We start from the raw sequence: 71,167 nt of genomic DNA on the forward strand, positions 1-71,167 counted from the left end.
CCCATCAACCACCATACACTACCCCTACCATCGACACTAAGATGGTTCTCTCTAGCTAAAGAGAACCATCTCAGATCTACCAGATGATCTAACTTAACCGTCGGAGCCCGCTTCCGGGGCACAGTCCCTGGGGTGGCTATAACGGCCTTGTCTGTTGTGACCTCACAGATCTGTCTCCGACGTAAGTGCACATCCTTAAAGCAGGTGGTCGGAGCCGAAGACGCATCATTTGGCGCCATCCGTGGGACTCGAACCCACGACCACTCATTTACAACGTTGCAGAAATGTGTTGCGGCCACTCATTTGATGGTTATGGGGGAGTCACTCGACACCATGGACGACTATATGAGAATGTCTGAAAGAACAGCAAGGGAGAGATTGTATACATTGTCAAGGGGTGTTGTTGAAACATTTGGAGACGTGTATTTGAGGAAACCTTCGTTGCACGATTTGCAAGAACTGTAAGCGGCGCAAGAAGAACGCCACGGGTTTCCCGGAATGATCGGAAGCATTGATGGCACACACTGGAAATGGAAAAATTGTCTGGTAGCATGGAAAGGGCAATACACAAGTGGTCATCACGGATCGCCTTCGTTGATTTTAGAGGTTGTTTCTTCTCAAGATTTATGGATCTGACATGCATTTTTTGGAGTTGCGGGTTCCAACAACGACTACAACGTTCTTGATCAGTCACCAATGTTTAATGATCTTTTGAATGGAAAGGCCCCGGATGCTCCTTTCACTGTGAATGGAAACAAATACAAATATGGGTATTACCTTACAGATAGAATATATCCTTAGTATTCCACATTCGTGAAGGCATTCCGACACCCGGTTGAAGAAAGAGACAAAATTTTAAGAGAAGACAAGAAGGAGCACGTAAGGATGTGGAACGTGCTTTTGGAGTGCTAAATGCGAAGTGACATATAGTTGAACATGCAACACAACCATTGGATTTAGAAACTCTACGATATATCATGTATGCATGTATCATAATGCATAACATGGTAGTACAAGATAAAAGACGAAATATTGCACTAAAGGTGTTGATCGGGTAAAATTTTCGGGTTTCGGGTAGAACGAGTCGGGTAGTTCGGGTATTTTCTTAAAATAATAATACCCGATACTCGACCTATATTATAATTCGGGTTCTCAGGTTTCAGGTATTCAGGTTTTAGGTCGGATCAGGTATTTTTGGGTATACCCAAAAATTACTTAAGTGTCACTTATTAATTTTTTTTTAATTCTTTTTTGCATTTCGGTTGCTTTAATAAAAAATTGGGTAACAAAATATTTCATACAATTAACAAGTACATATACGATAACAATACAAGTCATTATAATATGTTGTGTGATTTTTGGATTCCATTTCAAATTTTGATAAAAAAAAAAAAAAAAAACAGTTGATGGAGTACATGATCAATGTTTGATCAAATTTGGATTAACCAACCATGTTACATGATTTTGTTCAAAAGGTGAGTACATAAAAGTTATAAATAAAAATATTTAGCATGTTATCTAAATTGCATGGACCAATTATATAGCTATATTTCAATTCACAAAGAAGAAATAACAAAACAAACATGTGTATAGTTGAAAAAAAAAAGAAATAGACCTCTAGTGCACAAAGAAAATGAAGGAGAATCTAACATCTTATTCATTTTCATTATATTTGTTGTAACATTTTGTTCAAAACTTCATTTCGTTTTTAATAATTTCTTTTGTATTTATTATATACCCTTTAAATAATAAAGTCATATAACATTTGGTTTAAACTACAAGGAACATTAATTATGTAAAATAATGATACAACTTTAATAGTTATTATAACTAGTGTATTATTTAGTTTTTTTTTCTAAATCGGGTATTCGGGTATACCCAAATTTTTTTTAAACCTACCCAATACCCGACCTATTTAAATATTGGGTTACCCGATTACCTGAATTTTCAAATCCAAAACCCGATTTACCCGACCCGATCTACCTGAATTCAAAACGGGTCGGGTCGGGTAATCGGGTATTGGGTATTTTCAACAGGCCTATATTGCACACTATATCCCAACGGAGCCCATACACGTTCAATTTCAACCAGGAGCATCAGAGTATTTGAATAGAGTCGTTGACATTCAGGACACAAATAAACACATGCAACTTCGAAAGGTCTTAACGAATTATATCTTCCATGGTACCGATAACGAATAGCGTTTAGTTTTTTAAGAAAATATTTTTTTTAACATATAGCATTGTATTTTTTTTGAATTTGGATGTTATATGTAACTTAATTTCTATGTTATTTTTAATTTTTAAAAAAATATTTTTTTCTATGTTATTTATAATTTTTAATCATTATGTTTTATTTATTATGTTATATTTAAAATATATTCATTTAAATTAAAAAAATTGAAAAAAATAAAAAAAAATTATAAATTGGAAAAAAATTGGTGCTATAACAAGATGTAACATGATGATCATTTTTCCATTTGATGTTATAAGACCACTAGTGATGTGGCATCAAAATAATATTATTAGTAGTTATCAGACACTCGATTCTTTAACATAATAAAAACATAAGCACGCCATAGTACAATAAACTCCTTCAAAATATGTACTTCTTGATCATCTAAGCAATCTATATCTCCGTCAAATTCGTCCCTTGCCACCGTCGCTTGATCAATAAATGAGACTTATATGCCAATCATTTTTTTGAGTTCAATGAATATTGATGTCACTTGATCAATATTTTGTTGAGTTCAATGAGTATTGATGTTTAGATGTATTTTTACTTTTAGTTATTAATTATTTTATTTTTTAACTATTATTTATTTGTTTGATTGTAAACCGTATGAACTCGAAACAAATATAAACAATTATATTTTACTTGACATTATATGATATATATTTTTATTTAAAAAAATCTATAAATTCAGAATATTTCTTCAAAATAGTTATCACAATTCACACATGTTTTCGTTGAAAACCAAACAACGAAAGACATACAAAACCTTTATCACGTTGACAATGTCAGAAGCACCTCGTCAATATAAGTCTTGAACGAACAACACAACACACTTTTTATGCCAACCCTGACCTGACCTGCCAACCCGCTATGTATGCCACCTTGTCTCCACGTTCATTTGACTTCCTACTCCAAAATCCAAACGACCAAACCCCTCTTTCTCTATATATATTCCCCCCCTTCCGTTTCTCCTCCTCAACCTGCCCTACTCCGGCGACTATTTCAACCCCTCTTCATTTCTAACTTACGATCAAGGTACGAACTTTGTTTCTGTTTATTTGATGTTCGTTTATGCAAAATCGCATCATCTTCCATGTTTAAGATCTCCAATCTTTACTTTAGGGTTCATTCGATCCCACAACCAGTAGCTGCTTTGTTATTAGTATGCAGATTCTCTAAGTTTTCAAATTAGTAAAAGGGATATTTGATAGTTTTATACGATAATCATGATACTGTATCCAATTTATATTGACAATAGTGGATGATACAGATATGAGTGAACAGAAGCGTACCCCTCGTTTGAACGAAAGGATCCTATCTTCCTTATCAAGGAGATCCGTCGCTGCTCATCCATGGCATGATCTTGAGATTGGTATCTTAATTTCATCGATTCTATTAACTTAATTTTTTTTTTCTCAATTTATGATTACTAAACCCTGCATGCCTACACAGGACCCGGAGCTCCCCAAATTGTCAATGTGGTAAGTTAATCTTGTTAAATGTACCCAATCTGTATGAAGCTTCGCTTCATCTGTATGAAAATTACATATTGAATTGGGTTGATCTGTAAACAGGTTATTGAGATCACAAAAGGAAGCAAAGTGAAATATGAACTTGATAAGAAAACTGGGCTCATCAAGGTTGATCGCATCTTATATTCATCTGTTGTCTACCCTCATAACTATGGCTTCATTCCTCGCACCCTATGTGAAGATAATGACCCCATGGATGTTCTTGTCCTAATGCAGGTGTTTAAGTGGATTTAATTATGGTGTTTAACTATTTATTTGGATTTATAATTAGGAAATATATATATCTTTCAAAAGTTAGTAATTGGGTACACTTGTAATTGCAGGAGCCTGTGCTTCCAGGATGTTTTCTTAGAGCTAGGGCCATTGGACTGATGCCTATGATTGATCAGGTGCTCTATCATTATCATTATCATTTATTGTTCATTTTTATTTGGTGAAATTTATGAACAATTTTTTTTTTTTGGAATTTAGGGAGAAAAAGATGACAAGATTATTGCAGTATGTGCTGATGATCCAGAGTATCGTCACTACACTGATATTAGCCAGCTGGCACCTCATCGTTTGGCTGAGATCCGCCGATTCTTTGAGGACTGTATCCTTTTTTAATTACTTGAAATTAATTAAAGAAGAATGCCATTATATATAATAAAGAAGTCAATGAACATATGTTGCTATTTCTTGTATATATGTTAACATAAATTGGGTTTGGGTTGAAAAGATGTAATGGATTTTCTTGACGAAGAATATAAGACAAGAAAAATGAGAACAAAGAGGTTGCAGTGGATGAGTTTCTGCCTTCGGATACTGCTCATGATGCCATTCAATACTCAATGTAAGCTCTCTTTCTATTTGATTATGTACATATAATATATGTATATCATTTGTTTATGGCATTATGGTAATTGATTGATTGTTGATGAAAATGACGATTTTGTCCTGGGTGTAGGGATCTTTATGCTGAGTACATCATGCAGACGTTGAGGAAATAGATGGTGATGGGGCCATAACTTATATATCCACCATCCATAGTTATTGATGGTGGCAATTTTTCTCATTTTGTGTTGGACTATGAAAGAATGATTTTTGTTATTGTTATTTTGTTATTTTTCTATTATCACCGATTATGTAATACTCATTGGATAAATCAAATTTGGTATGATGTTTATTATGAAATCAAGAAGTGTTGTATGGGAAAATGATGTTTAAAAAATATGTGAGAAAATGAAGGTATTTTTGGGAAAATGGAAGTAAAAACTAAAAAGTAAAGGTCATATTTATGGATACTCATTTTTCTAAGTAGTTTTTTTTTCGTTACAAATATTCATTTTTCTTGTAACGAGCCTTAATTGCCCTAGTCATTTTCTCGCACAAGGGTTGTGCGTGGACACAATATGTCACGCACTAAACCTTAAACCCTAAAGTTTATTTTAGATGATTCTAAAATGAATAACCTAAGTGATACTCAAAATCCTAAAGACACTAATTATCCACATGTAAAGCATCATAGAGTTGATGTTCATTTATTCATATAACTTATACACTCATATTTAAAACTTGTCATGTTCCTTCCTTTGTAAAGTACTCATTCGATCATTCAGTAAAGTATCACATACAAGACCAAATCGCACCAGGATCATAATCAATCACACATGATACACCAAATACATTTAAATGTTATGTTTTTAAATTTTTTTTCAGCACCACTCCCTAAAAATGGAAAAGAATGGCAAAAGGGCTTCACTCCCTTTATCCTATGAAATCGAGTCGCTCTATATAGCTTGGAATTTGCATATAATATTAAAAGATACGCATACAACACAAAACTTAAACTCTTAGACACGAGAAGATTTAATGTTCGTATTTTGAATTGTTTGAGATCTTAGGACCATTAAAAAATGGCATGTAATACTTAAGGTGGCAGTTTTCAAAAGTTATCACTCCCTAACATCACCAATTAGATGGAACTTGTTTGATAGAAATGTAACAACACTCCATACAACCAAAATTGTATTTACATAACAGACCGACACCGACATTGACACTGACACAGACACAAACACTTGCATAAATTCTAGATACACTGAAATAATCAGGCATCACTAAAATCACCAATAGAGATGAGAATGTTAATCGTCCGGATATGTTCATAAAAACACAGTTCACTATGTGTCAAGTATCATCATATTATTATGACCTTATTCACTTGGTTAAATAATTTACAAGTCACAAACACAAAAAACATAACCTCGTTAACATTAAGATAAAAATCTCTTCATAATGAAAACACAACAACATAAATTGTATGTAGAGAGATAGATATACCTTTCCAACTCTCAATTTTGAAATACAATGATTCGCAAATTTTGTTGAATCTTAACTAATATATTTTGTAAATATGGTTTTAACAAAATCCCAAATAAACCAAAATACTAATGAGATGACATCTTTTGTATGTTTTTTAATCTTTAACATCTCAAAATCAGATAACTGACTTAATACCTGTTAAGCATGAGTGTTCCTAAAGAAGGGATGATCAAGAGCTTCTTCAGCAGTCAGACGTTCTTCAGGATCAAACTTCAATAATCCATACAACAAATCAACAATACATGATCTCAAACCTCCATATGAAACACACCCTGATATCATATTCTGCATTATAATTATAACATCACATTAAATTAAACATCATTTCATACTTTACTTCATTTTGTTAAATATTTTAAAAGAAAAAAAAAAAAAGGAAACCTTGAGGCGATCTAGCTTCCTCACTGCTCTAATACTCTCCCTAGAAACCGCACCTTCCGGCCACTTTAATCTTGATCTTCTGAAGTATTTTTCTGCACCCTGGCTGCAATAACCAGTACAAAGAACAAAATCATATTTTTAATAATTATCTTGAACTTTTTTTTTTTTACCAAAATAGGTCTCTGATCTTACTTGGCTCTCTGAACCATATGCTCTGGTAAAGGGCCTAATACCCTCTCCATCATTGCCAAGTGTTCTAAATTCTCATGAGTCTGAAACAAAGCTTCACCCTGAAAGATTTCATCATCATATCTTGTATAAGTACATGATGAAATGATATATGGAAATCAGTGTATTAAACTTACTAGAAACAAGAACAAGAAAAGAAAACAAACCGTGAATAATTCAACAAGAATACAGCCAATACTCCACATGTCGCATGGGTAGCTCCATCCAATACCTGTGATATTGATAAATTCACTAATTAGGGTTAAAGATTAAGGAGTGTGGATTAGGGATTTAGGGTTTATGAAGACTAACCTAGAATAACTTCAGGTGCACGGTAGTGTCTTGTAGAAACAATGGAACTATGTTTTTGATTATCATAAGCAGTACTTCCAAAATCAATTAACTTAATCTCACTTGACTTTGGCAAGCATCTGAAATGCGTTTCACCTTGTGAAGTCCTCTGCAACATTTCAAGATAAAATTATCAAAAAAAGAACAAATCTGCCAGTTGCATTATGTCTCCAACTTCAAAAAGGTCATTCATTTACCTTGTATCCAGGAAGCTTTAAATAATCAGAAGACACAAGAAGGATATTCTCTGGCTTCAAGTCAGTATGGATCAACCCTAAACTATGCATATCTGCAATATATGATGCATAACAAATGAATGTTATCCAAAAAAGATTGTGAGAATTCTTATTACTTACACCTATTTTTTATGACAAGAAAAGACTATTAAGAATAATCTACACACATGCTACAGATTCCAAAAGCTGACGTCCAATTTCACGAACAAGATCCACAGGGAATGGGCAGTATTTATTTCTCTTTAAGAAATCAAATAAACTTGGTCCAAGCTTCTCAAACACCTGATCACCATTAAAATGCATTCAAAGGAGGTTTCATGTTCACTTAGGCTAGTTATCAACCTCTGTAAATTCATATTCTAACAAGCATCACGTATATTAAAGCAACTTATCAACAAAGAAGTAGCATGATTGACAAAAACAGGAGAACAAAGTCATCAAGAATTCAAGACACTTACTATGCATATATGATTGCGGTAATCGAACCAGTTCAGGATCTGGACACAGCTGCAGAAATAATTGAAGAGATGATAACATCCATGAATGATGAAGAACTGATACAAAGGTGAAAGAAACATACTGTGATCTTCCTTTATGATTCTTAGCAAGTTGTTCAAGTACATCAACTTCAATCATCGCAGCATCACGATATTTTCTTATGCTTCGGACTACCTTGATTGCTACATATCCACGGGTTTCACGATCCCAACATTCCAAAACTCGACCAAAGGTGCCTACAGCACTAGCAATTTGCTGATACCCACAAAAGAAGAGTGATAAAAATATAAGATTTTGCAGACAGCGGACACTTTACAGCTAACCTTCACCCATCTTGCTCAGTATTTTATCTGAATGAAATCGTTACAAAAAAATTAAATTGTCATTTGATGTGATATGAAGAGGTCAAAGAAGCGATAGCAAGGAATTCAAGGACAAAGAAAACTCACATCTTGGAGTTAGATTCTCTCCAAGATTGTACGTATAATGTCCCTCACGATCATCCTTTCTTTTTGGCGGCGAGATATGGCGCTGCCGTACTTCAGCCTACAAAGAAAATCTCACCGTGAACCAAGAAACCCTAACCCTAATGTTTCCCAACAGCATCAAGCGAGTATCAAAAACCAACCTCTTGTTGTTCTGCTGGGGATGCTGCCACATCCCATGTAAGACGTCTTCGTTTCTTGTTGTGTTGCTGCTCCTTCTCTTCTACCATCAGAAATCCTGAAGAATCAATCGGGACCATTCGAACACCCACAGATAAATTCCTCTCTGCAACCAAAAAAAGGTAAATTTTTGCAACACTATAGTTCAAACTGAATTATAATATAGAAGCTTTCTTCTGAGTAGTTTGGATTTCAGATTTAGGGTTTGCAACGAAGGGGGAGGAAGACAAAATTAGGGATTTTGAAGGGATAATCGTGCACTACGGTCTTCGTTACACGTATTCGTATTACGTGGTAACCCGGTCGGAACCTTCTTGGGTTTGTGAGACCGACGAATATGTGTCCGGATCATTTACGAAAATGTGGACTTTTTTTTACTATGGGGGTGATACTTCCACAAATACATTTTTATTCATCCGCTATAATTATATTTATCGACAATTATACCCTCGTTATAATTATAACTTTTCTTGTTCTCAAACCTACGTCCATGCAACCTCTCTCTATTTTGTCTCTTCCCTAAATCACAATGACGCAATCTTAACAATTTTATTTTAAGAAACTCAGACAACATCATTTATAATATGCGAGCTTGAAGTCTTGAAAGAAACATATTACATATGTGCATGGAATTGTAGGGTTTTAGTGAGTATAAGTAGTGACGGAGCTTGAATTTTTTTTTTTTTTTTTTTTTGAGGGAGAGGAGGAGGAGGAGAAGTATAATATGTATAGAAATAGGATGACTGGGTGGGTCAAAGCCTAAGTTTTATATTTTTAGGTCTAATATGTATAAAATTTAATAGATATGAATTATTTATAATAAAAAAACAAAGGGGGTCACGGCCTCTTCTAGCCCTAAAGAAGCTCCTCCTCTGAGTGTAGGTATGTGTATCATCATCTACACTTAAACATTTTTAACTACCATTTCTTCACTTCCACTAAATCATATGGATTCATCGAACATAAGGACAAATCGTTTACATCCAATTCCATTATAATCAACCCCATAAAGAACTAAAAAAAACCGTCACACCCCCAAACCAAGGATGGCGGAAACGTCCGGGGTTGGAGAACTTCTTGTATAGTATCATAACAACAATTGTAATAGTGATTAAAGTAAACACAACCAATATAAATATAATTGAAAGAGTTACATCATTATATATATGAGTTTACATGTTTCCAAATCAATTACATTATGTTGACAAAAATGAAATGTTTGACGTCTTAACGTCCCATCCTCAAAAGCTCTCGATTACCTGTTTATGGATTTCCTGAGAATACAAGTAGTTTTGAAAAAATGTCAACACAAGGTTGGTGAATTCATAAGCTTTTAAAGGTGATACTAAAATCCTTTCCTTGTAAAAGTAATGTTTGTTCAAGAAAAATCTCATATTTTCTTACGTAATGCATTGTAATCTTAAAAGTCAAGACCGAAATGTACAAGTATTTTACCATATTTAAGGAAATTTGTGCAAGTTTAAATCGACATAAACTCGTTAAATTTAAAAGTAAAACCCGTAAATCTTATGTTTGTTAATACCACATGTGAGTTATTATAACCATACTATGACTCAGACGGCCTCGTAATACGACGTTCTTCAGGCGTCGCAAGTTAAATGACACTTGTCACCTCAGACCTGCCGGTCTAGCTGTTACATGCAGCTCAGGTGTGGGTTTGTCAGACCCAATATAGATCTATACACAACTATCACATTTTCCCTATAAGAGACTCTGGTTACAATTTACAGGACTTTTGATTTTGTTACATGGATGTAACACGAAGCGAATGTCTCACAAATTTATTCATTAGCAGATTTACGTGAACTGAGAACGTTTGGTAAAGAGTTTGATATGTAATGAAACATAAACTATACCTATTATAGTTTATCATAATCGTTTATAATGTAAAAAGCAACATAAACTATACTTCCATAGTTTATCTAATATTTGCATGCCATAGTTGTAAACTTCGTTTATAACATTAAACTAATTTACCATTCTTGAGGAGGTAAAAATCTATTTGTCTACTGATACATGACTAATTACCAAGTCAAAATGGCATATAATGTAATAACATATGATCACATATACACCTTGCTCAACAAGTTAAAAGGTGGAATGAAATTGATAACATTTTTGTGTTGTTAACATTTTCTATTGTTGTTCTTAGAAACTTTATAGAAAAATTATCAAAGGTCCAAATCAAAATCCGTAAATTCTGGGAGTTTGGAAATTGAGTCTAGTTTGTTCATAAATTTTATTATGATTTTTAATGACCTCCAACTTGTGTGAAAAAGCCCATAATCACAGACTGGTCCAGATTCATTATTGAAATGATAGGTAGTTTTGTAAAAATCACCATAAATTGTAGAAAAATCATATGGAGATGTGCAAGTAGTCATTTTAAATCTAAGAACTTGAACTATTTGCACCTAGTACAGTTTTGAAAACTAAAATGTTTAAGTTGCCCAAAACAGTCCATGAATGGAGTCCAACTTTTCTGATGAAAGCTGCTGGAAGAGTTTAGTTGTGTTCTTGTTGTTTTAACTTGTATTCCGCCCCTTAAAACTTAAGAAAAAGTGAAAAGATTGGGGTATGAACTCACCTTGAGTGATTTTAGTGGATGATTGTTGAAGAAGAGAAGTGTTCAACTCAAGAACACTTAGAGGATTGCTTGAAGATTCGAGAATCTAACACCAATGTGATGGAATTTGTGTAAGCAATCTATGATTGGAGTAGAAGGAAGTGTAATAATCACAAGGAAGATGATGATACTTACCAAATGAAGAAGAAAAGTCTTGGAAAGTGCTTGAAATTCTCGGACTTGAGAGAGGAGAGTTGAGAGAAAAGGGGTTTGATCTTTTGGTGGAATAAGTGAAAATGAGTGAAGTGTGGGAAATGAGGGTGAGTGTTCCAACTCTTAGAACGTGGGAATGGCTGGAAAATGATGAGAAAGGACATTGACATGACTAGGGATGGTAGGGAGGGGTGTGGGTTGGTCATGGAGTGGGTATGAGTGGTTGCTTGTGTCATAAACTAAAGAAAAGTCAATACTCTACCTCTTGTACTTCACACACTCTTCTTGGATAAGATTTATCCCTAAAAACGTGGTTTTATTAATAAATATGGGGTCTTATATGTTAAAATAAAGTTTTGGGTGAAAATCTCGCGTTAAAATGATGAAAAACGGGCTTAAAATGAAGTCGTAGTAAAAAACCGGGAAAAATTGGGCTTCCTGCGAGACCTCTCGGTCCTGGCCGAGGTTCGGTACCTTCTGGTCATGGACCGAAGGGCGGTTTTTTTATGATGTTCGTAGTGGCACCGACAACACCTAACTTGTATATACACAGTGCAAAAAGTTTCGAAGTTTTTTAATTCTACTATCGTGGCACTATTAAAATTTCTCATGTCGTCCTTACTATGAAATTATATGGCTGGCCCTGATTGATCGTTTGATATAATGTTTGTTCCTTTTGCATTCGATACATTTGGTTTTCTCGCACCAGAGGCGGTGGAGCTCCTTAATAGAGTCCAACGGGTCATGCATTCTAATGTCATATCTCCTAGATCCACAAATGTTGTTTTTAAAAAAATTGGTTTTGCCATCCAGAAAAGACTAGCGGCGCAGCTTGTTGCCCGTTTGCCTTCAATCGATATGTATTGAACTTTTGTATATGATTACATGTAAAATGATTAACAAGATAATCTTGTTGATATGATATTATTCGCAAACCAAACATCGAAAAAAAACACATGGATAATGTGTGTTAAGAAATTTTCATAAGCTATTCGTGGTTTTTAAATTTTTGTCTAGATTCATAATAAACAAATTGAGATATGTTTCATGCTTGTATAGTTGATAAAAAGTGTATTATATTTTGATAAAAACACGTAATTTCATCGCATAAATAAATGATTGACCAATAAAGAAGAAGCAGCCCACAGATTCTTCAAAACCCCATTTACTGTGTGTAGTTCGTTGGAGACATCGGCTCCATAATCTCGCGTTTCCCCAACGCGACGCACACGAGCCTATAAGAACAATCAATCTCCCATTCATAACATCCTCAATTCTTCATTGCACGCATTGAGTTGAGACTTGGGAGCATCGATATGCAGAGTCTGCAACAGAAAGCTTCAGAGTGGAGTGGCGTTGACCAGGAAGATGCCTTCTCCATTGACGAGGTTAATCTTTTTGAGAAGCTAGGGCTTCAGACTTTCATCAATCTCTCCACTGATTTCTACACAAGGTATTCTTTTTCAAACCCCACTTTGTTATTTGGGGGTATGAGAATCATTATTGTTTTACTTGATGGGTTTTCGGTAAAATCCGTGAAGATTCATAGTTGTGCTTCTATAATCATCGTTTTATGCGTTATTTGGGGTCCTTGCTGATTCAAATAATGGGTGTTTGAGAAAATTAATGGATACAAATCCACACTTTTGAATATTGATTGTTTGAGATTAGTGCTTGACTTCTGCACTCAAACTGATCATTACTGATTACCACCTCCGAAATTATGCAAACTTCTTAACTGCTTATGAGAAACTCTGAATAAAACGTATAATTATCTAAGAAAGATACTAAATTTAGATACTTGGTGTTGGATTAGTATCAAAATGCATATAATTTTACAACCAAGCGGGTTTCAAGGATTTAGAGTAATGTTGCTTATTTATTGACTTGATTTGTATTCCTAAAATGCTGCAATGACTAGGGTTTATGATGATGAAGAAGAGTGGTTTAGGTCTATTTTCGCTGACTCAAAAAAGGAAGATGCCATTCAGAATCAATACGAGTTTTTTGTGCAAAGAATGGGAGGACCTCCTCTGTACTCTCAAAGGAAAGGTAACCATACTTTAGCATATCTTCAAGACCTAAATGAAAGAAATAGCAACATATTTTCATATATTTCTACTTTCATCTTCATTCTTGTTCTTGAATACTCAAAAAAACGATTGTGTGCAGGCCACCCTGCTCTGATAGGGAGGCACCGCCCATTTCCGGTGACTCATAAGGCGGCAGAGAGGTGGCTACACCACATGCAACAAGCATTAGATAACACTACAGACATTGATCATGATTCAAAAACCAGAATGCTAAATTTCTTCAGGTAAAGAGAGCTCACTAATCACCATTGAGTATACTTTTTTTTTTTCTTCCCAAAATGCCCTTCTCACTTTTGATGGTTTTGCAGGCATACTGCATATTTTTTGGTGGCTGGTAATGATCTGAAAAGTCAAAGCCAAGGAGCTCCACCTTGTAAGAATGGAACCAACAAACCAGCTGCAGAATAATTCTATTCTTTTTTTTTAGAAAAATGTGATATAAAGAAATTTGTTACTGGAAAAGAGACATAGATGTCATTTAACTTCAAATAAATTAGTTTTTTAATGATAAATGTTCTTCAATACACAATATGCTTATGGTTTTATTCATGCTTCCAAAAGAGGGGGCTGCATGTTTGTGCTTTTATTACTTATGTTTGTAGAATATTTAAATTATTATGATAAGTGTTTAAATTAGGTTTTGTGATTTATGGATGTTTATTTTATGCATAATTTTAAGTACAAAATCCCATGATAAATCTGTTAGACTCTAATGTTTTCCTACTTTAACTCCTATTTTGTTCTTGATTTATTTGTCTTCATGAAGATGAAGATGATCGCAATTTTGTTCATTAATTTTTATCACCATGAGAGACAGTGGCGAATCTAGAAGAGACTAGCACGTGGTTCCTAATTAAGTAAAGTCGAAAAAACTAAAAGTCAATAATACATGTGACAAATCGTGTTGGGTCGAACGATTAAAAGTCACTTTACTTGACCCCTAAAACTGGATTTTTATATAAAAAAACCATAATTTTGCACAATTAAATCTCCTTTTTATTAAAGAGTACATTTGCAATAATTATTTCTTACAAACAACAATGTGAGATGAGTTGTGTTACTTTTCAAGTTTCATTATAATCATTCACCATCCATTTTATAACATCAAATAATTACATCTTTTTTTTTATCCCCTACGTGGGATAAGTTTTGATAAATATTAACCATTTGTTATGTAAATTTAAATATAAACCTTCCACCATTTCTTTTTTTATTTGTTTACTTATCTTGTCAAATAATATAAGGTATGTCATACTCTTTTTTAAAGATGTTCCCTAAAATTTATTCAATACAATTACTATATAAAACTAAAAAATAGGTGGGTCCTAGGACCCACCTTTGTTACAGGTAGCTACGTCGCTGATGAGAGACCGATATGATTTTGGAAATGAAGATTGGATTTGAGTAACATGGGAACATGTGTTTAGAATTTAGATGTCATTTTTTTGTTATCTTTTTGAGAGTTTTTTCAAACAAAAACAATTTTTAAAAATTGAAAACACTATTGGATGAGCTTTTTCCAAGGAACTTGTAGATAATATAGAAATTCATAAATAAGCAAATAAAACAGTTTTATTGTAGAGATGCAAATAATATAGAAATTCATAAATAAGCAATAAAAAAAGTTTCATTGTAGAGATGCAAATAGCTTTTCGGTTGAAACTTTTTAATAAAAAAAAATATACTAAAAAGCTATCATATTGCAGATGTTCTTAATGATGGTGGGTGATAGTTGCAAATGTGCCATATCTGTTGTACACTAAAATTTATATATATTTATTTAGAGACAGATAATAGAAATAATTTGTTACATAACTGAATTTATATTTTTATTTGTGAAAATATATTAGAAAGTCTAACAAAAAAAATTATAATTAAAAAAAAGGCTAAGCAAAAAGCTCAAGCATTGTTACAAACAAAAGTTAGAAATTAGATATACACCAACTAACCAGCCAATCTATTTTATCGAAGATTAGATCTATTATTAATCCAATTTATTTTATTAAGTATAAATTGAAAGCTTAACAATTAACACCCGTTTTGAGTTTTGAGTTGAACTCTTCTATTGATGAGAGAGAGAGATTATGAACTTGTGTATGTGACCATAAGTTTGGGTAATTAAGCATTGTTAAAACAATTTTAATATTTATAATTTTGGAACAAAATTATAATTAAACAACTAAATCCTTAGGCAATGCTTTTATATATTTTTACTTTAAGAGCTCTTCACTAATTAAAATGACCACGTAAGACCTCTTATATCACATCCTAACTATATTCTTTTGCAATATTTAAAGATGACCGCCAAATCACAAATGTGCATTGATAATAACTAATGTTGCTTGTTTTTTCTAATAGAATGTTCTTATTGATTTTTTGTGAAATTTGTCACAATAATTTATGACAAAACTTCTCAACCACATACAACATGTATTCTTGCAAATTACCCCAATTAGTAATTAATTTATATTTGCAAGCTACAGAATTATAAATGGATAATATTGGTTAACATGTTCCTTAGTCACTTTCTTCTCTTTTCTACTTAACAAATTATAATCCAAATGTTTTTGTTTTGAAAATGCTTATTAGATCATTTAAGAAGTCCAATTAAATTTAGGGGGTGTTTGGATAGGGAAAAAGTAGGCTGCTTATTGTTTATTGCTTAATCTCACCGCAATAAGCAAATTTAAGTGTTTGGATAGGAGTTTTTAAAAATCAGCCTATTGCTGTAGGAATAAGCTAAATAAGCTTATTTTAATAAGCAAGGGGGGAATGCTTATTGCTTATTGATCATTTTACTCATATAAGCTATTTTATTTGTCAAACACTTTAAATGCTTATTGCTTATTGTTTATTCCCACCGCAATAAGCTAAAAACTATTTATCCAAACACACCCTTCAAAAGAAAAAGAGTTCCAATCTCCTTTGATATCAACAAAGGTGATTCCTGTTGTAAACTTTTCTGACAAAGAATTTTAGTGTCCAATGCTTGATGCTCACAAGTCCACCAAGGTCATAAGGACTTTTAACCCTAGACTATTTCAAAGATATTTATATGTTAGTCCAGACGGAGACAGAGTGGGTGAGGGAAGGGGTGCGGGAGGCTTTCCCTCTCACCTGAACACCGCACCTTGACCGATGGAAAGATGGTGAGGGAAGGAGATGGGGGAGCCAGTTGTCCCATTTTCTATTGGCTGATTTTTTTTTTATCTTTTTTATTATTTATTAAATTATATACCTACTAAAAAATTATACAAAATATATCAAAGTTCATAGTTTTTAATTCCCTATAAAATGAGTATAATATTTGTATGAAATATATTAAAAAAAAAAGTGAAGAAGCTTCTCACCCATTCTTTGGGTTTAGCTGAGGGAAAGGAAAGTGAGAGAAAGATGTTGTGGTCCACAAAAAGTGAGGGGAGTTTCTCACCCACACCCTCCGATCTTAGAAACTATGTAGAGTTGTGAAGAAATCCAAGAGATCGACTTAAAAGGTGTAGGTAAATTATTGTGCATAGGGACCATATTGTAGTGTATATCCAAATAAAAATATTTATCAACAATTAAAAAGAAATATAAATTGCGAAAAAATATTTGTTGCCAATATGGACACTTCTGGACCCCAAAATTCCACCATGTTGAAAAGGGAATTCAAATTAAGCAAGCGTTTATCGATGTCCAAAAAAACATTTTATCCATTACATTGAAATTGCGGAAATAAATCTAGGTTATATTTGACATACCGGCTATAGTTGAAAAGCTAGTTGGAAGATATAAAATGACATTTAGAATAATAAGTTTTTTTTTTTTTAAATTAATAATGGATATATTTAGAATATTTTAAAAAAGCTCTTGAAAGCTAGTCTAAAACCTTATTTGACGCAAATAAACTAGCTTCTTTGTAACATTCATAAAAATCATGCCAAATTTAAACTTTTTAAAACATTTTCAAAACCAAGATTATTACAAAACATGTTTCCAAAATAGTATAATGTCAGAGTATCCCAAAATTAAGTCATAAAAACATGAGATATGAGGAGTTGTACAATCACGCCTTCGTCTTCCCACGATCATCAAAAGTATCTGAAACAATAACCGATAAATGTAAGCTCGAAGGCTTAGTGAGTTACCCCCAAAATACCAACGTCATACATATATAACCATATCATATAAACATATAAGCAAACAACATGCATAATGAGCCATCAGTCTGACGGGACCGACACCCGGTCCTCAGTCTATCTAGACCGCTCTCCGAGCCCTCGGCACGTTTGGACCGCCCTCATCGGGGCCTTCAACCAATCCGGAAAGCTCACTGGGCCTTCGGCCTAACTAGATTTGCCCGACCCGAGCCTGCCATCTACCCGGTCCGCCTAAGGTGTCTTGGCCTGCTGCACACAGCAGGACCTGCCTCAACCCTTTCCCCAAACCAACAAACATGTGCACATACATATAAACAAGTAAGCATGCAGATCTAACAGATCATTAATCATGACAACCATCCTATAACCAGGATACCGATCTAACCGATCACTAACATAGCAACCATCCTATAACCAGATACCGATCCAACCGATCTCTAACATAGCATCCATCTTGTAACCAGGATACTAATTTAACCAATCTCTAACATAACAACCATCATATAACCAGGATATATATATCATATAGTATAACGTGTAATAAACCCATATATAAATCCAAAAAGGGTCGGCATTGGTGCCTTAGACCCAATTAATATAGTGAGGATAACTCACCTCACAACTGTCACGCTGAAGCGATAAGCTCAAACTCTCGGATCACCGTCACCAACTCCACCACCTATATTCACCATAGAACTATATCCATAAATTTTCAATTTCCCAAAATGCCCTAGAAGTCAACTAGTCAGTCCTTGGTCAAAGTCCAAGTCAATGGTCAAGGTCAACAGTCCATGTTGACCCGACTCGTCGAGTCCTTCCTGAACACGAGAAGTCGTGAAATCCTCCATCGACTCGTCGAGTTTCCTTGCAACTCGCCGAGTTCATGGATGTTCAAAAGTCGGGAAACCCCTAGCGGACTCGCCGAGTCTTCTTACTGACTCGCCGAGTCCATGCAGAAACCCTTGCACGACAATCTTCATCTGACTCGCCGAGTTGACCATGTAACTCGCCGAGTCCCTTCAGTCCTTTTTCCATTCAGATGCTTTTTAAGCCATTTCAAATCTCCATAACGTAGATCTGAGCTCCTAAGGCATACTTCTTATGTAAAGTTGCAAACTTTACGGACATGCAAGGTGATAATGACTTAAATCAAGCTAAAGAAGAGATTCTAGGTAAGGGAAATACACTAGCATGCTAAAGACTGAGACTTTATGATTGTAAGGACAAAGATGAGCCTAGATCTGAAGTTGCAACTTCAGATCTTGGTTCATCACTTGAAATGAAGTACCAACATACCAAAATGGCCAAAAAACTCAAATATAGAAGGATCTAGCTAGAAGAAGATCAAGGTAATGACTTGATACCTTCAAATGATGCTAAATTAGGGTAGACTTCAGATCCACACATCTTCCTTGCCTCAAACTTCTTGATCTTCAAGCTCCTCTCACCAAGATCCACCTTCCAAGCTTAAAGCACACAAGTATGGAAAGAAAACGGCGATTTAGGGTTTCTGGACTCACAAGGGGATGTAAGGGAGGCTAATGACCCTTTAAATAGGGTGCAAAACCTCGAAAATTAGGGTTTCATCCTCCAGCACCAACTCGTCGAGCCGTGTCCCCCGACTCACCGAGTTAGTCACTTAAATTTGCAGTCCAAAAGTGTTCCTACTCGACGAGTCAGGGCCTCCAACTCGTCGAGTAGACTTTTTAATATAAAAGAATAAAGCTGAAAATTAATACTTGAGAGTTGGAGCATTACATTCTTGTAATTTGTATAAAACCATAAAAATAGCTTATTGTAGCTTATAAACTAGTTTTTTATAAGCTACTTTTAAATAGTTTTTTAGAAGTTTATGAAACTTTTTCAAAAATATTCCAAATATGTGTTTAATTATATGTAAAGCTGGTTTTTAGTTATATATCTAAATGTCAATTTATGTCATTTTACATTTGTAAATCTAGCTTATCAGTTTTTTTTATCAAACACTAATATAAGCTAGCTAGTTATGACAACTTAAAAAAAAAACTCGAAAAATAAATTAGTTGTAACGTATCAAACATACAATCTTAGTTATAATTTAGTTAAATGTTAATTAATGTAACATCTAGACCTCTCACTTTTTCCATGTCACCTTATCGTCATCGGCGTGTTATTTTTCTTTCACGACTGATATGAAATAGCCACGCCTCACTCTCCTATTTTTTAAATAAATATATAAAATTATAATTTAATATTTTTGTAAGTATTTAATATAACAAAAAATGAATATTTCATTAATTCAATAATAAATAACATTACATAAAAAACGATAATTAAATAAAAAACAATATAAAATAATTATACTTGATATATTTTTTCCTCTCTTGCCCTTAAAACAGTGACAAGTTCGTCTCCCGAAACACGGTCAACACGTTATTTTTTGATTATTTTCTTACGTTTTTTGCTACTTTGCTTGCGCTTTTTCTTTCTTGGTCGATTTCTCTTTTCGAAAACAACTTCAATATTCATGTTATATAATTCAAAACTATCTTTTGTATGTCATCAACTTTGTTGGCTCCCGATTCATTAGACGGATACCTTTTTTTTTGCCTTATCTCTACCTATCGGACTGACTATCGCTTCAAGTTCAAGTTCATCATCTTGGTTCAACTCAAACCCGAAACGAGCATCCGATGAAATTGTGCAACTCTTCTTAGTAATTTTTGTTCTTTTTGAACCACCTTCTTCGTGTTTTCCACAATTGTCTTTCCATTTCTGGCAACCGAATAAAAACATCCAAATATCGACAAATTTGAATGACATCCTTTTATTGTTGATCTTAAATATTTCTATGATCGTCTCGAAAAAATTTGTATCATTTTCCCCGCTTTTTGTTGACATTTCAAGTTATTATACATCCATTGAACTTTTTAACCGTCATGTTCATACCACGAAACTTGGTTGTATATTGGTGTTTTAAACGGTACTCACCACGACCCATTTATTTATGAAACTGCTCTATAATGTGTAGCCAAAAACAATCGTTCGCTTGCACATTTCCATGCTCGTGATCCTCGGAAATGTCGACACTTTTCCTTTTCCTTTCGAGTCGAATGGTCACGAGTGAGTTGGGTTGCGTTTCCCATAGAAACTCAATTTCCGACTCAATAGGAGGTTGTCTTCCAAAACTTATTCTGTGAGAGGGGAAAATTTGTGAAATAAGGTAGGACCAACAAGTTGCATAGAGTAATATTGTGATACATTTTGATAATGATATTGTTGGGTTTGAGGGTTGAGGTGCAGGTGAAAATATAAGAACATTTAGTTGTGGCTGGTAAATCGACTGATAAGCACAAAAATATGTTGAATCATTGTCGTCGAACCACTTCTACACGATTTGTTTCGGGCGGATCTTGAAGTGAGATTGGTGGAAACGTTGTGTGGATTTATTTTGGTAAATAGAGGTTTGAATAGTGATAAAATTTGGTAGAAAGTTTTGTGAAATAATAAATAAAATGTATATATTTATTAAGTTAAAAAAATTAAAAAGAAACAAAGGAAGTGGGGTATTCTTCTTCTACAGAGTACCTCACTCCACTACTGCTTACCAAACGGTGTGGTGTGCACCGCACCACCACAGTGAGTGGTGTGTGGTGTTAGTACACCTCAAGGCCTTATGTGTTGTTGAAATTTTGTCAAAAGGTGACCATGAGAATATTCTGTCAATATAACAATATGTATCACTTGCACAAGTTATTAAATTATGGATGTGTTGGGCTCAGAAATCGAAATAACCGAAAACCGACAACATAATGTGTAAGAAACCGATGAACAGACCGATATAAGTAGGGATGTCAAAAAATCTCGTGGGACCTCGATCCCGTAAGGGCCCCGTCCAGTATGGGGACATTTGTTGAAAAAAAAAAACCAGAGACGGGGGTGGGGGCATGGTTAACCCCCGTTTTAATTTCGGGGGCGGTGGCGGGGGTTGGTAGTCCCGTCCCAAAAACCCCGTGGGGGCCCGTTAATAAATTATATAAATTGACATATATTAATTATATAAATATAATAAACAATAAAATGATTTTTACGTACAAAATTTTAACAAACAACATGTTTTTAAATTGTTTTGTAACATGTAAAATTATGTTATAAATATCTATTTGTTACCCAAAAAATAGTTTCTTTTAGCCCAAATAAGATAGTCCAAAATCAATCGAGGGGAATGGGGGCGGAGGCGGGGATCAGAAGGGGAATTCGGGGGCGGGGGCGGGGATGGACTAGATATAAGGGAATTGGTTCCGGTTCCACTTCTAGTTTGGTTCAGGTATGGTAGGTATGGTGCTGGTTATGACCGAAATTTAATGGCATCTTGGCTTTAGAACCCGAAATACCTTAAACTCGATAGGCCTGAAAACTGAAATTGGAGGATTGCAAGAACTGATAACGGTATACCAATTCAGTTCCAATTGGTTCGGTTCTTTGGTTAAATCATTCATCCCTATATAAGATCATATGACTTGATGTTTGATGATTTGTCCACTAGTAAAGTCCACAAGCAAGCAAATTAACAAGCACTAATCATGATTTTTTTTTTCTTTTAATGGTTAACTCGCACACCAACTAATCTTCACATTTCTCCCAAGGAGGACTTTGAAGCCTCTACCATCACGTTACCAAGTAAAGAAAGAATGACCATTTTGGTGAAGGATGTTAAATAAAGGAAAAAAGAAAAAAGTTAAAAAGTAAATATAGAGATAAAAAGAAAAAAAAATGGTAGATACCATTTTTGGATCCCACAAAAAGCAAGTGGATTCAATAAGGATCCATCAAAATACATGTTACCACCAGCTATCATCTGGGAACTACCAGGTATCCATCGTCCGTGGCTCCTTCCTTCAAGGTGGTGCTGTACAAACCCTAATTTTTTCCTGCAAATCAAGAATTATTATTTAATATTCATAATAACCCACATTAAAATTAATAGGTCATCAAGCATACCTCAAAACTATTTCTAAACTATCAACAAACCCACTCCTTTTGCAGAAGCATGTTTCATCAAAATCAAACTCCCTGCTGTGCTCATTTTTTTACAAGCTTCTCCTCCACCTCGCTTACCTCATTTCCTTGAAGCTAAAATGGATCAAACGACAAAGGGTTCAATGCACAAATATATAAAAAAGATGATAGACAGTATATGTGTAAATATGATGACAAATTCTAACCTTGTAAATCATCTCCCACCATTTTTTGGACTTTGATTGCATTAAAAACCACTCCATGGCCATGTCATATTCAATAGTATTTGGTTGTGAAAAATGTGATGTGGATACTGCTTCTTCCTGAAGAATCAAACCAACAAATCATCACTTCACTAACATATCACATGCATACATACATACATACATTGATAAGAGAGAAAGAGAGGGAATATATACCATCTCACGTTGATTGATTTTAATCCTATCAATAGAAAGATGGCCAAAAAACTTGCAAGTTTTTCTTGGTATGATTGGAGGACAAGGGGTACCAACAAGAGGCCTGTCAATAAAAAATGATAATTAAAATTTTTGATATAACATGAACAAGTTTCAAATATAATTTTCAACCATAAAAAAACTGATAAAAGCTAAAAAAAAAAAAAAAAAAAAAAAAAAAAAAACTACCTCCCATTTGATAACATCAAGCAGTCTTCATCTAGTTTTGCAAGGACCCTTTGTGCTGCTTCCTTTGTCTTGAGTAGAACAAGAGCTTGATCTAAAAAAATAAAAGTTTTTAATTCTCGACTTATAGTAAATATGTTTCCATTTCCTTTTCCAAAAAAAAAAAAAACAACTTACAACAGTGTGGGCTAGATATTACAGAGTGTGGTAGAATCTTGGCTTCACAGTTTTCCGTAAAAGCATGCCAAACTAGATCCTAAGATGTAAAAAAAAAAAAAAACAGTGAAATTTAATAAAAAGAAAAAACCAACATATGATTCAGTATTAATAATTAATATTATACCTCAACTTCTCCTGAAGTATAGTCTGGATCAACATTATGAAGCAGTATGGCTGATCCTTGATCATATGCACTCTTTAAACTTTGCTCCCAAGGCTACATATATACATCAAATTGAAAACAACACCAAATTAAAACAAAATGTATAAAATAAATGAGACTTGTACTAAATTAGGTTAAATAACATCATATACTTACGAGTCGCTCAAACCAACCACTTTCATCCTGTAAATAAAAAATAAAAAAATTATGTCCTTAATGGAATTTTACTATAAAAAAAAATTCCTAAAAAGCAACTTACAGCATTTGGTTTTGGACCAACAACGAACTCCTTGTACATGTCCTTGGGTGATTGGCTCATGGAAAGCTTCTTTTTGTTCTCATTGGATTCAGATTGATTCTCTTTATTAATATTATTATTAGTCCCAACAACAATAGATTTTGATTTTCCTTCACTTGCTACTAACAAATTCTTCCCATTACTTCCATTGGAATTAATGATAGAGCTGTTTTTCTTATTATCTGGTATCTTAAAAGAACCTTCAGCCTTTGTTTTCTTCAATCTCCTGCCTTCCAATTCATCTGAAATCTTTCCCTTATTATTATTATTATTATTTCCGTTTGCTTTTTCTTCTTGTGTGCCTGATGTTCCCAAATTATTCACATTGCGAGCTGACTTAACTTCATCTTTTGATTTCTTGGAGGGCAAACCCGTCGATTTCTCAATCTTTTCACCTACAACCTCAACCTGTTTTTGTTTTTCATTGCGAGGTGACTTAACTTCATCTTTTGATTTCTTGGAGGGCAAATCCGTCAATTTCTCAATCTTTTCACCTACAACATCAACATGTTTTTGTTTTTCATTGGGTGCTGACTTATCTTCAACTTTAGATTTCAATTTCTCAATCTTTTCACCTTCAACCTCAACCTGTTTTTGTTTTTCATTGGGTGCTGACTTATCTTCAACTTTAGATTTCTTGGAGGGCAAATCCGTCAATTTCTCAATCTTTTCACCTTCGACCTCAACCTGTTTTGGTTTTTCATTGCGAGGTGACTTAACTTCATCTTTTGATTTCTTGGAGGGCAAATCCGTCAATTTCTCAATCTTTTCACCTACAACATCAACATGTTTTTGTTTTTCATTGGGTGCTGACTTATCTTCAACTTTAGATTTCTTGGAAGGCAAATCCGTCAATTTCTCAATCTTTTCGCCTTCAACCTCAACTTGTTTTTGTTTTTCATTGGCAACTAATTTAGACTTCATTTTCTTTAAGGGTCGATCATCTAATTTATCTGATTCCATTGGAGTCTTTTTTCTCTCCTTAGAGACTTTACTCACTTTTGTCTCATCTTTCTCTTTACTCGACTTCAAATTATCCTTGTCAGTTTTAACAACAGAAGTATCAGTTTTACCTATGTCTGAATTTTTGCCACCTGTCCTCACATTATTGTCAACCTTGGATTTCTTGGAGGGCATCACATCCTTCAATCCCACAGAATCCCGATCAACTTCTACTACTTCAACCTGTTTTTCCTTGGGAGGGTTTTTATCGTCAAGTTTCATTTTCTTCGAGGGCTGCTCATGTAATTTATCAGATCCTGTAGTAGAGCTCTTCTTTCTCTTGTTAGCTTCCATCGCATCCTTATCAGCTTTTTCATCTATTTTGGGATTTGTTTTTTCTAAAAGAGCTACAGATGTTGTTTCAGCTGCCAAAATTGGAATATTTTTGTCTTGAGCATCATCATCTTTAAGGTTGTTAGTGTTAGGCAGGGTTTTTGTTAAAAGCAGTTGCTTTGGTTCACTACTAGTAGTAAGGGTAATGGTGTTATGGTTTTCCTCCTTTTTGTAAGTAGAGGTAGTATTAGTTTCAGGGAGAGTGCTGATGCTTTCATCCTCCCTTCTGTTAAATATGTGTTTAACTGTAACAAAGTTGAAAATTGAATACAACTTAGTTTTGAAAAGCAAAAGTTTAAGGTAGAAGAATATTTGAGTAGACAAGACATACATACTTTCAATCCCACCGATTTTTTCTTCATCCATGTTATCCAATATTGTACAGCTTTCAACATCAAAAGTACGATAAAAGATGAAGTCTGCTGCTTTAAGTTCTTCATCTGAAGGTTGAGGATTCCTCGAGTCCTTTGACACACAAACAACATTGCATTTACCAGCAATGGCTTCCTGCTCAAATAATGATGAGAATTAGCATGTGTTGTGAATCATCACACTCATCCAACATACATATATAGGTTGAATTCAAAATTTAGATAAAAAAGGCACCGTATAAAATTTTCCCCTTAGTTTCAGTAAAAAAAATCTTCTCGTCGCACAAAAGTCAACTATATGTCTTAATGTAAAATGTAATGGTTAACATCATTCTAAAACAAAACATTCTTTATGGACATAAACTCTCCTTTGAATGCAATATTTGCTCTCTAATACATACTTCTACTCTACTCCCATCATTACGTATAATGGCAAACTCCCAAGTATCTAACCTAAGCCTTTAGCTCAATCCTAAATTCTAATGGGAAAAACTGTCACCAACTAGGGTTTAGATACATGTCATAGAGAGATAGATAATATTTATCGCATATACCCTTCTAGCTTCCAGAGTCCTCCAAATCATCATCTCTCATGGGACACTATCATACGATGTTTCCAGGCCGATAAAACATCATATGAAGATCCCTATTTCTTCCACTATTTTTATCTAATGGAATATGGTCGCACCCCCATTTTATTCACGTGAGATGTATATATATAGATACAAATATTACAGTTTTGGTACCTCAACTATTATAAACATGACAATATATAATTCCTAGTCTAATATTATCCATAAGGCGACGCCGCCTGAGGAGGTAGAGTCATCGACCTCCCTAGCAAGAAGCCGATTTAATTTTTTATGCGGTTGGCGACTTAACCTCCAACACTCTCTCCTATAGTAATAGTTTCAGGGTATGACTAAGAAGCTTTCTACCATGACAGTTGTCATTTATTATTGTATATTGGTATCACAGTACTCGATCTCTCCACTCCTTTGGCATTTTGGTCGTTGTTAAAATAATGTGAAGAGGTTTGTCACCACCAAACTCCCTCCTACCCACCCACGACACAACCACACACCGATAGGGATTTAGTCTAGACCTATGGTTTTGTCCCTCATCGATACTGCTCTCTTCACTTGCTCATTTTTAACCTTCATGCAGAAACACTAACTTTATGTCTGTTAAACGTCGTTTAATGCCATCCACATTCTTATCCCTCACCAAACAAAGTTGCCTTGTTATGTAAAAGACAAAAAGTAACTAACCACCTTCCTCTTAATTTCCTTATCTTTCACTACAACACAATCGTTGTCATTCTTAATATACCTTGCATTTCCTATATCCCTTTTTCTTTGTTTCTGGCTTTTGTGTCCAATCATATGTGCATCTCTTCATATGTTTCGCCTCTTGTTTGGCATCCTTATATTTTTCCTTCGCCCCACCTCTTTCCCTATCCACTCGATAAAAATTCCTTAAAGTGAGTTTATTTTTCCTAGACCTAAACTTGGACCTCGCTCTATCATCATGAGTCTTTATGATTTCATACATGACATTCAAAGTGCGTCTTTGGCAAGCTCTAGTGGTGTAGGCAACACTATTCCATAACAACTCTACAATCCTCAAATGATCATTTCCAAAATTCGTTCTAGAACAACCATGCTCTTAAAAGCCTCAATTACCTCCAAGATTATTGTCACCAATAGTATTGTCGTGTTTGCCAAGGTGTAATCATCCGAGACAACACGTACTTGAAAGACAAAAAAAAAATTGTAAACAAACAAGTATGTCTATTTTTAAGAGGTATACTAGCAAATGTTTATCAAACCGATAGTTTTTTTCGATGATAAGCACAAGATACACCTTCACTCTTTAAATAGAACTAGCTAAACATAGAAGTACTAAAGTCACCCTTTGCTAGTTGTTTTGCGACTTAAGACTAAGATACACAAATACATACTTGTTCCCATGTGTTAGGCCGACTTATCTCAAAAGAGCATAGACCTATAGTCCTAAACATCATAAGTCTATATTAGTTAACTTTTTCAAAGCCCTCTTCCATTCTAGAGTGTTTTTGATCGCTACACCACTATACGATTTGCAAACAGCATACACAATAGACTTAACCTACGTCTTTTATGTGCATCTATCTATCTAAGGCACAAAAGAAGCTTGAATTGGTGTTATATCCTATATGGGAGACATAGATCGCATTATAATGTTTTCTTAAGCAAAATAGAACTTGATTATGCATATCCTTAATTACATAAACATATTGGCTAACGACCTTAGGATAAAGCACTAAAGCTATCTCTTTACATCGTCTCATGCTCCTCTAATCAATACTTTTCATTGTAACATTCTTGATATAGATAGTCAATGTAATACACTAATACGTTATTCCTAAGTCGTTATGTTTCCTACATGCCTACATAGAGGATCAAGGAAAGAAATTAGATAGTTTAAAGAATCACAAAGAAGTTAATTTGGTATGTAGGCAAAGAAAGCTTCTTGATGGGGTAAATAACCGCTTGAGCACACTCGGTTCCATCTTATATTCGAAATTGTTTATTTTTTTAATACTTAGCTAATTCAAAATACTTATTACAAGATTCCAAATAAATGTAATAATGAGAAAGTCAAACATAACAAATATAGGTATCGACCATCTCTTAGAACGTCGAGTAGGTTTTATTATCATGATACGTCCAACATTTGATGATAGTAGTTGTCATTCACTAATTATGACACTGCTAGTATCACAATTCCATAAATGATTGTACACAACAAATGCTCATACCAAGTTTAGTATACAAGATGCGATAGTAGTAATCACAAATTGTTAAGTGACAACTACTAACAAAACATAGAAACTTTGAAGTCACGTTGAGTGGTATCTTGTTCTCAAAAAATTTAGAACTTGTGTATATATCCATAAAATAACTTGAGAAAAATAAATGATAGAAAATATAATATGTGAAAACTTCAATTACCAAAGGACTAATGTTGGTTAGACCAACACCTTCACCGGAGGCAAAAAGAATTTCATTCTCGAGAGTCTTTGTATCTCCAAGCCACTTAGAGATCTCTTCTGGGCGAAAAAACCAATGGACTTTAACTTTCTTTGACTTGTCAGCATTCTCCCATATTTTTGTCAACTTGCCAATATAAGGTTCTCGTAAACCTTCCTTGTACATATACACACAATCATATAACACATACTCCACTCCGTCGTATATGAAAGATCCATAAAATTGAACCTCTTTATTTTTACCACCACGGCCTTTCTTTATAAGCCACTTAAACTCAAGGTTAGCATCTTCATCAACTTTTTCCATATAGAATATGCAACACTCCACCAATTTGATGGTAGATGCAAACAATTCTAAACCTGAAAACAAGACATAATTAAGAAAACATCAAAATCTACAACTAGAATCATTTTGTTTAACCAACTACATGTCCGTCTTTAGCCATCAAGCACGAATACATTACTAACTTGATAATAGTAACGTATGATAGATCCATCAACTCCCATCTTGCTTGTTTGCAAGTATAAGAAAGAAAACCATTAAGCATCATGCACTAATAGTCTAATACTAAACACTAACATTTGCATATGATTTAGAAAGGGAGAAGAAGAAAGAAGGGACCATTATGATATTAAAATCATGATATCTCAAGACGACTCTAAAAAGGATCGGAGATTAGAGAAATATGAGCACAACTCTACCATGTGAAAAGGTAGAGGTAGAGCAGGAGAAACACTACTAAAGCCAAACTCAAAACCATCGCCATGTAAATATCTTGATCGGAAAAAAAAAAAAGGCAAACATGAAGTACGCCTTCATTACTATCTCAACTCATTATTCATTTGGAATGCCAATAAGAAGGGAAGAAGCAAAAGAACAAAGATCGAGAAGTTATGATAACCTCAAAAGGATATATATAATGGAATAATCAATATGCACGCTTACTAATGCTTGGTTTGTCGAGTTTAACATGTACCATTATCCATATACATTCCATCTTCATAAAGGAACTAGAAGGATCCTTATGATGACAATTGTCATTATCACATGAATAAAATAGTGACACAATATGACATAGTTGCATGATGTAATAAGCATGGCCACAATCCAACAAAAAACCAATTTACATCACTTCCCCTTTCCATAAACCCCACTCAAGGTCGTTAAAATGGTCAACCTACAAGCAAGCTTAGCTATGGCCACAAGCTAAAACTAAATTGCATTCCAAGTCAAACTATCAAACCCCTATCGCTAAGCATTAATTCCTTTGGTTTGCATAACTCTTTGTTAATTCTTAACGATTTCTACAATGTTAATAAAATCTCATGCCATATTGCTGATTGTACACCTAATGAATCTCCATCGACAAAAAAAACAAGTTAGTTCGTCTCTAACCCTCGTGTTGTGGGTATAGCTTCATGTTCACCCTAAACACCATGCAATAGAAAGAGGGTAAATAAACTCCACATCGATAATTACACAGTAGTTGGATGGTAAAGAGTACATATAATGTTTGTCGATTCAACACTTGGCTTTTTGTCTATGCTATGAATGTTCACTAAAATGCTTTTGTTGATAATACATCATCAATTCAGTAAAATTTGGAATTGGGCTTGGTACTGTCACACAAGATAAAAACCAGGATGATGGAAAAGGGACCGCTTCAAGTGAATGTATTGGTTGTAATTTCTAACCATAAAAAGTAAGTATATAGAAGAAGACCATAACATAAAAACTTGTAAGTACTTCTACATGAGGATTTAGTTCAGAAAGTTTCAACTTGAACAATATTATCAACAAAAGCATTTTAGTGAACATTCATAGGTACGATTATCCCATCCGGATTTTGGTTTTTTCATTTTTAAAGATGTTTTACAGTCAACAACATTAGCGTGGTTTTCGTCCATTATCTGTGAATTACATATAGTATCAACATTTAAACAACAAACCAATTTCATTAACCTTCCTAAATGATATAGTATCAACATTTAAACAACAAACCAATTTCATTAACCTTCCTAAATGATTTAATTTAACAAATTTTTAATCAATCATTCATACTGTTCATGAACTATAGTTAATCAAAACAAAACAGAAAAAATAGAACAACAATGGAAGAAAACAACACAAATCAGAAGAAACAAATTGGAATAATTTCACAAATGGGTACCTGTTAACACAAATGGGTCCCTGTGAACAAAAAATTTCATCACTTTAATCAATATTTCATTCATATTTCATCAATTTCACTAATTATTATTCAATAATTCATCAATTTCACAAATCTATACCTGTTAACACAATATATCATCAATTTTCGTCAACACAGATCCATACACTCTCAAAGGTATGATAATCAATATTTCAGAACATCACAGGTATCAAAATGGAAGGAACAAATCACATACAGTGCAAGGAAAATCGAAAATCGACATTTTCTTTGCTAATGAAAATCGAAAATCAACACAAACGAAAACAAAATCGGAGTTTAAACTGACCTGATCGGAGACGGAGAAAGGAGACGCCGGCAGAGAAGATCGCCGATGGCTTGAACGATGGATCCGTGAACGAAGAGAAGAGAAGAACGAGGGTGAGACAAAACGAGAACGAGAGTAATGAACGTATCCAATTAGGGTAGTCGGGTATAAAAGTAATTTAAGTTTTAAAAATACTTTTCAAAACACTCATTTTCTTTTTATCAAAAAGTTTTTTTCATTTTACCAAACACTTTTTAGCTTCTTTTTTATTTTTAAGAAAAAAAAGTTAAAAGTTATTTTAAAAGATAAAACAAACAACCTCTAATAATCATTGTTGTTTTACTTGATGGGTTTTTGGTAAAATCCGTAAAGATTCATAATTGTACTTCTATAATCATCGTTTTATGTGTTATTTTGGGTCCTTGCTGATTCAGATAATGGGTGTTTGAGAAAATTAATGGATACAAATGCACACTTTTGAATATTGATTGTTTGAGATTAGTGCTTGACTTCTGCATTCAAACTGATCATTACTGATTACCACCTCCGAAATTATGCAAACTTCTTAATTGCTTATGAGAAACTCTGAATAAAACGTATAATTATCTAAGAAAGATACTAAATTTAGATATGTGGTGTTGGATTGGTATCAAAATGCATATAATTTTACAACCAAGCGGGTTTCAAGGATTTAGAGTAATGTTGCTTATTTATTGACTTGATTTGTATTCCTAAAATGTTGTAATGACTAGGGTTTATGATGATGAAGAAGAGCGGTTCACGTCTATTTTCGCTAACTCAAAAAAGGAAGATGTCATTCAGAATCAATACGAGTTTTTTGTGCAAAGAATGGGAGGACGTCCTTTGTACTCTCAAAGGAAAGGTAACCATACTTTAGCATATCTTCAAGACCTAAATGAAAGAAATAGCAACTTATTTTCATATATTTCTACTTTCATCTTCATTCTTGTTCTTGAATACTAACAAAAACGGTTGTGTGCAGGCCACCCTGCTCTCATAGGGCGGCACCGCCCATTTCTGGTGACTCATAATGTGGCAGAGAAGTGGTACACCACATGCAACAAGCATTAGATAACACTACAGACATTGATCATGATTCAAAAACCAAAATGCTAAATTTCTTCAAGTAAAGAGAGCTCACTAATCACCATTTAGCATTTTTTTTCTTCCCAAAATGCCCTTCTCACTTTTGATGGTTTTGCATGCATACTACATATTTTTTGGTGGTTGGTAATGATCTGAAAAGTCAAAGCCAAGGAGCTCCACCTTGTAAGAATGGAACCAACAAACAAGCTGCAGAATAATTTTATTCTTTTTTTTCTGAAAAATGTGATATAAAGAAATTTGTTACTGGAAAAGAGACATAGATGTCATTTAACTTCAAATAAATTAGTTTTTTAATGATAAATGTTCTTCGATACACAATATGCTTATGGTTTTATTCATGCTTCCAAAAGAAGGGGTTGGATGTTTGTGCTTTTATTACCTATGTTTGTAGAATCTTTAAATTATTATGATAAGTGTTTAAATTAGGTTTTGTGATTTATGGATGTTTATTTTATGTATAATGGATAATGACTTAAAAGGGTAATATATTTTTCGATTTGTAAACATTTGGTCACTAAGTTTCTTTTTTCGTCTGCATTTACCCCCTTCAACTTGTTAAACTGTACACATTCAGTCTTTATGATCGGTTACTCCAGGTTGGCCAGGAAAAATGACTTAATAGGGTAATATATTTCTCATTTTGTACGCATTTAGTCCTTAATATTTTTGTACACATTTAGGGCAACATCCCAAAAATACAACCCAAAAATTTCATTTTTAAAACACTAATAAAACCATCAACCATCCAAAATCATAAGTAAATCATAATCATGTATCATAAAACATCATAGTATCTGTCTTAAATCAAAATCTCATATCAAATCATCAGAGTGAACTCCCAGGCTGTGACTGTGGTGTGTGTCATGCGATCAACCCGAGCCCTTCCCTTTGCTAGTGGAAGTACATGTAACCAAAACTGAAAACTGTAAGCACAAAGCTTAGTGAGCTCCCCCAAACTACCACATACCATACAATAACATAAATAACACATAATGGGCCTTGCCCACTGCACCGGTCCCCGCCCGACATCGGACTGAAGTCCGGCATAATATGGGCCCCGCCCACTGCATTGGGCCCCACCCGGCATCAGACCGAAGTCCGGAATAACTTGGGCCCCGCCCGACATCAGACCGAAGTCTAGAATAAACTGAACATAACATAACATGAACATATAGCATAATATCATACTGCATCGGGCTTGCCCGACATCGGACCGAAGTCCGGATCATATAACACATATCACAAACATGCATGAATCACGAAGACATCAAGCATACATACTATTGCATCGGGCCCCGCCCGGCATCGGATTGAAGTCCGGAACTACTATCATCTAAACGGGTCGGCATTGTGGCCGTAGATCTGTTCCTGCTGGAAGGAAACTCACCTCGTATAACTGGTTGCAGAGAGAAATCCCTGTTTGTTGCTCTGGCAACTCTCCGGCTACAATCACATAACATTCTGAATCAACTGATGATTCCTCATGGAGTAAATAACTAATTTACCCCTTGGTTAAAGTCAATGTCCTGGTCAGAGTCAACTTCCAGGGTGACTCTACTCGTCGAGTCCTACTATGGACTCGCCGAGTTCCCTAACTCACAATTCTCCAACTCGCGACTCGACTCGCCGAGTCGGTGCATAGACTCGTCGAGTCCCTCTACTTCCAGATCCTTGTCCTAACTTACTGAGTCCTCTTCCACTCACTGATTCAATTCACAACTCTCAAATTGTAGAAATCGGGAGTTTGCGCTCCGACTCGCCGAGTCCAATGAACGACTCGTCGAGTCCTATGCATGTCTTCACTATACAGTTAATTCTAATCGATTCCAGTGCATCCAATTCATAAATCTAAGCTTCTAGGGCCGATATAACACGTAAAGTTGCCAACTTTACGTACATGCATAGAGGTATGAAGCTAAAACACCAAAATAAGCTAGAAATGGGAACCCATGGTTTGGAACAAGGCCTTGCTTTGCATAAAGGTAGCTACTTTGAGCTCTTGGAGCTCAATGATGTCCAGATCTATAGTTCCCTACCCTAAGGGAGCTCCAAACTCGAGTTTGGACCTTGAAATGTCCCAAAAGTGTCAAAACAAGCATATATGAATATCTACTAGGTATATGAACAAGGTAGAGGCTTTATTACCGAATGAAGTAGCAAATGGAAACTAGCTTCTGGATCTCCTTCTTCTCCTTTGCACCTTTTCTCTTTCCTTCTCTTCTATATTTTCAAGAATACAACCAAACACTCAAAATCAAGAAGGAAACATTCAAACTCGCCAATGGAGGGCTAGGGTTTTGAAGGGGAACGCTCTAAAGGTGCTGGAGGTTGGGATGGGGGCTATAAGGACATTTATGTGACATCCCCATTTTCACGGCCAGAAAAGACCGATGTTGTTTATGCTTTATAAAAATCAGAGTACTTCATTTTATAAAAATGTTGCGGAATTTGTTCCCAGAAAAACATGGTAAATACGTTATTAAAACATTTTCGAAGAAACGTATTTATTTCATTTTAAAACGTTTGGGATGTCATCGTTAATACAGAAACATAAGCATAAACAGAACTTACAATTATTTACACTAGTGATCTACATCTCTTTAAATCTCTCAGTGTAATGTCACTTCATATCAACACTTGTGATATAAATAAACTGAGTGGGTCAGGTTGGGAAACCTGGTGAGTACATAGGGTTTTCAACCCACAATAATATAATTATTATGTTTAAACAATCAAATAATCAACCCAATTACCCATCCCCATTATCTTCTTTATTCTTAAGGATCTACCCTAAGAATCAGCTATTTCTCATTCATTCATTCCTAAGGATCATCCTAAGGAAACAACATGAAGTCCATTGTCGCCAATGACACTTTGGTCAAGCGTAGCTGCTAATCTTGTCACTTAGGCACAGCTGCCAGAATTGGGACATTTCCTATGAGGCGCTTCTGCTGGTATTGACCTTTTAACGCCACTGTCATGGTCATAAGGCTCCCTATTAGGCACAGCTGTTGATACTGTCCTTAGAGCGCAGCTGCTAGGACGTTTACCGTAGATCTAAAACATCTACGGGTTGTGGCGCAGCTGCCAGTGCTCATCTATAGGGTACTTGGTCCACTGCTGCCAATGTATTACCTATAGGGCACTAGGTCCGTACTACTAATGTTCCTCTATTTCAGCTTTTATCCCTCATCATTCATCTACCCATGTTTTACGCAACATATTTTGTAGATATAAAATACTTTATACAGTTTACATCATTTAAAACATGTATAAAAATCTTTCACCAGCATAGACAGCAAGTATTAAGACAATATGCACACATAACACGTAATTTATATTTAAAATACTTCATATCTATGTGTAAGATGAAAGAGACCATGCACTCACTTGAGAAGGTGGTGACTCGGTACTCGGACAGCGCTTCGTTTACTTTAAAATAATTTCCTTCGACGAAACCTAGTATTATTACCACTAGATTTTAGTCTAAGATTTACCGTGACTAATTATTAGTCTTATTATTATTATTATATAAGCGTTTAAACAATACTTTCCAACCACTATGTACAGACAGGGGTCAGACATAAAACACCGGAGGGCAGGACCATTTTGGCATATAGCACTTCTGAAATCCAACAACCCTATGCGGCCCTTTAAACCAGATTCCCCGTACCGCGAGTAGTTAAAAAGATATTATAACGACACTTATATAATTCATAATAATAGCTCAAATATTTATTATAAATTTATAATAACAATACTAATTTTAAATATAAACTATATTTAAAATAGGATAAGCATAACTTACTTACAAGGGGATTTTAGCTAGGAGTCGGGCTCTGTAGGGGCAGAACTTCGTCGCTGAATCTTTCTAAGAAAGATTCGTGCAGCGCTTCAGCGCTCACCTTACTATACTAAAACTACAGAAAGAGAAGTCGAATCACGAGGGACCGAAATGCTCGGGGGATAAGGAGAGAAAAACTCTTGAATCAAGAGAATGGTGCAAGAAATATGAGAGCCCAAGCCTCTTATTTATAGTAATTGAATTTACAAAAACTACCCTCCATAATTACTTAATGACCTTATAGTTATATAAACAACTAAACACCCCTTTATAATACTATTTTAAATAGATTTAATGATATTTGCACTAAACTAATGTCGAAAGAACTCAACATTAGTCTTATAATGACCGCATCGTCGATACCTTTCTAATGATATATACATATGTATATATATGTGTACGTATACATGATTTATACTTTATTTTAATACGTAAATATGCTATTATAATTTGTAACTCGTTCATACGAACTCCGTTTTTGACGTTTTTTATATCCACGCGTAGGTGGAGACGTACTCTACAACTTTCGTTTAGACTCCGTCGGCTAATTTTGACTTTATTTTTAAAGTTATATTTTTAACAGGCCGGGACAGGATTGGTCCGTTAAAATCTCATAACTTCTTTATCCGATGTCCATTTTCGTTTGTCTTTTTATCGTTACACTACTAATAACGAGATCTTCGATTCTTGTTTAGGTTGTGTCGGCTAAAAATCAATCGATCTAAAATTCGAATTTCGGGCTGTACACCGCTAATCCGAAACTTCGAAAAATCATAACTTCTTCATACGAAGTCAGATTTGGGCGTTCTTTTTATCGATGTTCTTAGTTTAACATATTCTACGACTTTCGTTTAGAGCGCTAAGGCTAAATCTCTCTCTATCCTAAATTTACTATTTACGCTTCCCGGCGTCGTGCCGGTTCCGACGCGAAACTTCGACGGGTCATTACTTCTTCGTTATAACTCGGATTTCGGCGTTCTTTATATGTACGGAAACCCTGTGACATATTCTACAACTTGGTTAAGATTATTTATTCTAAATAATCTTTTTGTCGAAAAGTCGTTTTCGACCCCTATTGCCTCTAAATTGACTAGCCCGGATCTGCAGGCGTTACAATTTAAATAGGGTAAAAATCCTAAGGATTAGGGTTTCATCCAGACTGGCCTACTCGTCGAGTCAAGACGTGGACTCGCCAAGTAGGTCACTTAAACCCGCGTCCAATCCTGGCATCTACTCGACGAGTTAGGGCTACTACTTGTCGAGTAGCTCTTTATAAAAAAACATTTAATGAATTAATATGTACTAGGAACAGGGCGTTACATTTAGTCTTTAATATTTTTTGTTTCAAAATAAGTCATTTTGTTTTTGTACTCATTCAGTACTTATGAATGATTTCTTTAAGTTTTTTTCACGACATCTTACGTGGGACAATCATTGATGAAGTGTGTGGGGCTGTTGATGTTTATGTGTAACGTCTAATTTTTACAACAAAAAATTTTCATTTTTAAATAAGACAAAAGTCCCTAATTATAAATCCATTATTAAGAAAAAAACGTTTATTCCAAAATACATTTATCGAAAATCAGAGTAATATAAGAAACGTGGAATCCTCAATATTGTTGATGAGTGTGTAATTGTAACGCCCGTAGATCCGGGCTAGTTAATTAGAGACGATAAGCATCAAAAATGACTTTTTGATGAAAGATTATTTAGAAGGATTAATCTTAACTAAGTTGTAGTATATTTCACAAGGTTTCAGTGCATATAAAGAACGCCGAAATCCGAGTTATAACGAAGAAGTTATGACATGTCGAAGTTTCGCGACAGAACCGGCACGACACAGCACGACGTAAATAGTTAATTTATGTTAGAGTGATATTTGGCCTTAGCGATCTAAATGAAAGTCATAGAATACGTTAAACCGAGAGCGTGCATAAAAAGAACGTCTAAATCTGACTTCGTATGAGGAAATTATGATTTTTCGAAGTTTCAGCATTAGCAGTATGCAACCCAAAACTCGAGATTGAGGTCGAGTGATATTTAGCCAAAACTTTCTAAATGAGAATTTAAGATCTCATCAATAGTATTCCAACAATAAAAAGAAAGACGAAAACGGAGTTCAGATGAAGGAGTTATGAATTTCAAACGGAGTTTTACTGTCCTGGCCTACTAAAAATAATATATTAATAATATATTTAAATTAAAGTCAAAATTAGCCAACGGAGTCTAAATGAGAGTTGTATATCATAATCTCACATATGCGTGGATATAAAGAACGTCGAAAACAGAGTTCATATGCGAAAGTTATGAGTTTCTGAAGTTCGGGGCGCGAAACCCCAAAACTGTCAGAGTTCACGACGTGAACTCAGTATTTATGACTTCTAGAGCCTGACAAACGCAAGTGGTGATGACGTACTTGATGACTATTGAATTCACAACGTGAGAACTTAAAATTCACGACGTGAGAGCTGAAAATGACCCTATAAATAGAAATCGAGGGTCAGCCGATTTTGGTTGCTCTATCTCTTCTCTCCCACTCCCAATACACCCTCTAAGCCCTATTTTACCCCCCCCCCCCCCCCCCGAAGCCCCGATATCATCCCGAGACCCAAAGCGAGTCTCGAAGCCTGAAGATCCCGAGAAGTGAAGAGTTTCCGAGCCGAAGCTCTATCCGCGAGAAACCCGGTGTGTGAAGATCTTCCAGATCTACCGAAGAATGCTACTTCTACAAGCCATAGTGCTGCCCGATCATCTTCTGATCAGGTGAGTGTGTGGTCACAATATTCTAACACATAAATATTAAGTATTTGCTATAAAATACGTTCTATGTGTATAATATATTGTTGTTTATTTGAGATGATTGTGGAATGGATGAATTATATAAGTTTTAATGAGTTAAACTATATATGTATTTTGTATCTAAAAATATGTTGGGTAGAACATGAGTAGATGAGGTTGTTGGTAGGTGATAAAAGGTGGGTTGGACCATGAGATAAAATAATAAAAAGATAAACTTGTTTTAGATCCGAGAGTATGGATCAGAGCAGGAGGTTAGTTTTAGATCCAAGGGTATGGATCAGATCAAGAGGTTAGTTTTAGGTCTGGGAATATGGATTAGGTAATGAGGCAATTTTAAGATCCGGGAGTACGGATTATGTATTTTAGAACTACATATTCATTCGATAAGGTATCATGTGTATAGTCCCTTTTAGGAATGTGATCTTGAATATGAATATTGATTATAATATGAAATATACATATGTATGTGAAGTATTTGTCATTGTCCGAAATACGTGTTAGATATATTTGATAATATACAACGTGCGAATCAGATATGGTTCAATATGTGTTAAGATGTGTATATATGATACTATTACTTAAAACCTTGTGTTAAGTATACACTAGTTAGCGTTTCCTAAACGGAGATAGTATCAAAAATTGATTATACACATTGTAGGTTTGCCTAGTGATGGGTTAAGACTTAAATGGGATGTTTAGTTCAATTAAGATTGGAATTTGGGTAGTCTCTTATTAAGAGTACGTGTGGGGTGAGATTGATGATCAGTGGAGTACGTCCTACGTACAGATGTACATTTTATGTACGAAGTATTTTTCAAAGCTCTGTGTCTTGGGTGATGCTTGTGTCAGGGTACTATTATGTTCTCGGGTACGATTCTTTCACATACCAGAGTACTATAATGTGCCAGAAGTACTATCTTGTACAAAGTCTTTTTGACAATTTAGTGTGTCGGTTACGGGAGCGTACGGGAGTACTCTAGTAGTATTTCCCCATACTTTTATTTTGAGAGAGCTTTGGAGTCAGCGCTTCTTTTATGAGGTGATCGACCGAGCTTCATATGTCATCGTTTTCTTTCACGAAGTAATTAAGGGAACTTCGTAGACTGCCTAATAAAGTGTGTCGGTAATAGACCACTGCTAGGTATGTCTGGTGTTATATTGCTGGATAGGGTGCGTCTGGGGGTGAAATACCTCATGTATTCAGGCCACTGCTAGGCAAAGTTCGATGTTGGGATAGGTAGAGTCTGGGGGTATAATACCTCATGATAGTCGGACCACGCATAGGCATTATTATCTAGATAACTACCTCTGACTTAAAATGTCTTGTGGTTCTTTCTTTTACGAACAAAGGTTTGTGGTGAAACTTATTCCATTCCCCTCGTTTGATGTCTTTATTGATCCTCGTCTGTTGCTAAGGAATTTCCGAAGCAGCTTCGTCAGTTGTTGTTCATATCGATTTCCTTAGGCTAGATCTCGTAAGATCATTGTATAGGGTCTGTATGTGGAGATCGACGGGATGGGATAGATCGTTTTAGAAATATGGTTTATATGCGTTAATAATATTAGTGGTTTTGTAGGATCGAGATATACATTATTATCATCATTGTTTGAACTAAAAGCTTTTGTACTCTGTGTTCCTTCGGTGATTGGGTTCACCAGGGATATTTGAACTAAGAGTTCATTAGGTGTTTTTGAACTAGGTGTTCATTAATTATCGTGAACTACGAGTTCATCATATGTAATCTAAGAACCTTTGCATCACTAAAATTTGCGCCAATTCCTTAGGGCGATCCTTAGGAATGAATGGGAGAAGGGTAATCGGTTCTTAGGATAAATATTTAAGAAATAAATGGAGATAGAGGGGGTGGGTAATTGGATTGATTATTTGATAATTAAATACAATAATTATATTATTGTCGGTTGAAAACCCTATATGCTCACCAGGCTCTCAAGCCTGACCCTCTCAGTTTTCTTTGTATTACAGGTCATGGCACGAGAGCATAAGTTGGATGACATAACGAGAGATTTTGGATTATAGGCCAGTAGTTATGAATAACTGTTGTAAGGTCTATTTTGTTATGTTTATGCTTTTGGTCTGTATTGAACATGACATCCCGAGATTTTGTTATAAAATGAAAATACATTTCTTTAAAGAAATGCTTTGATAAATCTTTATCATATTTTGGGAACAAATTCCGCAACTGTTTTCTTTAAAAGATTACTCTGATTTAAAAAAAAAACAAAGCATAAACAAATCGGTCTTTTTTGGCCGTGAAATTGGGGATGTCACAGTACAATCATGTCTTCGCCTTCCCACGATCAACGATAGAACCTGAAAACATAAACAACTGGGTAAGCACAAAGTTTAGTGATTTTTTCTCAAAATGTTCGATACAACAAATGTATTATCATGCATAACGAGCCCACACTCATCAGATTGAAATACCTTGGCCCAGTCAGTTATCGGACTGGAATGTCAACATGCAATAGGTCCAATCAGTCACCAGACTGGAATACCCAGGGTTTATCGGTATGCTGCCTTGACTCAAACGCTCTTCTCGAGCCTCCGTGCCTACACCTTACAGCCGACCCGCACAAGGTATCTTGGGCTACAATATATAGCAGGACCACCTTAACGTATCCCACCACCATATGATTATCCCACGTAAGATGTCGTGAGAAAAACCTAAAGAAATCATTCATAAGTACTAAATGAGTACAAAAACAAATATGACTTATTTTGCAATATATATATATATATATATATATATATATATATATATATATATATAGATATATATATTAAGGACTAAATGTATACAAAAATATTAAGGACTAAATGTGTACTAAGCGAGAAATATATTACCCTATTAAGTTATTTTTACCGACTAACCTAGAGTAGGCGGTCATAAGGACTAAATGTGTACAGTTTAATAAGTTAAAGGGGTAAATGTGGAACAAAAATGAAAGTCAGTGACTAAATGTGTACGAATCAAAAAATACATTACCCTTTTAAGTTATTATCCTTATGCATAATTTTAAGTACAAAACCCATGATAAATCTGTTAGACTCTAATGTTTTCCTACTTAACTCCTATTTTGTTCTTGATTTATTTGTCTTTATGAAGTTGGAGATTATTGCAATTTTGTTCATTAATTTTTATCACCATGAAAGACCGATATGATTTTGGAAACTTGGAAGCTGAAGATTGGATTTGAGGAACATGGGAACATGTGTTTAGAATTTAGATGCCATTTTTTTGTTATCTTTTTGAGAGTTTCTTCAAACAAAAACAGTTGTTAAAAATTGATAACACTATTGGATGAGCTTTTTCCAATGAACTTGTTAATTAAAAAGTTTTTGTTAGATTTTCAACCGATTATAAATATAGAAACTCATAAATAAGCAAATTAAAAAAGTTTTATTGTATAGATGCAAATAGCTTTTCCGTTGAAACTTTTTAATAAAAAAAATATTGTAACATCCGAAAATTCAGGTATTATATTTATTCATTTTATTTTGAGTTTTGTGGAAGAACTCGGCGAGTTGGTGCGAAGACTCGCCGAGTAGAGACGCGATTTCTCACCCGGATTAATGACCGGACTTGACGAGTCACATTGGTGGACTCGGCGAGTCTACGCTGTTTAATGAAACCTTAATTTCTCGGGTTTGGGGCTTATTTAAAGGGCCTTATGGTCGTCATTTGTGCTCACCAGTCCCCAGAGTGAAACCCTAGTGAGCTTGAGCGTTTGGAGTGAGATAAGGAGCCATTGTTGACCTTGGAGGTGTTATCTAACAAGGGAAAGGAAGCAATAGCCAAGGGGAAACAAGAGGATCAACTTTCTGAAGATCTAAGGTTCATAACATCACGTTTGAGGTACTATTTTCGAACCATTCTCTGTTATGGTGATGTTCATGTTGATTTAGGGCTTATTGAGCCCTTTTGTGGCTAGATCTAGTGCTTCCTTGGTCCCTTAAGCGAGTTAGGTTCTGGATCTGGACCCTTGGAGGTCCAGAGTGTCCCTTTGTCCAAGCTTTTTATGAATCCATGGAGTTTTTGGATTGGGGTCTTTGTGCTTGAGGTCAAAACACCATTTACGAGTCATTAGGTGTGTTATGAGCGCCAAGACATGAACTTTACGGGATGAATAAGCTTGGAAGGACTGGATCTATGAGTTAGTGAAGCAGACCTGACCTCAGAAGGTCGTTTGGGGTTGTGCATGGAATGCACTCGCCGAGTCCATTTCCAGACTCGACGAGTTGGTGTGGGTTGTTCAGTGATTTCGAACCAGGGTTTGAGTAACCGAGTCGGGTGAGTGACTCGGTGATTCGGAAGGGACTCAGAGGAATTGGGTCCCCGTAGAGACTCGGCGAGTCCATTCCAGACTCGGCGAGTTGAGTTGACCGTTGACCATTGACCAGAGTTAACCAATGTTGACTTGATAGGGTTAGTCAACCTTAGTTGGAAAAGTGTTAATTAGAGATGTATTGTGTTATAGGAGGACTATAGCTCGGGAGATCGAGCACTAGTGATTTTAGGGATTTGCAAGTAATCGAGATACGCGAGGTGAGTCATCTCACTATACTTTATCTTGAGTAGGTAATCAGAGTTATGTGACAGAGTATTTGTATGCTATATGTGTGTTATGTGTTGTACTGCATTATTTTCTAAGTGATTTATGTTGTGCATGTTTATAGAGTTGGAACCGGAAGGTTCACAGAGTTAGAACCAGAGGGTTCACAGAGTAGGGTCCACGGACCCATAGAGTTATAGCCTCGAGTGGCTAATATGTGCTATGTGTGGTATTTTGGGGAACTCACTAAGCTTTGTGCTTACAGTGTTTGGTGTTATTTGTTTCAGGTACTAGTGATGACCGCGGGAAGGCGCCGGCCTGATCAATACACACACGGGATTTTTATGTTATGAGATCTTGGGATTTTTATATGTTATGGATTTGAGTTTCAAACATTGATGTTTTTATGAATACTAAATGAATTATGCTTTTATAAAATGCGAAAAATTGTTTTGAAATTTACAGTGTTACAAGTTGGTATCAGAGCCTTGGTTTGAGGGATTCGAGTACACCTTCAGGCGTATTTGAACTCAAACTGAGGATTTGAGAAATATTTTCAAAAAGAGTAAAAGATTTTTGGAAAACGTAGAGCAGAGTCGTGTGTACGATCAGTCCGCGCCCGAACGGTGATTTCCCAAGATACCCTTATATTATGTGTTATGATATTGATATGATGTATTCTCATGCTAGAGTAGGCTAGGTGCTCCTATTAGGACTAGAGTGGCCTGATTTGTGATGCCTTTAGGGGTGGCAATTCATGACACGACACGACAAAAATACACGACACGAAACGCAATTGGGATGAAACTGAAATTTGAATTCGTGTTCGTGTCGTGTTCGTGTTAACTGTAAAAAACACGATATCGTGTCACGTCGTGTTCGTGTTCAAAATTTGACACGAAATTGACACGATTTGGCGGTTCTTTATCGTGTTTTTCGTGTTTGTCGTGTTATATTTGATAAAGTATTCATTAAATAAACTAGTTTTTAGTATATGTTATATTTTTCCTGTCGTGTCGTGTTTGTCGTTTTTTAATTTGTTCGTTTTCGTGTTACTTAAAAAACATGACATCGTGTCGTGTCGTGTTCATGTTACATAAAACCTTGTCGTGTCGTGTCGTGTCAGATAAAAACACGAAACGATAGCACGATTTGCCACCCCTAGATGCCTTAGCCTAGGGAGAGGTGAGCTGCTATGAGATGCTTGAGAGTGAGTAGGTAGCAGCGAGGAGCTTATGAGAGATCGGTTAGAGAGTGGATTATGCATAATAGAGTACTTGGAACTGGGGATCCGGAGAGGAGGACTTGGGGCGTATTCTGATACGGTGCAGACAGTAGTATTGGGCCCGTACTACTGAAAGCACCGGGGCGGTGTACAGCCCAAGTAAGAATCTTTGGACTGCCAAGGATCAAGGAGGGATGAGTTGTCAAGTGTGAGTATGCTCGAATGGATTCTAATTTATCGTATGTTGTATTTCAGAGGTAGATCATGATGAGGACACGTCTTATGCCTGAGATCAGTGGGGCCAGTGATGAGGAGATCCGTCGGATCATCCATGAGGAGGTGGCTGCGGCCATCAGGGCAGAGATACCAGAGATGTTCGGGTCTATTAAGACCATGTTGATTGAGACTTTCGACGAGCGTTATGCTGCTCTTTCTGAGGCTGCTGTTGCAACGGCCACCGCAGCTATTGCTGCCGCGAGGCTGCAGGGTGGTGATGTGTTGTTGTTCCAAGAGTTCAGCAACACAAAATCGCCGGAGTTTGATGGGACCCAGGACCCGGTGGCGGCTATGAGATGGATTTCAGACATAGAGGGGTGTTTCTTTACTTGCTCATCTCCTGAGTATTTGAGAGTCCGGTTCGCGCTGAACCAGCTTCGCTTGGGAGCGAAGGACTGGTGGAAGTTTGTGACGGCGCACTTTACACCTGATGAGCTTGCGGCCGTGACCTGGGAGAGGTTCACTGCCATGTTCCGAGATGAGTACGTTCCCCAGGTGGAGAGGGATCATTTGGACCAGGAGTTTCTGACCCTCAAGCAGGGTACTGAGTCTGTTACGGTGATTACCAGGATGTTCCACGAGAGGGCGATGTTCTGCCCTGAGCACGTGTCCACTGAACAGGCAGGTATGAGCCGATATTTGAGTATCTTGAGGAGAGACATTCGGGAGTTCGTGGCGAACTCCTCGTACCGGACATTTGCCAAGCTTCAGGCAAATGCCCGGAAGAGGGAGATTGAGCTAGAGACTCATGCTAGGGAGGAGGCGGAGTCTCAGGGGAGAGATCGGCGACCGACACAGTCTCAGCCGGCAGCCAAGCGGGCCAAGCCCGTTGATCCCAAATCAGGGAGCCAGAAGGGTCGCACTTGTGGAAAGTGCGGCAAGGGTCATGATGGAGTTTGTAGAGCTGGATCTTGCTACAAGTGTGGCAAGGAGAGGCATATGGCCAAGGACTGCCCCAAGGGGGTTGCAGTGTGTTTTCACTGCAACCAGACCGGACACCGAAAGGCAGAGTGTCCGCAGTTGCGGGGATCAGCTCAGGGAGCACCTCAGGGATCTGCCCCTGCCGCCATCAGAGCTACCGAGAGTCGGCCAGTGAAGGCCGAGACGCCGAGGGCACGAGGGAGAGCCTTTCAGTTGACTGCAGAGGAGGTCCGCGCAGCGCCCGATGTCATGGCTGGTATGTATTCTTTCGTGTATTTATTTTGATGTTGAGATATTATGCTTATATTATGTTATGTGTAGGTACTTTTCTTGTGAATTTTGTACCTGCCTTAGTGTTATTTGACTCGGGTGCGAGTCGGTATTTTGTATCTTTGGCTTTTAGTCAGCATATCAGTATTAGTCGTGAGGCGTTGAGTCGGCCTCTGAGAGTTTCCATAGCTGACGAGAGAGTAATATATGCCACAGAGGTGATCCGTGGGTGCGTATTCGAGATTTTCGGTGTTGAGTTCCCGATTGATTTGGTTCCTATTGCGATGGGTGATGTTTGTGTCATTGTGGGCATGGACTGGTTGAGCAGATTCGGTGCGGTTATCGACTGCGAGCGACAGTTGGTGACCATACGAGACCCCAGTGGGGGAGTTCTTACGGTGTACGGCGAGGGTACACGTTTTGGGTAAGTGTTTTGTTCGGCCGCTAGGGTGAGGCAGTGTCTACAGTAGGGCTGTAAGGGCTTTGTGGCGTATGTGATGGATACGCGGGTTGATTCGGAGAGGCCGAGGTTAGTTGAGGAGGTTCCGATAGTGCGTGAGTTCCCAAATGTATTTCTAGAGGAGTTACCGGGTGTGCCTCCCGTGAGGCAGGTGGAGTTCAGTATCGATTTTGTTATGGGGGCCGCGCCTATTGTCAAGGTGCCTTATCGCCTTGCACCTCCAGAGATGCAAGAGTTATCCTCGCAGCTTCAGGAGCTGCTAGGAAAGGGATTTATTCGGCCGAACAGCTCGCCGTGGGGAGCGCCTATCCTTTTTGTAAAGAAGAAGGATGGTTCACACCGGATGTGTATTGATTACCGAGAGTTGAACAAGCTGACGGTCAAGAACCGTTACCCGTTGCCGAGGATCGACAATTTGTTCGATTAGTTGCAGGGAGCATCTTGGTTCTCCAAGATCGATTTGAGGTCTGGATATCATAAGGTGAGGGTGCGAGATGAGGACATCCAGAAGACAGTGTCCAGGACGTGTTATGGGCATTACGAGTTTGTGGTGATGCCTTTCGGGCTCACCAATGCCCTGGCAGTGTTCATGGATCTCATGAACCGAGTGTGCAGACCGATGTTGGATCGGTCGATGATTGTATTCATCGACGACATTTTGGTATATTCGAGATCTAGAGAGCAGCATGAGGAGCATTTGAGGGAGATCCTCGGAGTTCTGAGATCGGAGAGGCTTTATGCCAAATTCTCCAAGTGTGATTTCTGGTTGCGAGAGGTCCAGTTCCTAGGGCATCTCGTTAACCAGAAAGGGATATTGGTCGACCCGGCCAAAGTTGAGGCAGTGATGAGTTGGGAGGTGCCGAGGTCACCCTCTGAGATCAGGAGTTTCTTAGGGTTGGCAGGTTATTATCGAAGATTTATCAGGGATTTCTCTAAGATCGCAGTGCCACTCACCAGGTTGACCCGGAAGGGTGTCGATTTTTCATGGGGCCCCGAGCAGCAGGCCTCCTTTGAGACGCTTCGCCAAAGGTTATGCGAAGCCCCAGTGTTAGCCCTCCCGGAGGGGATGGAGGACTTTGGGGTATACTGTGATGCGTCGATCTTGGGGTTGGGAGCGGTGCTGATGCAGAGAGGGCATGTGATAGCATACGCATCGAGGTAGTTGAAGCCTCATGAAACGAGGTATCCCACCCATGATCTAGAGTTGGGGGCAGTGGTGTTCGCCCTCAAAATTTGGCGTCACTATCTGTATGGGGTTCGGTGTACGATATACACGGACCATAAGAGCCTGAAGTATTTGATGGATCAACCTAACCTAAATATGCGGCAGAGGAGGTGGTTGGATGTGGTCAAGGATTATGATTGTGAGATCCTGTACTATCCGGGCAAGGCTAATGTGGTAGCCGATCCTGTACCATTACGGGATGTAGGTTTGCGGTTGACCGTGATGGCTCCGGTGTTGGACGCCATTCGTGGAGCACAGGCTAAGGCCATGAGATCGGAGAACCAGAAGAGAGAGCGAGTTGTTGAATTGGTATCGGAGTTCGTTACCGATGGTCGGGGGCTTATGACATTTCAGGGGCGTATATGGGTGCCGTTTGTGGGAGGGACGCGTACCATTTTGATGGAAGAGGCTCATCGGTCGAAATTCTCGATCCATCCTGGGGCCACTCAGATGTATTTAGACATGAGGAGAGAGTATTGGTGGATCTGTATGAAGAGGGATGTTGCGTGGTTTGTGGAGAGGTGCTTAACCTGCCGTAGGGTTAAGGCCGAGCACCAGAGACCGCATGGTAAGTTGCAGCTGTTGGAGGTTCCCGAATGGAAGTGGGAACAAATTACTATGGATTTTATCACCAAATTGCCAAGGACTGCTAGGGGAGTCGATGCAATTTGGGTGATTGTGGGCAGGTTGACAAAGAGCGTCCACTTCCTTGCTATCAGTGAGAGTTCTTCCGCAGAGAAATTAGCAGAGATGTACGTGATGGAAGTGGTATCTCGGCATGGAGTGCCGATCTCGATTGTTTCAGATCGGGATGTGCGTTTTACTTCCAGATTCTGGAAGAAGTTTCACGAGGAGTTGGGTACTAGGTTGCATTTTAGTACCGCATATCACCCCCAGACTGATGGACAGAGTGAGCGGACGATTCAAACGCTCGAGGACATGCTCCGGGCATGTGTGTTGGACTTCGGGGGGAGTTGGGACACGTCTTTGCCCTTGGCAGAGTTTTCCTACAACAACAACCATCATTCGAGCATTGGTATGCCGCCCTTTGAGCTGTTGTATGGGAGGAGGTGTCGGACCCCCATTTGCTGGGGAGAGGTCGGGCAGCGTGTTATGGGTAGCACAGAGATTGTGCTTCAAACGACAGAGCAGATACAGCGGGTCATACAGAGATTGTTGACCGCTCAGAGCCGCCAGAAGAATTATGCGGATAGACGTCGATTCGAGCTCGAGTTCCAGGTCGGTGATTATGTTCTCTTGAAGGTATCTCCTTGGAAAGGAGTGATCCGATTCAGGAAGAGGGGCAAGTTAGGGCCCCGGTATATTGGGTCGTTCAGAGTGATCGTGAGGGTGGGCAGGGTAGCGTATCGTTTGGAGCTACCTGCGGAATTGGAGCGGATTCATAATACCTTCCATGTGTCTCAGTTGAGGAAGTGTATAGCCGATGAGTCGGCGGTTGTGCCGTTAGAGGACATTCAGGTGGATGCGAGCCTGAACTACGCAGAGAGACCAGTTGCGATTGTGGATTGAAAGATCAAGGTTCTGAGGAACAAGGAGGTGCCTCTGGTACAGGTTCAGTGGCAACATCGGAAGGGATCCGAGTTGACCTGGGAGCCAGAGCATGAGATGCGGGAGCAGCATCCGGAGCTATTTCAGGAATGAGACTTCGAGGGCGAAGTCAGATTAAATTGGGGGAGAATTGTAACATCCGGAAATTCAGGTATTATATTTATTCATTTTATTTTGAGTTTTGTGGAAGAACTCAGCGAGTTGGTGCGAAGACTCGCCGAGTAGAGACGCGATTTCTCACCTGGATTAATGACCGGACTCGACGAGTCACATTGGTGGACTCGGCGAGTCTACGCTGTTTAATGAAACCATAATTTCTCGGGTTTGGGGCCTATTTAAAGGGCATTATGGCTGTCATTTGTGCTCACTAGTCCCAAGAGTGAAACCCTAGTGAGCTTGAGCATTTGGAGTGAGATAAGGAGCCATTGTTGACCTTGGAGGTGTTATCTAACAAGGGAAAGGAATCAATAGCCAAGGGGAAACAAGAGGATCAACTTCCTGAAGATCTGAGGTTCAGAACATCATGTTTGAGGTACTATTTTTGAACCATTCTCTGTTATGATGATGTTCATGTTGATTTAGGGCTTATTGAGCCCTTTTGTGGCTAGATCTAGTGCTTCCTTGGTCCCTTAAGCGAGTTGAGTTCTGGATCTGGACCCTTGGAGGTCCAGAGTGTCCCTTTGTCCAAGCTTTTTATGAATCCATGGAGGTTTTGGATTGGGGTCTTTATGCTTGAGGTCAAAACACCATTTACGAGTCATTAGGTGTGTTATGAGCGCCAAGACATGAACTTTACGTGATGAATAAGTTTGGAAGGACTGGATCTATGAGTTAGTGAAGCAGATCTGACCTCAGAAGGTCGTTTGGGGTTGTGCATGGAATGCACTCGCCGAGTCCATTTCCAGACTCGACGAGTTGGTGTGGGTTGTTCAGTGATTTCGAACCAGGGTTTGAGTAACCGAGTCGGGTGAGTGACTCGGTGATTCGAAAGGGACTCAGAGGAATTGGGTCCCCGTAGAGACTCGGCGAGTCCATTCCAGACTCGGCGAGTTGAGTTGACCGTTGACCATTGACCAGAGTTAACCAATGTTGACTTGATAGGGTTAGTCAACCTTAGTTGGGAAAGTGTTAATTAGAGATGTATTGTGTTATAGGAGGACTATAGCTCGGGAGATCGAGCACTAGTGATTTCAGGGATTTGCAAGTAATCGAGATACGCGAGGTGAGTCATCTCACTATACTTTATCTTGAGTAGGTAATCAGAGTTATGTGACAGAGTATTTGTATGCTATATGTGTGTTATGTGTTGTACTGCATTATTTCTAAGTGATTTATGCTGTGCATGTTTATAGAGTTGGAACCGGAATGTTCACAGAGTTAGAACCAGAACGTTCACAGAGTAGGGTCCACGGACCCATAGAGTTATAGCCTCGAGTGGCTAATATGTGCTATGTGTGGTATTTTGGGGAACTCACTAAGCTTTGTGCTTACAGTGTTTGGTGCTATTTGTTTCAGGTACTAGTGATGACCGCGGGAAGGCGCCGGCCTGATCAGTACACACACGAGATTTTTATGTTATGAGATCTTGAGATTTTTATATGTTATGGATTTGAGTTTCAAACACTGATGTTTTTATAAATACTAAATGAATTATGCTTTTATCAAATGCGAAAAATTGTTTTGAAATTTACGGTGTTACAAATATACTTAAAAGCTCTCATATTTGTGGATGTTCTTAATGATGGTGGGTGATAGTTGCAAATGTGTCATATCCGTTATACAGTAAAATTTATATATATTTATTTAGAGGTAGATAATAGAAATAATTTATTACATAACTGAATTTATATTTTTATTTGTGAAAATGTATTAGAAAGTCTAATAAAAAATAGGCTTTTTATTTTATTAGTTTTTTTATGCAATATTAATAAAAAAAAGGCTAAGCAAAAAGCTCAAGCATTGTTACAAACAAACGTTAGAAATTGGACATACACCAACTAACTAGCCAATATATTTTATCGAAGATTAGATCTATTATTAATCCAATTTATTTTATAAGTATAAATTGAAAGCTTAACAGTTAACACCCATTTTGAGTTTTGAGTTGAACTCTCCTAGTAATGAGAGTGTGTGTGTGTATGTGTGAACTTGTGTATGTGACCAAAAGTTTGGGTAATTAAACATTGTTAAAACAATTTTAAAATTTATTATTTTGGAACAAAATTAAAATTAAACAACTAAATCCTTAGGCAATGCTTTTTACTAAGGGATATGACTAAGGCCATGTTTGATAGACCTCTTACCGGGGTCCAGTAAGTGGTAATCTCGTACCCGGTCCGAGTCAGGGTGTTTGTTTCTCCAAATTGGACCTCTTATTCAGTCCATGAGTCTTTGACCGAATCATACTTGCAAAGTCGATGACTTGAAATATTAACTCACTTTTCCCTTATAGTAGACGCAAATTCTCCATCCTGTCCAATCTATCTATCGCACATCTTATTTCCTTCCACCAACACTGGACCTATTTCTATTTATCCGACGCTCCAATCAATTTCATGAAATCAATTTGGTAGGTTTGTGGAAATCAGTTAGCGGAATTGCTTTGGATCAATTCATGAAATCGTTTTTGAAATCGATTGGTATGAAATTCTAAAATCGATTGTTGATATCTTCGTTAAACTGTCATCTACATTCTCCGCTTTTCACCATTGATTCACCTTCTAGTGTTCTAGTTTTCTATTATTAACACCATAATTATCAGTTTTAGAGATGTTAGAGGGATGACATGTGGTTTTTTCTTGTTTGGAGAAGTGATGGAAGGTACAAGGATGAAAACAACCTCGTATTTGAGAAACAGTTCCAAATTGGGCCCAGACCTCTACATGGTCTTACTCTAAGGCCCAACCATTTAGTCTAGTCCAAACATTTGGCATTTCACTTGGTCCAACCTCTCATAATCCTCAAGGCCCATTGATGGCCCATCTATGGCACAATTTTCCAAATTGGGCCAAAGCCTTTCCAATGGGTCTTATCCAAAAGCCTATCCAAATATTTTAATCCATATGCTTGTTCTTGGATGGCCCATCAATAACCCAATCACTAAAGCCCAAAAGAAAGGCCCAACTCAAGGCCCAAGTAAAATTAGGGTTTTCACATGAAATAACGATTAAGGTTAAGTGTTTCTTACTTAACCCATTAAGGACTTAATCCATTAAGTCAAATATTGCCTTAGGTTAATTGCAAATGATTATTAATTAACATTTTCAGTCTAATAAATAATTCCAGTGCAGGTCCTGATAAAATTCCCAAAATTAGGGTTTCATCACATTAGGGTTTTCCAAACCCTAATTAGGGTTTTCCAAACCCTAATTAGGGTTTTCCAAACCCTAATTAGGGTTTCCAACCCAAATACTAGCCTATTAGTCCAATAGTTAGGCTTTTAGGTCAATTAGGGCTTCATTGGGCCCATTACGGTTAAAGAAGTCGGACACCATCCGCTACCACCTCGAGTAGTGGTGGTCAACAGCGGCTCACGGCTGCGGTCACCACATCGTGGTGGTGGTTATGACTTTTAGCTAAAAAATATTCAAGCATCCCAAAATGACAATCACACACAAAAAAGCACACAGCCTCCCAAGGTGGCGGCTGGTGGCGGCAGAACGGTAGCGCGAGGTGGCAACCACCACCTCACGATGGTGACAAGTTGTTTTCTTTGATAATCCTGCCATACAATACATTTTACATTGAAATACCCAAACACACACACATAAAATAACACACACACAACCACTCTTATGGTGGCACATGGTGGCAGCCACCACCTCACGGTGGTGGTGATGGTTGTCCTCGTGAATTCCAGCTAAACGAAACCACATACAACACCCTATTTTGTTTGCTATATAAACCCACCCACCCACTTGGTGGCGTACGGCAGCGGTAGTAACACAAGAAGGCGACTAACGGCGGTGTTGACGGCGGCATCCACCATGGTGGTTCTTCACTACATACGCTCATCAGAGAATGCGCACACTTCGTCCGACCCTATTACATCTACACTCACGCACCCGCTTCGCGATTCCACGAACCCAACCACCATTCCATGGTGGCATGCATCAGACGGAGGGCGTCAGCCTCCATACGACAGTGGTGATGCAGCCATCAGGAGGGAAATGAAGAGGGGAGAAGGTGGTTCAAACCCACCAAGTATAGTAGCAGCAGTAGCAAAGAGGCGACTGCTCGTGGTCCTCATCGGCAGCTCCATCTTCAACAGCAAAGATGCAACGGCGGGTGGAGGTACAAACCTGACAGCTGTAACGCCCGTAGATCTGGACTAGTCAATTTAGAGACAATAAACATAAAAAAAAGTTTTTGATGGAAGAATATTTAGAAGGATTAATCTTAACCACGTTGTTGTATATGTTACAAGGGTTCCGTACATATAAAGAACGCCGAAATCCGAGCTATAACGAAGAAGTTATGACCTGTCGAAGTTTCGCGACGGAACCGGGAAGCGTAAATAGTGAATTTATGATAGAACAAATTTTAGCCTTATCGATCTAAACGAAAGTCGTAGAATATGTTAAACCAAGAGCGTCCATGAAAAGAACGCCCAAATCTGAGTTCGTATGAGGAAGTTATGATTTTTTGAAGTTTCTGCTTAGCGGTGTACAACCCCAAGTTCGAATATTAGATTGAGTGGTTTTTAGCCGACACAACCTAAACGAGAATCGAAGATCTCATTATCAGTAGCTTAACGATAAAAAGACAGATGAAAACGGACGTCGGATGAAGAAATTATGAGATTTTAACGGACCAATCATGTCCCGGCCTGTTAATAATATAACTTTTAAAATAAAGTCAAAATTAGCCGACGGAGTCTAAACAAAAGTTGTAGAGTACGCTCCCGCCCACGAGTGGATATAAAGAACGTCGAAAACAGAGCTCGTATGAGGAAGATACGAATTTTTGAAGTTGGAACTCGAATTTGCGAAACTGGTGCGAATAGTGATGGCGTGGCTCGATCTGGACCGTCCATTGCTAATCGGAGGACCCGCTTCGGATGAGTGACATGCCACCCTTCGCATTATGCCCAGCGTCCGAAATGGAGTATGCCCAACGTACTTTGGTCTCATGCGGTTCCGAGGCATCCACGTCGCACCATCCGGAGATCGCCACGTAGTAGCCTTCTCTGAAGTTACGCCCAGCGTAGTTCGAGGTTCAGCCACTATAAATAGATGTGCGAGGCTGCCGACTTCTTCACTCCAAAATCACTTCTCTCTTTAACTTATTTCTCTTTCTAACCCATTCCAACCCCCTAGGCCCTAGCACTTGAAGGAAGTCCCGAGGCTCCCGGAGTCTCGAGAAAAAGGGTCTTTCGGTTCGGAAACGCTGCTCCAATCGAAACCCGATTTTCTATAAAACCCGTTGTAATTGAGCTATGCCTACGCTATTTTTTATATAGTTTTATTTAATTATAGTAACATTATTAGGAACTTATAATAAGTATTTGGGCTATTGTTATGGGTTATATAAATATTGTTTAACGCTTATATAATAGTAATAGTAGCTAGACTATTAATTAGTCTCGATTAACGTTAGACTAAACCCTAGTGGTATTGATACTAGGTTTTGTCAAGGGAAAATTGTTTTGAGATTACGAAGCGCTGTCCGAGTACCGAGTCACCACCTTAACAAGTGAGTGCATAGTTACTTTCATCTTACACATATATATATGAAGTATTTTATATAAACTACGTGCTATGTGTGCATATTATCTGTATACTTGCTATCTATTCTGGATGAACGATTTTTATACAAGTTTTAAATGATTTAAACCGTATATGTATTTTTTTTATCTACAAAATATGTTGGGTAAAACATGGGTAGATGAAATATGAGTTAGATGATGAAATGAGAGGTGATAAAGACCGTGAGATAAGGGTGAGATGTAAACCATGATAGAAGCCTTTTTACCCATGTGTTGGCCCCGTCATTCAGCAGAGTATGGATGAATACCACGGACTATTTTAGACAGTCCAGTGGACACAAGCAAGCTTGCAACCTGTAGGTATTTTGAACTGTGTGCTCATCAGCTGTACTCTAAAAAACTCCTTGACATGTGTTGTGAGAGGAGTCTCGGAAACGACACTGTCGATAGACGAGATTAACCCTGACGACTATGCAACGTAGTGCATAAACCCCTTGACATGTGTTGTGAGAGGAGTCTCGAAATCGATATTGTTGACAAAAGAGAATAACCCTGGCGACTATGAGACTTAGTGCCTATTGAGTAAACCATGGCAACGATGGACTTCGTGCAGATTCCTTAGGACGATCCTTAGGAATAAATGAACAAGAAATATATGATTCTTAGGGTAAATCCTTAAGAGTAAAGAAGATAACGGGAATGGGTAATTGGGTTGATTAATTGTTTGATGATTAAACATAATAATTATATTACTATGGGTTGAAAACCCTATGTACTCACCAGGTTTCCCAACCTGACCTGATAGTTTCATTTTATTTACTTCTTTTTATAGTTTATTTTAGCATATTTCATCCATAATCTAGTTAATTTTCATGCATATTTTCCTTTTTGTTATTTTATGACTATTTCGGGCACTTTCTAGTTTCGTGAGCTTTATTGCAGATTTCATGGAGACTAGTGGAGCGGGAATGTTCGGGACGTATGGAAAGCGATGGGAATTGGTGGAAAACAAGGATCTTAGGCTTGATGGGTGGTGGAGATGATGCATGGAGCGAGCTTGATGATTATTTGAAGGCTTGGAGAGAAATAAGCATTTAAATTTGCAAGATGCGGGAGTATATTCAAGCATGCATAGATTATTAATCGGGCGAGTTTACGAGCTATGAATCATTTGGAGAAGCCAAATTGGGCTTAAATTGAAGAAAACTTGAAGAAAAATGGGCTAGGAGCTGATTGGGCTCGCACTGGGCCAAGTGGGCTAAGCTATGGAGGCCCAAAACCTCAAAGATGCTACATTCAGGGACCACCCGCGCAACCCACCCGCGCAACAGCACGCGGGTCGCGCAACCTCCTGCAGGGGCAGTTTCGGAAATTCTTCTTTTGAGCTATTTGAGGAAGGTTGGTGCCCATCTTTTGGGGACTCTTGGACATCCGATTTTTGAAGATTCTCTCTGGAGTTTTGGAGACTTTTGAAGGCCAAGAACCCTTGAAGAACATCATATTTTTACCTCTTGATTCTTGCTTAATGTTTGGTACAAATTTCTCTAACTTTGTTTCTTTGTGTTTAGCCATGCTTGGCTAAACTAATCTTGGTTGACTTTTGGTTAATCCTTTGAACTTTTGTTGAATATTGAAGAATCCATAAACATGTTCTTAAATCTTTATGGGAATGTTTTGTGTTTTAACATCTTATCACTACTTGTATGTTTTAGTTCATGAGTTTAAATATGTGTGTGGTGATTAGTTGGCTAATTTCTTGATTAAGTAAAGGATCTTCAAATTAGCAAGCAACAAATGATTTTTGTGTTGTTTTTGCTTCACACAATCATAAAAACATTTCCTCCAACATGGTGGTGAAAGCATTTGACCCCTCTTGGATTTGGTGACTTTTTAGTTCTTAATGCTAGTTGACTTTCACTAATTACATGCTATTTGGAATTAGTGACTTTGACTAAGGAAATTGTTATGAGCTTCTCTAGCCATTTCAACAATTAAGAAAAGCCTAGGTAATCTCAAGCTCCTTGGATTACTATAGCCAAATTAAGGATTTAAATCAAAGTATTGCACCATTGGATTCTAATGATATGTTCATCAAAAGTCAAAGTGAGGAAACTTTAAGTCAACCATCTCTCCCTCATTGGTTTTACATCAAACTCTTATTTTTGTTGCATTTGTCTATTTAAATCATTGTTAATTCTAGTTGTTTCAAGTATTTCAAAACACCAAAACCCCCCATTTTATTTTTATTGTCATTTTCAAGTATTTTTACAAAGAGATTTTTCATAGAGTTATAAATTGAACCAATCTCCGTGGATTCGATCCCTTTACCACTATACACTATTTTAGTGTGTAATATTTAGGGTTATTATTTGTGTTGGCCTCGACAACCACCAAATTTTTGGCGCCGTTGCCGGGGATTGGTTTTGATTTAATCAGTTTGTTTCTCTATGCCTAGATCTCATTGTGCAGGTACTCTAATTTAAAATCCAGAAATTAAAAAAAAAAGAGTATGGTTCGGAAATGAATACTACTTGCACCGAAGACCAACTTTCTGAGCTAGCTCAGTTAGTTATGATGATTGAAAGTGACCAAAGTGTGCAACCCACACCTCTTTTTCGCGATATTTGTGCCCAAAATGGACATCATTCCGACATGTGTCCATATTTACAAGGAGAATGGGCAGAAGTGCAAGAGAAAGGAAGCTACTACCGGTCAAACCAATGGAGTTATGATCAGCATCAACATGATCAATGGTGGGACAACAACCAAGTTTGGGGAAATAACCATTACCAAAACCCATACCAAACATGGGAAAATAACCAATACCAACTAACTCCACTGTTCCAAGAACCCTATCCTTATCCTCCTCAACAAACTGAAACGCCAAGCATGTCCTTAGAGGACATTGTGAAAAGCATTGCCACTTCTACCCAAATTTTCCAGGAAACAACTCAAGCTAGCCTCAAAAGCTTAGAGCAACAAATAACAAAAATTTCTCAATCATTGAGTATAGTGGAATCTCGACACAAATTACCATCTGAAGAGAGCCCATGTCATAACGCATGTTGCATTCCTTTGAAAGATGAGAAAACTTTTGATGGCCCAAAAGTGTTATATGAAGAAGAGGAAGAAGAAGTAGAAGTGGAAGAGGTTGTTAAAGAAGAAGAAGAAATTAAAAAAGCTGACAATGAAACTATAGAGGAAGTGATATGGGTTAATGAAAGAGAGGTTGAGCCGCCCACTACCATTAAGAAACTAACTCCATTGGTAGACCAACCACAAGAGCTGGAAGTGATAAATTTATCGGACTCTTTAAAGGATACGTATCCCAAGAAAGAAGACGCCCAACCGGTCACCTACTCAAAAGCCAAGTCAAAGAAGGAAGAGTTGATCACCTTAATGAACAAGTACAAGAAAGAATATGGTTGGATGATTGCTATTATCAAAGGTCTGAGTCCGGTATGGTTCTCCCGTAAAAAGAAAGTCAAATACAAGAAAAGAGTCCCAATGGAGGTGTGGAAATTAAAAAATGTAGACACGGGGCAAATTTGCAAGGTTAATGGACATCGATTGAAGCCATTCAATGAAGATTTTGATTCAAATGTCCAAGATGTCGTCCATTTGGACGCCCCAAAGTGTTAAAGTGAAGTTTGGAGGCGTCTCGCCAAAGACGTTAAAGAAGGGCATTTTTGGAAAGCATTGTGTTTTCGTGTTTTTAATTTGAACAAAATGAGTTTTGAAGATGTTTTTGAGATTCAAAAGAGTTGTTTTTTGAAGAAATCAAGAGTTTCTAGGTGTTTGGGGCTGTCCGAAGCAAGAACGGGTGAAAAACGAAGAAAAATGAAGCGAAAATGAAGATCAGGATCAGCGGGTTGCGCGACCCGCGTGCTGTTGCGCGGGTGGGTTGCGCGGCCAGGTGTGATGAAGCGACATTGGCCCAAGACTTAACTGCAAGGTCTGCGCGACCCGCGTGCTACACTGCGCGACCCGCGCACTGTGTTGGGCAATTTGGGCTATTTTTGGCTATTATTTGACCAAGTGTTGACCAAAGGTTTTAATGAGTTGACCTTTTGACTTTTCTTGACCAACATTGACCGAAATTGACCCTTTTTGACCCATAGATTAAAATGTTCAGCTTCCCTTCTCCCTCATTTAATCATCTTGACCTCCTACTCCATTCCTCTCATATAACCTTCCAGCACCCACCTCACCGGAAAATTCAAGATTGTCGGAGTTCTACTGGTCGTAATTTCACGAAACCACCGCCACAAACATCTCCCGTCATCCAATCCTCCGATTTAGGTCATTTTTGCCCTTACCTTAAGCATTGAGGACAATGCTTGTTCTTAAGCTTGGGGTGGGGCATTTCATTTTCCTTTTATATTTTTTTTCCATGCATTTTTAATTAGGTTGCATAACATTTTAGATTTAAGCTAATTTTCATTCATTTTTTTTAAAATCCAAAAAAAAATTATTTTTTCTTTTTCACCTTTTATATTTTTGCATAACATTTAGCTTAGGCATTAACATTCATGCATTTTTGTTGTCTGTTTATTCTCACCCCTAGATGCCATGGAATAGGTTCACAGTTATTGTATCATTATTGGTCCAGGATCTTGTTGTTATCTCACCCATCGAACCGGGACCATTAGTTGCAGTTTGGGATTTCATACATGGGATCAGATGCTGGTAGCTTAAAGGGGTAAGTGATCATGGCCAGGTAGTTTTCATGAAGAATTATGCATACAATACTAATGACTGTAGGATATACTATAGCAATGGATGTCCTAGCCTTGCGGTCACTACCGCCGAGAGGATCACACTTGATCATGTTTGAACTGTTAGGATGAAGCACTAGTGCTTGTCCCCGAGTAGAATCTATATCCGGTCTCTTTACATCACCATATCTTTTTGCGATTTTCTTAGGATTTTAGAGAAGTCTTTTAGTCCGCATGTGGACATTTTCATTATTTTTGAAAAAAAATCACAAATTTGAAGAGGAGCTTACATTATATCTTTATGCTCCACACATGGTCATTTTTCGCTTAGACCATTCGGATTATATTACTACCCTTTCGGTTCCACTTACACACTTTAGGAACCAAATTTTGAGTCAAAGGGTTGTTATTACATTACCTTCAAGTATAACAAAAAAAAACAAAAAAAAACAAAAAAAAGGGGCAGGCAAATTCCCAGCTGCAGAAATCTGAGAAGGGTGACCGGTTCAATTATTGAACTAAATCTTCCAACATTTTGGTCACCCAACGTTTGATATTCATTTATTTAGGTATTTTTTTTGTATATAGATCGAATTGTTTTTCGCAAATTGGTGATGTTAGGGAGACTGTCGAGTCAGATACTACGGGAGGTTTGGGCCAACACCAAGTGATCCGATTCCTACAACGGTGCCCGAGCGATTAAACCTAGTTACACATGAGAGAAACCGGCAAATGTGAGATCAGAGTGTACACTTACAGAAGAGCTCCACCCGAGCCCATCCAACTGCTTTCTCCCTACTACAGATATTCTTCATTGTATGCATGTTCCATTGAGGCTGCGACTGCTCATCCCTCCTTACTCACCTAAAGGAGTTATCCTGGTTGTGGTTTATGGTCCCTTTGTCATCGGATGAAAAAGTAATGAGATAATAGCAAGATCAGTTCTGACCATGTTGACTAACAGTGCTCAAGTTCTGCGGTTCTATCCATTCTTTTTATTTTCCTTAGGATAGTTCATCCCGAGTTCATTTTAGTCTTGTCTTACTTGAGGACAAGTAAGGTTTAAGCTTGGGGTGATTTGATAGTTTCATTTTATTTACTTCTTTTTTATAGTTTATTTTAGCATATTTCATCCATAATCTAGTTAATTTTCATGCATATTTTCCTTTTTGTTATTTTATGACTATTTCGGGCACTTTCTAGTTTCGTGAGCTTTATTGCAGATTTCATGGAGACTAGTGGAGCGGGAATGTTCGGGACGTATGGAAAGCGATGGGAATTGGTGGAAAACAAGGATCTTAGGCTTGATGGGTGGTGGAGATGATGCATGGAGCGAGCTTGATGATTATTTGAAGGCTTGGAGAGAAATAAGCATTTAAATTTGCAAGATGCGGGAGTATATTCAAGCATGCATAGATTATTAATCGGGCGAGTTTACGAGCTATGAATCATTTGGAGAAGCCAAATTGGGCTTAAATTGAAGAAAACTTGAAGAAAAATGGGCTAGGAGCTGATTGGGCTCGCACTGGGCCAAGTGGGCTAAGCTATGGAGGCCCAAAACCTCAAAGATGCTACATTCAGGGACCACCCGCGCAACCCACCCGCGCAACAGCACGCGGGTCGCGCAACCTCCTGCAGGGGCAGTTTCGGAAATTCTTCTTTTGAGCTATTTGAGGAAGGTTGGTGCCCATCTTTTGGGGACTCTTGGACATCCGATTTTTGAAGATTCTCTCTGGAGTTTTGGAGACTTTTGAAGGCCAAGAACCCTTGAAGAACATCATATTTTTACCTCTTGATTCTTGCTTAATGTTTGGTACAAATTTCTCTAACTTTGTTTCTTTGTGTTTAGCCATGCTTGGCTAAACTAATCTTGGTTGACTTTTGGTTAATCCTTTGAACTTTTGTTGAATATTGAAGAATCCATAAACATGTTCTTAAATCTTTATGGGAATGTTTTGTGTTTTAACATCTTATCACTACTTGTATGTTTTAGTTCATGAGTTTAAATATGTGTGTGGTGATTAGTTGGCTAATTTCTTGATTAAGTAAAGGATCTTCAAATTAGCAAGCAACAAATGATTTTTGTGTTGTTTTTGCTTCACACAATCATAAAAACATTTCCTCCAACATGGTGGTGAAAGCATTTGACCCCTCTTGGATTTGGTGACTTTTTAGTTCTTAATGCTAGTTGACTTTCACTAATTACATGCTATTTGGAATTAGTGACTTTGACTAAGGAAATTGTTATGAGCTTCTCTAGCCATTTCAACAATTAAGAAAAGCCTAGGTAATCTCAAGCTCCTTGGATTACTATAGCCAAATTAAGGATTTAAATCAAAGTATTGCACCATTGGATTCTAATGATATGTTCATCAAAAGTCAAAGTGAGGAAACTTTAAGTCAACCATCTCTCCCTCATTGGTTTTACATCAAACTCTTATTTTTGTTGCATTTGTCTATTTAAATCATTGTTAATTCTAGTTGTTTCAAGTATTTCAAAACACCAAAACCCCCCATTTTATTTTTATTGTCATTTTCAAGTATTTTTACAAAGAGATTTTTCATAGAGTTATAAATTGAACCAATCTCCGTGGATTCGATCCCTTTACCACTATACACTATTTTAGTGTGTAATATTTAGGGTTATTATTTGTGTTGGCCTCGACAACCACCATGACCCACTCAGTTTATTTATATCACAGGTGTTGATATGAAGTCACATTACACTGAGAGATTAAGGAGATATAAATCACTAGTGATAATGAATGTAAGTTCTGTTTATGCTCATGTTTCTGTATTGACGATGACATCCCAAATGTTTTAAAATGAATAAAAATATTTTTCTTCGAAAATGCTTTGATAACGTATTTATCGTGTTTTACTGGGAACAAATTCCCCGCAACATTTTTATTAAAAGAGGTACTCTGATTTTTATAAAGCATAAATAAAAGCGGTCTTTTCTGGCCGTGAAAATAGGGATGTCACAACAACATTGGAGGATCGCTCGCTAGCCCTGATGGTCTTCAGTTTCTCCGGTCATGGTGGATGTCATCGTTGGTCTCGGTTGATCGGAACAGGCGAAAGGGTGGTGGCGTCGGAGATAAGAGGAAGTGAAGGTGGCCGCTTGGACGATCCGGTCTATGAAAATACAAGCGAAAGCTTGAAGAAAATATAAAATGCGAAATTTCGCGCCTTCGAAAAGGCTTTAATTAAAGTGGATTTCGGGAATGGGTGCGTCCTCTCAGCTTTAACTTGTCGCTATCTCAATCACTGAATTCAATTTCCATTTTTTTGATTGTACGGGTGCCGAGGGGCTTCTATATAAAGCGAAAGCCCTCCGGACAGAGGGAATGTGTAACGCCCGCAGATCCGGGCTAGTTAAATTAGAGGCAACAAGTATCGAAAACAACTTTTCAACAGAAGCTTATAAATAATTTGAACCAAGTTGTAGTATATGTCACTAGGTTTTCATACATATAAAGACCGCCGAAATCCGAGTTATAACGAAGAAGTTATGACCCGTCGAAGTTTCGCGACGGAACCGGCTCGATACCGGGAGGCGTAAATAGTGAATTTACGATAGAGAGAGATTTAGCCTTGGCGCTCTAAACGAAAGTCGTAGAATATGTTAAACTAAGAACTTCGATAAAAAGAACGCCCAAATCTGACTTCGTATGAAGAAGTTATGATGTTTCGAAGTTTCGGATTAGCAGTGTACAACCCAAAATTCGAATATTAGATCGAGCGATTTTTAGCCGACACGACCTGAACAAGAATCAAAGATCTAGTTAAGAGTAGCATAACGAGAAAAAGATGGGCGAAAACGGACGTCGGATGAAGAAGTTATGAGGATTTAACAGACCAATCCTATCCCGGCCTGTTAAAAATATAACTTTAAAAATAAAGTCAAAATTAGCCGACAGGGTCTAAACAAAAGTTGTAGAGTACATCTCCACCTACGCGTGGATATAAAGAACGTCAAAAACGGAGTTCGTATGAACGAGTTACAAATTATAATAGCATATTTACGTATTAAAATAAAGTATAAATCATATATACATACACATATATATACATATGTATATATCATTAGAAAGGTATCGACGATGCGGTCATTATAAGACTAATGTTGAGTTCTTTCGACATTAGTTTAGTGCAAATATTGTTAAATCTATTTAAAATAGTATTATAAAGGGGTGTTTAGTTGTTTATATAACTATAAGGTCATTAAGTAATTATGGAGGGTAGTTTTTGTAAATTCAATTACTATAAATAAGAGGCTTGGGCTCTCATATTTCTTGCACCATTCTCTTGATTCAAGCGTTTTTCTCTCCTTATCCCCCGATCATTTCGGTCCCTCGTGATTCGACTTCTCTTTCTGTAGTTTTAGTATAGTAAGGTGAGCGCTGAAGCGTTGCACGAATCTTTCTTAGAAAGATTCAGCGACGAAGTTCTGCCCCTACAGAGCCCGACTCCTAGCTAAAATCCCCTTGTAAGTAAGTTATGCTTACCCTATTTTAAATATAGTTTATATTTAAAATTAGTATTGTTATTATAAATTTATAATAAATATTTGAGCTATTATTATGACTTATATAAGTGTCGTTATAATATCTTTTTAACTACTCGCGGTACGGGGAATCTAGTTTAAAGGGCCGCATAGGGTTGTTGGATTTCAGAAGTGCTATATGCCAAAATGGTCCTGCCCTCCGGTGTTTTATGTCTGACCCCTGTCTGTACATAGTGGTTGGAAAGTATTGTGTAAACGCTTATATAATAATAATAATAATAATAATAAGACTAATAATTAGTCACGGTAAATATTAGACTAAAATCTAGTGGTAATAATACTAGGTTTCGTCGAAGGAAACTATTTTAAAGTAAACGAAGCGCTGTCCGAGTACCAAGTCACCACCTTCTCAAGTGAGTGCATAGTCTCTTTCATCTTACACATAGATATGAAGTATTTTAATATAAATTACGTGTTGTGTGTGCATATTGTCTGAATACTTGCTGTCTATGTTGGGTGAAAGATTTTTATACACGTTTTAAATGATTTAAACTGTATATGTATTTTATATCTACAAAATGTGTTGGGTAAAACATGGGTAGATGAAATAGTTGTTTTGTGATAATACGATGGGAGACATCAATGTTGTCAGTGATCCAGTCATCTAGTGGAGTATAGATGATGACCATAGGCGATACTAGAGGGTCCGGTGGAACGCTAGTAAGCTCGTAACCTGTAGGTGTTTTTGAACTAGGTGCTCATTAGGTATTTTGAGCTGAGTGTGTTCACTACGTATCTTTGAACTGAGTGTGTTCACTAGGTATTTTGAACTAAGTGTGTTCACTAGTTACTTTTGAACTAAGTGTTACCAGATGTTTTGGACTACGTGTTCACCAGTTGTAATCTATAAGCTTTGGTAACGATGGACTTCGTGCCGATTCCTTAGGATAATCCTTAGGAATGAACGAACGAGAAATAGCTGATTCTTAGGGTAGATCCTTAAGAGTAAAGAAGATAATGGGGATGGGTAATTGGGTTTAATTGCTTGATTGTTTAAACATAATAATTATATTATTGTGGGTTGAAAACCCTATGTACTCACCAGGTTTTCCAACCTGACCCACTCAGTTTATTTATATCACAGGTGTTGATATGAAGTCACATTACATTGAGAGATTAAAGAGATGTAGATCACTAGTGTAAATAAATGTAAGTTCTGTTTATGCTTATGTTTCTGTATTGACAATGACATCCCAAATGTTTTAAAATCAATAAAATACGTTTCTTCGAAAATGTTTTAATAACGTATTTATCGTGTTTTTCTGGGAACAAATTCCGCAACATTTTTACGAAAAGAAGTACTCTGACTTTTATAAAGCATAAACAAAATCGATCTTTTCTGGCCGTGAAAATGGGGATGTCACAGTTGGTATCAGAGCATTAGTTTAAGCGAACTAGGAATATGGATTTATTTCTAGACTTAAACTTAGAATGCTAAGCGATGATTGTGAGGTGTGAGCACTAACTTATTTTAGGAATGATGCCTAAATTGCTTTTATGTGCTAAATGATTTGCTATGCTATAGTTTGATCGGATTTATGGTCTGTTGCCGACTGGATCTGGAAACCTTATGTGTTTAGGTCCAAAATTTACTCTTTATCCCCTGTTTTCATAAATCCTTTCATATTAAGTCCAAAAAATATTAAATACCTCCTGACTTCTAAAATCCTTTGCAAAATAAATCTCAAAATTACACTTTAACCCCTTAGAGATTCAAATCTTGTCATTTGGCCCCCCAAAACCAACTCCCAACTAGTTATTATTTGATTTTGGGCCATAATGATATAAAATAGTAATAATAATCACCTATCGGGTTCCGGGTTTATTATTTAATTATTCTATTTTAAACGGAATGTTACAAGTATAAATAAGACAAGGAGGCTCCATGAGAGTATTGCAAGAACCCTCTACATTAACATCATATTAGGATCCATTTGTTGAAAAACAATCGAGCATGATTCAAACATTTAAAATACATCAATGATTGAACAACTTTATGCGGTATTTGGTCGATTTAGGTTTAATTTTATAGATTTGTCTCATTTTAATTAGGTTCAAACATATTCAAAGATGATCATATGAGTTAGATGAGTACCAATGCATTGAACACCACATAATGATATTGTTCGACTGGGTTAACAATTGATTACCATTCTCGTGATGTAACTTATCTTGTTTGTTTTCACAACTTACCTCATCAACACATACATCGATGATAACTGAACTAGAGAAAACATATCGACAAAGGCGTGGAGAGTTGGGGTGAGATGGAGGGGAAATGTCTGGTTAGGGTGAGGGGTTTGAACCCATGAACGATAGACATAACAATAAGCATATAATTAAGTCCGTTTTACAAAATCTTAACAACTTGTTTCGTCGAGATGAGCACGAATTATAATATCTAAAACAAAATAAAACCACAGAGACCATAAAGAATAAATAGAATCTCTTGACGACGAAATCCGTAAAAACCACAACATCAGAAGGACCAAATGGTAATTTACTCTAGAAAAAAAACTCTTCTTTTGTTTTAAATTAAAAAATGAATATAGTTAAGTGGCCAACATAAGAAAAGAATTTAAATTTGTAGCCCTTTCTTTTTTCCCAAGACTTCTTTCTGCATCTCTCTCTATCTTATTCCTTCACACAAACAACGAAACTCCCCGACGTCCGTTATCTCCGATCCCGATCATCGTTACGCCTTCACTCCGGTATTCATTCATTCGATTTGATTTTCGTTTCTTTTAATTTAACTAAGAAGTTCTTATTTTTTTTTTATTATGGGTTCTTAGTGTTAGTCGATCTAATGATATCATAGTAGTTAACTTGAGTTATGATTTAGGGTTTTTGCCCAACCTAAGTCGTGCTTATGTTTACTTCACTCCGTTGTAAAATTGCTTAATTTTCTGTAGTTTCTTTTCCAATTCTATTCAGCATTTGACATTAGGGTTTCTCAATGTTTTTTCCTTAAGCACGATCTGTTGAATGGATTACTCGAAGTTCGTCCGTCTAGTTATTTTTTCATCCTATTTTGGGGGTTTAATTTCTATGACCTGATTAGAGAAGGACCTACGAGATTGAGATGAGACCTAAAGTTGTAATGAAATTCAAGGCTTTGTAAGACCTAAAGTTTTTGTAACTTAGAATATGTTTTTTGCTCTTCATTGATATATTCATGACAACTTGAATTAGGATTTAGTGTTTTTAGGACATATATATATTATCTGAACCCATGGGTAGCATCAATTGCTATCTCTGTTCTATGTTGAGGCACTCTCTGTCACTTTATAATCATTATGAAATTTCAAATTTCCAAGAATTGCCTTTCATCTCTTTTGTGGGTTGAGTTTATACCATGATGTTGATCACTTGGAACTTTTTGTTGTTTGTTTTTTTTTCAGCATAGATATGGCTTCATCATATCTTCCAGCCACAACAGAATCACTTGATCTGGCTTCAGAAGCCAAAAACCGACCTGAAGCCATCACCATACTCTACCGCATTCTAGAAAACCCTGCATCTTCTTCTGAATCACTGCGTGTTAAAGAACAAGCAATTGCAAAACTCTCAGAACACCTCAGAGAAGAAAACAGAGGAGAAGATCTCCGTGGTCTTTTAACCACACTAAGACCATTTTTTTCCCTCATCCCCAAAGCCAAAACAGCAAAAATTGTAAGAGGAATCATAGATTCCGTTGCAAAGATACCAAATTCCACTGACCTTCAAATATCATTATGTAAAGAAATGGTGGAATGGACCCGATCTGAGAAACGTACTTTCTTGAGGCAACGTGTTGAAGCAAGACTTGCTGCTTTGTTAATGGACAGCAAGGAGTATTCAGAAGCTTTAACTCTTCTTTCTGGTTTGGTAAAGGAAGTGAGAAGATTGGATGACAAGTTGCTTCTTGTTGACATTGACTTGTTAGAAAGTAAATTGCATTTCTCATTGAGAAACCTCCCAAAGGCAAAAGCTGCACTTACTGCTGCTAGAACAGCTGCAAATGCAATCTATGTCCCACCTGCACAACAGGGAACCATTGATCTACAGAGTGGGATTCTTCATGCTGAAGAGAAGGATTATAAAACTGCATACAGTTATTTCTTTGAGGCTTTTGAGGCGTTTAATGCACTTGATGATCCTAGAGCAGTTTATAGTTTGAAGTATATGTTGCTATGTAAGATCATGGTGAACCAGGCTGATGATGTGGCAGGGATAATTTCGTCAAAAGCTTTGAAGTTTTTAGGCCCGGAACTTGATGCAATGAAAGCTGTTGCTGATGCTTATTCAAAAAGGTCTTTGAAGTTGTTTGAAACTGCTCTTCAAGATTTCAAGGCACAGTTGGATGAAGACCCAATTGTTCATAGGCATCTTTCCTCCCTCTATGACACACTGTTGGAGCAAAACTTGTGCAGGTTAGCAACTTAGTACTATTATTGTTAGAGTAAATTGCAATTTTGGTCCCTGGTGTTAGCATTTTTTCTGGGTTTGGTCCCCAAAAGAATCGGTTTGCACTTTTGCTGTCTCATAACCATTTTGCCCTTGGACTAAATCTGAAATATACAGTATACCACTTTGTAAACGGTCATTTTAAATGTTAAATAATTTTAAAACTTAATCCTTTTTAAGATCTTGTAAAATAATTCATGTTACATTTTGGAAAATGGTTTAATAACAAGATTTAAGAAAAAAAATTTAGCTGTACTCGGGAACCAAAAAATGTAATTAGTAAAAATTTCAAAATTGGTCCATGTGGTATAGAGTTTTCTTGAGGTTCGGCCAAGGGCAAAATGGTCATTTTTTTAGAAAGAAAAAACTAAGAATCAATTAGTTAGATTTTACAATCCAGGGAAGGAGCAACAATTGTAATTTAGTAGTGATTGATTTGTGAAATTGGTTAAAAAAAAAAAAACAATTGCAGGTTGATTGAGCCATTTTCAAGGGTTGAGATTGGTCACATTGCGAGCCTGATTGAGCTGCCGTTGGATCATGTGGAGAAGAAACTGTCGCAAATGATTTTGGACAAAAAGTTTGCAGGGACACTGGACCAGGGTGTTGGGTGCCTCATCATCTTTGATGATCCAAAGACTGATGCGATCTTTCCTGCTACTCTGGAGACCATTCAGAACATGGGTAAAGTTGTTGACAGCTTGTTTGTCAGATCTGCCAAGATTATGGCATAATCTTTCTTGCTTCTTTGTACTTTGAAATTTGATTAAGAAGACTTAAGACTTTGTTAGACAGTAATCATGTCTTGCTAAATCTTTCTACTTTTATTATCATCTCTACTTGTTTCTTTGTTTGTTGCATTTTGTTCCTACCTACCTACATGCTTTAATACAAAAGGATCTTGTTTCACTTTTTGCCTACTCAAATGGTTGTGCGTATATATGCCAAAAAACAGACACAGCCGGTGTAACCCGTTTTGATTAAATGCCAAAAAACAGACACCGCCGGTGTAACCCGTTTTGATTAAACGGCTTGACAGGACAAATAACATGACCCATATAATGTTTGATGTTGGACTGTTGCATTACTATTGTAGTTTTGATTTGGTTATATGACATTCGATCCAATTTCAATTCAAATATCAATACCCGAATAAAAACTTAAAAGCCTTCATGCAAAAGAGACGAAATTCTCATTTCTTCTCCCAAAAATAAAATTCATTCATATTCAAAAGAGTGAAATAAACAAAAATATGCTTTTTTATAAATCTAGGTTGACTGATTGACCTGTGAACCTGCCAGCGACCCATTTATTATACAGGAGGTTATGCAGGTCAAAGTCTGGTATGTAACTGCTCATGAAACGGTAGCAATCGGTTAGGCTAAGGACGCCAAACCTCGCCCCTCTGATCAACTCTTCTCAAAACCTCATTCAATAGATGTCTAAATTGGAATCCCACCCCAAACAAATTTCAGGTCAATTTTGGACCGAAATTGAGGGCTCGGTTAGGCTATGCACCTCTGCCCTTTGGGCTGGCATTGCTTGCATTCAACCTTTTGGGTTTTACTTTTTAGTAAACTTTAGTTTAAAGGGGATAATATACTAAATTTTTTCCTTAAACACCGAGTTAACTTAATTAAGCATCCAAGTGTTTAAATGTAATTCCTTAATTCCGTGATATATATGGCAAATTAATCCTTCTGATCGAGACCAAAGTTTGACTGGATTTTTACGACGTTGAAACTTGAAACCAATATTTCTCTTTTAACACCAATTAATCCATGCATGTAATAGATTCAGATATAAGTACCAAATTTACAAAACAAAACATGAAAAAAAAAGGTCTTGGAACTAACTTCAACAAACATACCATTACTGATTACACTAGCAAATCTTTCCTTGATGGATTAGCAAAACGAGCTGAAAAAGATCGACATAACAAGTCAGTATTTTCCCTCACAGACCCTTCATCAAAATTTCTCATATAATCATCTCGATCATATGAGTAAACATAACATGTAATCTTCCCCTTGTTCTTCTTCTTTTTCTTTGTGTCGACATTCTTCCTTACAACAATCTTTCTCCAAAAACTTAGCCATGTAATTGGCTCTGGTTGAGATGATTGAGAACTTGATTCTTTCCGTGAGTAATTCTGACCCAGTCGGAGACTCCGGCTCCGGGATTTCTGCCAACTTCCACAAATGTCCATTGCAACAAATTAAAGATGGTAGGAGTTAACGACCTTATTTTCTCACTTACCAAGGTGCATTTGTTCATACTATATATGGAAATACATTCTAACTTTTTTCTTTATATTTTACAAAAAGCAAAAGTGTCTTGACATATAAAATATACACATAAGATATGGA

General features: G+C 37.0%; 5 protein-coding genes and 1 pseudogene across 11 annotated transcripts; 4 read left to right on the top strand and 2 right to left on the bottom strand.

The window, feature by feature from the left end:
- Window positions 1–3,084: 3,084 nt before the first annotated feature.
- Window positions 3,085–4,963, top strand: LOC111913064 (soluble inorganic pyrophosphatase 1). The gene is made up of 8 exons (XM_023908795.2): window positions 3,085–3,270; window positions 3,506–3,607; window positions 3,688–3,716; window positions 3,810–3,983; window positions 4,091–4,156; window positions 4,239–4,359; window positions 4,518–4,599; window positions 4,714–4,963. The coding sequence occupies exons 2-8, from the start codon at window positions 3,508–3,510 to the stop codon at window positions 4,754–4,756; spliced, it is 615 nt and encodes a 204-aa protein (XP_023764563.1). The 5' UTR covers window positions 3,085–3,270; window positions 3,506–3,507; the 3' UTR covers window positions 4,757–4,963.
- Window positions 4,964–6,128: 1,165 nt separating this feature from the next.
- On the bottom strand, window positions 6,129–8,856 carry LOC111913062 (serine/threonine-protein kinase AFC3). 3 transcript variants are annotated; one of them, XM_023908792.3, is made up of 12 exons: window positions 8,454–8,856; window positions 8,275–8,371; window positions 8,149–8,175; window positions 7,908–8,061; window positions 7,786–7,834; window positions 7,495–7,609; window positions 7,289–7,380; window positions 7,053–7,200; window positions 6,908–6,972; window positions 6,705–6,802; window positions 6,513–6,615; window positions 6,129–6,416 (listed from the first exon to the last, which is right to left on the bottom strand). In XM_023908792.3, the coding sequence occupies exons 1-12, from the start codon at window positions 8,568–8,570 to the stop codon at window positions 6,270–6,272; spliced, it is 1,212 nt and encodes a 403-aa protein (XP_023764560.1). In that variant the 5' UTR covers window positions 8,571–8,856; the 3' UTR covers window positions 6,129–6,269. The 3 variants fall into 3 exon arrangements, with proteins under 3 accessions (XP_023764560.1, XP_023764561.1, XP_023764562.1); XM_023908793.2 differs by lacking the exon at window positions 7,495–7,609 and having other exon boundaries at window positions 7,786–8,061; XM_023908794.3 differs by lacking the exon at window positions 7,495–7,609 and having other exon boundaries at window positions 7,908–8,175; window positions 8,454–8,479.
- Window positions 8,857–12,424: 3,568 nt separating this feature from the next.
- LOC111913061 (two-on-two hemoglobin-3) lies at window positions 12,425–14,033 on the top strand. Its single transcript, XM_023908791.3, has 4 exons — window positions 12,425–12,743; window positions 13,212–13,342; window positions 13,463–13,607; window positions 13,692–14,033. The coding sequence occupies exons 1-4, from the start codon at window positions 12,607–12,609 to the stop codon at window positions 13,789–13,791; spliced, it is 513 nt and encodes a 170-aa protein (XP_023764559.1). The 5' UTR covers window positions 12,425–12,606; the 3' UTR covers window positions 13,792–14,033.
- Window positions 14,034–22,071: 8,038 nt separating this feature from the next.
- LOC111913060 (protein ANTI-SILENCING 1) lies at window positions 22,072–31,233 on the bottom strand. Of its 4 annotated transcripts, XR_002857411.3 has the most exons (12): window positions 31,087–31,233; window positions 28,550–28,947; window positions 25,518–25,689; window positions 23,809–25,427; window positions 23,706–23,732; window positions 23,511–23,603; window positions 23,345–23,423; window positions 23,171–23,261; window positions 22,943–23,045; window positions 22,730–22,846; window positions 22,506–22,637; window positions 22,072–22,435 (listed from the first exon to the last, which is right to left on the bottom strand). XR_002857411.3 is itself a non-coding variant. In XM_023908790.3 (11 exons), the coding sequence occupies exons 2-11, from the start codon at window positions 28,892–28,894 to the stop codon at window positions 22,587–22,589; spliced, it is 2,697 nt and encodes an 898-aa protein (XP_023764558.2). In that variant the 5' UTR covers window positions 28,895–28,947; window positions 31,087–31,233; the 3' UTR covers window positions 22,505–22,586. The 4 variants fall into 4 exon arrangements, 1 of the variants encoding a protein (XP_023764558.2); XR_006184095.2 differs by lacking the exon at window positions 28,550–28,947 and having other exon boundaries at window positions 25,514–25,689; XR_008224686.1 differs by lacking the exon at window positions 23,706–23,732.
- A 212-nt stretch (window positions 31,234–31,445) lies between these two features.
- Window positions 31,446–32,607, top strand: LOC111913075 (two-on-two hemoglobin-3-like; annotated as a pseudogene).
- A 34,298-nt stretch (window positions 32,608–66,905) lies between these two features.
- LOC111913059 (26S proteasome non-ATPase regulatory subunit 11 homolog) lies at window positions 66,906–69,645 on the top strand. Of its 2 annotated transcripts, none has more exons than XM_023908788.3 (3): window positions 66,906–67,063; window positions 67,754–68,764; window positions 69,271–69,645. In XM_023908788.3, the coding sequence occupies exons 2-3, from the start codon at window positions 67,761–67,763 to the stop codon at window positions 69,530–69,532; spliced, it is 1,266 nt and encodes a 421-aa protein (XP_023764556.1). In that variant the 5' UTR covers window positions 66,906–67,063; window positions 67,754–67,760; the 3' UTR covers window positions 69,533–69,645. The 2 variants fall into 2 exon arrangements, with proteins under 2 accessions (XP_023764556.1, XP_023764557.1); XM_023908789.3 differs by having other exon boundaries at window positions 66,917–67,063; window positions 67,759–68,764.
- Window positions 69,646–71,167: the final 1,522 nt, after the last annotated feature.

Source organism: Lactuca sativa, chromosome 6 (genome assembly GCF_002870075.4).
Source record: "Lactuca sativa cultivar Salinas chromosome 6, Lsat_Salinas_v11, whole genome shotgun sequence".
In the NCBI taxonomy this organism is placed as follows: Eukaryota; Viridiplantae; Streptophyta; class Magnoliopsida; order Asterales; family Asteraceae; genus Lactuca; species Lactuca sativa.

What these genes read in the sequence shown, in the direction of transcription:
- LOC111913064 (XM_023908795.2), top strand. Translation starts at nt 3,508, where the DNA reads ATGAGTGAACAGAAGCGTACCCCTCGTTTGAACGAAAGGATCCTATCT. An exon ending in CTCCCCAAATTGTCAATGTG is followed by an intron (nt 3,717 to 3,809) that starts GTAAGTTAATCT and finishes ATCTGTAAACAG; the next exon opens with GTTATTGAGATCACAAAAGG. An exon ending in ATGTTCTTGTCCTAATGCAG is followed by an intron (nt 3,984 to 4,090) that starts GTGTTTAAGTGG and finishes TTGTAATTGCAG; the next exon opens with GAGCCTGTGCTTCCAGGATG.
- LOC111913062 (XM_023908792.3), bottom strand. Translation starts at nt 8,570, where the DNA reads ATGGTCCCGATTGATTCTTCAGGATTTCTGATGGTAGAAGAGAAGGAG. An exon ending in CCCCAGCAGAACAACAAGAG is followed by an intron (nt 8,372 to 8,453) that starts GTTGGTTTTTGA and finishes TTTTCTTTGTAG; the next exon opens with GCTGAAGTACGGCAGCGCCA. An exon ending in TAAAGCTTCCTGGATACAAG is followed by an intron (nt 7,201 to 7,288) that starts GTAAATGAATGA and finishes GAAATGTTGCAG; the next exon opens with AGGACTTCACAAGGTGAAAC.
- LOC111913061 (XM_023908791.3), top strand. Translation starts at nt 12,607, where the DNA reads ATGCAGAGTCTGCAACAGAAAGCTTCAGAGTGGAGTGGCGTTGACCAG. An exon ending in TCTGTACTCTCAAAGGAAAG is followed by an intron (nt 13,343 to 13,462) that starts GTAACCATACTT and finishes GATTGTGTGCAG; the next exon opens with GCCACCCTGCTCTGATAGGG. An exon ending in AGAATGCTAAATTTCTTCAG is followed by an intron (nt 13,608 to 13,691) that starts GTAAAGAGAGCT and finishes ATGGTTTTGCAG; the next exon opens with GCATACTGCATATTTTTTGG.
- LOC111913060 (XM_023908790.3), bottom strand. Translation starts at nt 28,894, where the DNA reads ATGGAAAAAGTTGATGAAGATGCTAACCTTGAGTTTAAGTGGCTTATA. An exon ending in TAACCAACATTAGTCCTTTG is followed by an intron (nt 25,690 to 28,549) that starts GTAATTGAAGTT and finishes TTATTTGAGCAG; the next exon opens with GAAGCCATTGCTGGTAAATG. An exon ending in GGTGGGAGATGATTTACAAG is followed by an intron (nt 22,638 to 22,729) that starts GTTAGAATTTGT and finishes GATCCATTTTAG; the next exon opens with CTTCAAGGAAATGAGGTAAG.
- LOC111913059 (XM_023908788.3), top strand. Translation starts at nt 67,761, where the DNA reads ATGGCTTCATCATATCTTCCAGCCACAACAGAATCACTTGATCTGGCT. An exon ending in TTGGAGCAAAACTTGTGCAG is followed by an intron (nt 68,765 to 69,270) that starts GTTAGCAACTTA and finishes AAACAATTGCAG; the next exon opens with GTTGATTGAGCCATTTTCAA.